Genomic DNA, 72,089 nt, shown 5'->3' on the forward strand with positions numbered 1-72,089 from the left:
TTCCACTGTCACAACACCGCAACCATTACAAGAACTGCAATTTTGGCATGACCTCCAGTGTTCCAGCCCCTCCAGTGTCATAGGACCTCCACTATCACAGGACGTCCACTGTCTCACCAAGGCCAATTTAAAGGACCTCTACTATAACAGGATATCCACTGTAGCTGGACTTACACTGTTGCAGTACCTCAACTGTTGCAGGACCAACAAGGTTGCAGGACATAGACCCTCTCAGCAGCTAGAATTTGCAGGACCTCTACTGGCACAAAAATTCCACAGTTGCTGGAGCTCCACTGTCACTGCAAATGCACTGTCTCATGATATTCACTGTTGCTGGACCAGTAGTGTGGCAGCACATCCATTTTTGCCAAGCCCCTCCACTGACGCAAGACTTCCACTTTTGTAGCACCTTCACTGTCCAAGCAAACCAACTCCTGCAGGATCTCCATTGTCTCAGGGCATTCACTAATGCCAGCTCTCCAATGCTGTAGGATATCCACTTTCACAACAGCTAGAATCTTGCAGGACCTCTACTGGCAAAGACAGTCCACTGCTGCTGGCTCTCTACGGTCAGTGCCAATGCACCGATTCATGACCTCCATTGTCACAGGACCTCCACTTTTGTAGGTCCTTCACTGTCCAGGCAAACTGCAGGATCTCCAGTGTCTCAGGACATTTACTGGTGCAGAGCCTCCCTTTATTCCAGACTTCAACTATTCCAAGGTCATCTACACTGTCTTAGGACTTCCAATATTGCAGGACCTCAAATGTCCCAGGACCTCAGGTGACATAGCACCTCCATTGTCCCAACACCCTTACTGTCCCAGAACCTCAATTTTCCCACGACCTATTCAGTTGCATGACCTCCAAAGTTGGAAGAACTGCACGGTATGAGAGCCTCAACTGTTGTAGGACCTCCAATGTTGTAGGAACACAATATTCCTACACTGGACCTACACTGTCCTTCACCTACACTTTCCTAGCACCTCCACTCTCACAGGACCTACACTGTTGCAGGAACTCCATTGTCTGAGCACCTGCATGTCTCAGGACCTCGAATGATCCAGAACCTCTAATGGTGCAGGACCTCCACTGTCACCAGACTTCCACTGTCTCAGGACATCCACTCTATCACCAACTAGACTTTTGCAGAACTTCTACTGGAACAGGGTCTTCATTGTGGCTGGTCTTACATTGTCTAAGGCCTCCACTATCACAGACTTTCAGATGAATTTGTAAAGCTGTAGAACTTCAAAGAGCTCCATGAGAAGGTATAGACGTGTCTCAGACTCAATTCCTTGGTGAAGCAATATGAATTTGGGGTGGATTAATATCTTCATTATATTTGCCATGGTCTGGTCTGGGTGGCATCCTTGCTGCTTCTTTCCATGCATTTTGATAACCATTGTAGCAGTACTTCCACTGTCCCAGAACCTGCACTACCCTAAGAACTCCCTTGTCACAGGACATCCACTGTGGTAGTACCTTGGCTGTCAGAAAACTCCACAGACTCAGTACCTCCAAACTGCAAGATCTCTACTGGCACAGGAATTCTACTGTCCCTGAACATCCACTGTCACAGCACTTCAACTGTTTCAAGGACCTCTATTGTCGCAAGACCTCCTACATCACGGTTATAAGGACCTGCATTGTCAAAAGACCTCCATTGTCTCAGCCCTTCCACTTTCTCAGGACCTCCAAGCTGCAGGAACTCTACTGGCACAGGTTATCCATTGACACTGCTTTTCCACTGTTGCAGGACCTCAACTGTTATAAGGACCTCCACTGTGGCAGGACCTTCAGTGTCTCATCAACTTCACGGTGAGCAACACCAATGTGCAAGACCTCTACTAGCACAGTATATGTACAGTATCTATACTTAGACTGTTGCAGTACCTTAACTGTTGCAGGACCTCCAATTTAGAACATGCACTCTTTTAGCAGCCAGACTTTTGCAGGACCTCTACTGGCACAATAATTCCTCTGTTGTTGGACCTCCACCGTCAGTTCAATGGCACTGACTCATGACATCCACTGTTGCAGGACCTCCAATGTTGAAGGATGTTCACTGTTGCAGGGCATTCCTGTCAAAGGACCTCTGTTGATGCAGGATCTCCACTTTCACTGTTCTAGCAAACCAACTATTGCAGAACCTACAGTGTTGGAACAACTGCATTGTATCAGGACATTTACTGTTGCATGACCTGTAGTGTGGAAACACCCCCATTTTTACCAGATCTCAGCTGTCCCAGGCCCATCTCCACTGACTGAGGACCTCCAATAATGCAGGACATCCAATATTTCAGGACCTCAAATGTGCCAGGACCTCAACTGATGAAGGATCTCCAATATCGCAGCACCAAAACAGTCACAGGACCTCCATTGTCCCATCACCTTTACTGTCCCAGCACCTCCACTCTCACATGACCTACAATGGTGCATAAACTCCAATGTCCCAGCAACTGCACTGTCTCAGGACCTCGATTGTTCCAGAACCTCCAATAGTGCAGGACCTCCACTGTCACCAGATCTCCACTGTCTTAGAACATCCACTCTATCACCAACTCGACTTGTGTAGAACCTCTCCTGGCACAGCATCTCCATTGTGCCTGGTCTGACATTGTATCAAAACTTCAGCTATCACAGGAATTCCACTGTAGCAGGACCTCCTCTGTCTAAAGACAACCCCTATTGCAGGACCTTTACTGTGCAAGGAAGTCCACTGTTGCAGGACATCCATTCTTGCAACACCTGCATTGTCTCAGGACCTCCACTGTACCAATCCCATCTCCAATGTCTCAGGACGCCCACTCTTTCAGGACCTCCACTGTTGCATGATCTTGAATGTAAAAGGACCTTCGCTATCTCAGTGCCTCCACTGTTGCACGAACTACAATGTCTCTCAGTGCCTCCACTGTTGAAGGACCTACAATGTCACGGGTGCTGCACTGTTTTATCAACACCACTATCACTTATTACAAGGCTTTGCTGGTTATTTATTTTGAAGCTTAATGGAGAATGATGTTACTTTTGACAAAATAAGAATTTGTTTCAAACCGCTTGTGATTAATTGCCATATGTGCAAGGATCAGTTGCCCCTAGAAGATTGCATGAATCCATAGGCCTCTAGACCTCACCTTGTGGGAACCGTTTCCTTTTGGTGGTGATACCGTCCTGGTAAAGGCATGGGGTAACAGGACAACTCTGAAGTCTGGGGTACACATCAGTCATATTGAGTCCTTGTTCGGAAGAGGAGAAATCTAGAAGAGGGAGAAGAATTGGCGGAAGAATCATACAGTACTTAAAAAGTTAAGACAGAAACGATTTTGCAGAAATGGATACCAGAGACAGAGCTAAGCAACACAGAGCAAACTGGGTAGAACAAAGCACAAAGGTACCTGTCCTTGCCTGCCTGCCGCTTATTTTTTGGATGCTGTCTCCAGCCCTCATTTCTCAGGAGAGATACTGTCCTGTCCCAGGAGAGTTTTCTTGCTTGATTGAGCACAGGAACACTGCTTCATTTGGATATTCCTAATTTCTTGGACCATCCCTTGAATCCTCTTAGCCAGCCACTGATGGGGACAGACTCGCCCTCTCCTCATGCACAGAGAGATAATAGGTTGTCTTCTGTGTTCTCATTGATGCTTCTGTTCGGCCTGAGGCTGCTTGTTGAATGAAAGAAGAAGACACTCTGGCATGTATGTTTTGTCCAGGTCATCTGTAGTGGCCTGAGAAGAAAGCCTGTCCCAGTGGTTCTTCAGAAAGCTCTATGACTAGAATATGGACAAAGGCATAAATGAGGCCATGGGGTTGACAAGTCCAATGTGTCAATGGTGGGTTGGTTTCCACTCCTCTGCAGTCCAGTCCTAGAGGGACAGCAGCATAATCATTAAGGGTAGGGAATGGAGCCATTACTAGACTCACTGTCTGAGCCTGGGTATGAAGCCCGGCATCAGAATTGCCTGTCTTTCCAGTAAGCAGTTGGATGCCATGATCTGCTTAGACTTTCTTTGATATAAAGAATCTTTGTCTTGTGTTTTGAATGGAACATGTTGCACTACATCCAAAATTCCAGGGTGTGGCCTGAGAGGTATCATTTCTTCATAGGGATTTGGGAAACGCTCACAATCTTCTTTGAAACAGGGGTGCATTATCATGTCTGTGACTGATATTTCTGTGTTTGACTGTTATTAAATGCTAAGCAGGTCATCTAGCTCTCTTGAAACCCCACAGTGGTCAAGATGCACACCTGCCACAACCTGTCTTTTCAGCTCTTATATTAAAACAGAGGTAACTTTTTCAGCTACCATAAAATGTAAGACTAACATTCATATGTGGTTCTTTGGACCATCATAAGTATAACCCAGGAAGAGTTCAGGGGCATCAAAAGTGTTAGCACTGTAGTACAGGTTCAGCATTTGCTCTGGTTTGTCTTGGGTACTAAGCCAATGTCGATGATTTTGACTTTATTGTTCTTATCCACCATTTTATTTGTTTTGAAGTCCTGTATTTATTCTGTGCCCCTGACAGTAGATCCAGGCTGCTAATATCTGCATAAGTATTTCCCATGCCTTGTCTTTCACTATGTAGCCATACTTTCAGATACATTTATGAAGACATTGAGCCTCACACAGCTCCATGACAAGGTATCTACTTGTTTTCATCTCAATTATTGAAGATGATGTTGGAGTGGTTAACCACAATTGTCATCATTGCCATGGTCATTATTGGATGGCATAAGTGCTTCTTCCTCACAAGGACTTGGAGGCCACTCTAGTAGGACATCCACTGTCTTAGCACCTGCTTTTCCCCACACCTCCACTGTGCTGACTGTCCAAGCCTATTTTGTGCTGTCTTGCCTGGGAACTTCCTGCCTTTGCAGAAGGAAGTAGGATGCCATGGTCTGGTTATAATTTTGTTCAGTTGAAGTGTCCTTAGTTTCCAGCACTTGGAATCCTATATATTCCATTGCTCTTATACTTACAGGGTCTGGCCTGAGGGGGATCAGTTGCTCATAGGGATTTGGGAACTGCGTCTAGCCTTAGTTGAACTAGGGTTGCATCATGACCACAGTGACTTTTGGCCTATATCTAGGGTTGACTGTCATTACAAGGCTAAGTAGGTCCTTCTGACACCACACCAGAGGCACCACACACTCCTGCTACAAACTGTCTTCTCAACTCTAGAATGAAGAGAGAGTCAAATGGAAACTGACTGCCATGAAATATAAAACTCCACCTAAGCGTCAAATTTAGTTCTTTGGAACGTCATAAAATTTGCCAAAGAAGAGTTCAGGAACACAAAAAGTATAAGTACTGCAGTGCTGGTTCATCATTTACCCTGATTGGAATGGGATACTAAGGCCAAAGTTGGTAATTTTGACTTTCCCATTGATGTACAACACAATATTCTTTGGCTTTAGGTGCCTGTGAAATATTGTGTGCCCAAAGCAGTAGCTCATCACAGCTATTATTTACACAATATTTTGCTGGCCTTGCCTTGCAAGGTAGCCATACTTTTGGGTGTATTTGTAAAGCTGTTGCCCTTCAACCAGCTCCATGATTAGATGTATTGTTTTGGTCTAAATTACTTGAAGAATCGAGATGATGTTGGGGTGATCAACCATCATCATCACTTCCATGGTCATTGCTGGCTGGCATTATTTCTTCTCTAATACAAGGACTTTATGGACACTGTCACAGGAACACCAGTGTGGTAGAAACTCTGTTGTCAAATCAACTCCACATTCTCAGGGCCTCCAAATTGCAGGGCCTCTCTTGGCACAGGACATACACTTTCCCTGTACTTCTACTCTCACAGAGTCTCAACTTTTCAGGACCTGAACTATTGTAGGACCTTCACTGTTGCAGAAAATTGATTCTCTCAGCAACTAGTATGTTGCAGGACCTCAGCTCGCAGAGAAATTCCACTGCTGCAGGACCTGCAATGTCAATGTAAATCTAGAGTCTCAAGACCTCCACTGTTGCAGGAGCTCCAGTGTTGTAGGATGTCCAATTTTGCAGGGCCATCACTGTCAAAGGACCTCCTCTGTCACAGCCTAGACCTTCAGACTTAACTGTAAAACTAGTGGCATTCAAGTAGCACCATGACAAGGTATTATCTTGTCTCAGACTCAATTACTTGCGTAGTGAAATGAAGTTAGAGTGGTCAAAAATCATCATCGTTACAAGCACTTTGATGTGCACTGTAGCAGGACATCCACTGTTCCAGTGTGGCTTCTGTCCCAGTACCTCCACTATCACTGGACCTCCAGTGTCATAGGACCTTCTCACTAACAGCGGCTGCATTTTCAGGACCCTCAATTTTCAGGACATCTACTGTCACAGTATGTGTACTGTTGCTGGACTTTCATTGTCATTAGACCTAAACTGTCACAAGGTCATCCAATGTCACAGAGCAGTGTCTCAGCACCTCTACTCTCCCAGGACCCCACAGTCACAGGACCTCCAATAACTCAGGAAATCCAAGTTCCATTACCTCAACTGGCACAGCGTGTCCACCCACTGATGTTGGACTTTCACTGTGGTAGCACCTCAACTATCACATGAAGCCCACTATTGAACGACCTCCACTTTTCAGGACATCTATTTCCTCTGAAACTAGAATTGGCAGGACCTCCTCTGTCACAGTACGTCTACTGTCGAAGCACTTCCACTATCACAGGACCTCTAGTGCTGCAAGGCTTTCACTATCATAGCATTTCTATTGTCGCCACATCTCTACTGGCTCTCCTACACCTGTACTGTCCCATCACCTCCTAGGTCAAAGATCCTGACTCGTGCATCAATTGAAGTTTTTCAAGACCTCCACTGTAGCAGCATATCCACTGTCCCAGCTGCTACTCCACTGTCAAAGGACCTGAAATGTCTTAGGAACTCCACTGTTACAGGACCTCAACTGATGAAGCACCTCAACTGTCACAGTACCTCCACTCTTGCAGTACCTCCAAAAACTCAGCCACTCCACTGTCACAAGTCTTCCAATTTGAAGGAACTCGACTGTTGCAGCACCTCCACAGTTGTCGAAGCACCATTGATATGGCACTGGGACCTACATAGCTTCTACTCTATATTCTGAGGACCACAACTGTTGAAGCACATCCACTGTCCCAGGACCTCCATTGACAATGGACCTCATTGTGTCAGGAACACCACTTTTGCTTGGTCTGTCCCTATAACCTCTGGGCTGGCACTAGCTGAGGACAGACTTTCTCCCTACTGAGGCATACCAGGAGAGTAGATTGGCGTCTGTGTTCTTATTGCCATTGTTCTTCTCAGTGAGGCTGATTATTTAGTGTATTCAGGCGACACTGGAGGCATGGATGCATGTTTCTCCAGTGTGGGTGTCATCTGGGGTGGCCTGAAGAGAGAAAGGCAGCACCAGGTGCTCTTATGCCTAATCATGGACCAGTTTATGGCCGCAGGGAAACAGAAAGCCATTGGAGGATGATGAGACCAGTGTGCTTAGGGTGGGGTAGCTTCCACTCCTCTTGAGCCCAAAGGGAATGAATCATTATCATCAAGGGTAGGGAATAACTGAACTCAATGTGTGAGCCTCTGTTGTTCAGCCTTGCACCTGGAGAACTTGCCAGGACAGTAAGCAACATGATCCCATGGGTTGATTATACATTGTAATATCTTAGGCTCTGGACTCAATATGTTCCATGTCGTCCACAATTACAGGGTCTTGTGTGATGGAGCTCAGTCCTCATAGGGATTTGAGAAAGCCTTCCGGTCTTCCTTTAACCAGCGGTACATCATCACATCAGTGACTGTCATCCTATATTTCATGTTGAGTATCATTAAGAGGCTAAGCAGGTTATCCATCTCTTCTAACACCCAACAGGTGGCAGAATACAATTGCCACAACAAGTCTTTTCAAATCTAGTATGAATACAGAGTAAAGATCTTAACTTTTTAAGTACCATGTAAAACTAAGGTCCAAATGTCATTTTGTGGACTATCATAAAGTTTGCTGGGCAAGAGTTCAGGAGTTCCAAAAGACAAAGCACCACAGTGCCAGTTCAGCATTGCCCTGGTTCAACTTGTGTTCTAAGGCGAAAGAAAGTCTATGATTTTAACTTATCCATTTATGTCCAACATAATCTTATATGGTTTGAGTTCCCTGTGTACTATACCGTGCTCATGGCATTAGCTCACAGTTGCTCTAATTTGCCTAAATATTTGCCTGACTTTATCCTCCTCTACCTTACCCCCATTTTCTGGTGTTTTCATAAAACTGTTGTCCTTCAATGAGCTCTTACTTGGGGAAATAAGATGCTGTTCAGGTGTTCGACCATCATCATTGTCTCTGCCTTGGTCATGAGTGGCTGGCACCATTGCTTCTTTAGAAGCAGTTTGATGGTCATGGGGCTGCCAGGGAGCTGATGGTGTGGTATTGGGACCTTGGTGTTGCTCCTGTGTCCCATGGTCCTTAAGTCTTTGTATTGACAGTGGAAGTATACCTCCTCAGAGATTCTGCTCAGGTCTAGGGTGTTGTAACTCCTCCTTACTATGTGTAAGCATTGTAGTTAAAAACTACAAATATTCCCTAGAAATAACTTAATAAGAATAGAATAAAAATGATGAAAAAGATGTAGTGAAATTACTATATGTGTTAACTCAAAATGAGCAAAATGTCTTGTGGATTGCTCTTTGTATTTTTGCTTTCCCAACAAGGTGGAACTGTAGTGCAATAGATCACACATACAGATGATGTCAGGTGAAATAGTAATTAGCCAAATAAAGGTTACTTCCTCTGATTGGACAATGGAAGGAAAAGGTAGAGCAGAATGCATTGGAAAAGGGAGAGAAAAAAATAGAGATGGAGGATGTGGGCAAGAAGGAGATGGAGGAGGAAGAGGTTGAAAATGGAGCAGACCCCTGTGGCCTGGAGGAGCCACAAATAGCTAGAGATTTCATAAATGGACAACAGAGTAGTGTAGAGGTGTATTTGTCCAATCTAATCGTACACTTTGTCGTTATATTATTGAGTTTTCTGTTCCTTCCATTGGCGTTTTTGGTTTGGAGATTTACCCATGTCAATCTGGTTAGTATAAACCTCTGGTATTTTCATTTCAAATGACGAAGGCAAGTCCTGTGAGAGGAACTTTACCCAGCCTTCTGCAGGCCAGCCAGAGGGTGTGGGTGGGATGAGAAATGCAACAGCACTCCAGGCACTGCAGTTAAAATTTGTTTGGTTAAAGTAGCAAACTAACAGCAGGAACCAAGACAAGATGGCTGCATAGAACTAGCCATGGAGGGTGAACCTAACCACTGATACCAGAGCATAGAATGAATTAGCATGGGTTTAATTTAAAACTACATGCAATAGATGACGTTGAGTGTGGTAGTCAACAATCCACTAGGGAGTTAGGATTCTTGTCCTAGGGATGAGAGAATTAGATTCCTGAATGAGCAGAGATGAGTCAAGGGACTCCAGCACATGGGAATCTTAAACACAGGGATAGACAGACCCAAATCAGGCTCTGAGTTCTCCTCCTGTAAAAAGAATCAGTATAATGAATGGCTCCAGGCAGAGAGGGAAAGTAAAGGGTGCCTGCTTTTAATAAAGTTTGGTTTAGTTGTTGCTAATTTGGTTTAATTGGATAGAAGAGGACACAATTTTGGCCTCAGTCACCTGGGGAATTCCTCCTGAGGTTCAGAGCTAACTCAGGGAAAATGGGCCCAGATTATCTGGGAGCTCCTGCTGTGCAGGGAGAAGCTGAGCTAACAGAAAAACTACAACCTGCAAAGCAGACAACAGAGATTGGATGAGGATAAAATCCTCTAGGAAAGTCTCAGTGTCTCACAGGATGCTCCTGTTCTCTCAAAAGTGGGTTCAATATCCTGGGCTGGCAGATTAGAAAAGGCCGGAAAGAAAGGTTTCTACTGTGCTTGTTTGGTTTAGTTACTTTGTTGAGAAGTTAATTTTCAAAATGTGTGTGATTTTGAATTTTCTGGTTATTTTACTATTTTTCTGGGAAAGATGTCAAGCTAAAAATCTTTCTGGTTACTGGCTAAAGGACATGCTAGTTTGGGAGAAAGACCTTATGTTTCTGCTTATAGGAAAAGTAATTAGGCCCTGGACTCCTTCCAGAGTTCTCTGGGTCAGAAAGGGCAGAGGGAGCCACCCTGAAGAACTAGAAAATTCTAGAGAACCAAACAAGAAAGGTAAAGATTCCTTATGCCATCCTTCACAAGGCATGAGCAAAGACTTATGATTGGTTATTATTAAATTTGGCTCATAAAAAGACTATCTTTTCACATGCTCAAACAAAGAGCAGTTTCATCTTGAGTAGTCAAGGTATTTTATGTTAAACTGGTTCACAATCGGCTTAGCAATCGAGCCTTAGGATGCAGAGTAACAAGTGCATAGAAGTAGCCTTGAAGGCTGCGTGAAACTCTGATGCCTGTGTTTAGCCAGATTTAGTGCTGGGTTATTTTAAAATTGCATGTAGCATAATGTGCTTGAAATGAACTAAAATCAAAGTTAGAAAAATAGACTATATATCATGGAAAGATATCAGGGAAAAGGCTAAAAACAAAAATCCCAAGTAAAATCCAAACAAATAACCAACTTTATATTCTGTTCAGCAGAGTCATGAAGCTCTCTAGAAGGAGACAAGAGAGGATGCAGCTGTTGGGCTATCTCAGGCAAACGCTGCACCAGAGCACCTGTTCAAAGAGATTAGGGCATCATTCCTGTATCATGGATGTTTACTGGGAGAATTGAATGAATTAACAGCTGAGTTGTGGAATTCTATAGATCTATAAAATAATCCGCAGTGGATAATACAAAGTTATGAAATATCTTCCAGCTTCTTAATCAGAACTATAAATTTTCAATGTAGCCCATGGATGCTGAGGGTAACTGTGATTTCAAGGTCATTTCCAATCATCTATGTTAAGTGTTTTGACTCAAGGAAAGTGGCATTGCCATAGATGAAATCAGTTAAAGGCATATTTATTTCTGCTTTGCCAAGTAACTGGACAAAAGTCAGTTCAAAAAGTTGCCATTATTGAGTGTACTTTTTTCCTCTCAGTTACTTCATGTATTTTCTCACTTATTTAAATTTCCATACATCTATACAGTAAAATATGGTCTTATCAACCCTAACTTCTCTCCTCCAAATTCTAAAAGATTCCTCTCAGAATCCCCCTTTTGACTCTATAGCCCTGGTTAGTCTGGGACTGGCTGTGTAAATCAGATTAGTCTAGAACTCACAGAGGTCCACCTGAATCAGATCCTGGGTTAAAAGTCAGCACCACAAATATCATCCTGAGTGAGCTAACCCAATCACAGAAAGACATACGTGGTAGGCACTCATTGATAAGTGGCTATTAGCCCAAATGCTTGAATTACCCTAGATCCCTAGAACAAACGAAACTCAAGACGGATGACCAAAATGTGAATGCTTCACTCCTTCTTTAAATGAGGAAAAAGAATACCCTTGGCAGGGAAGGGAAAGGCAAAGATTAAAACAGAGACTGAAGGAACACCCATTCAGAGCCTGCCCCACATGTGGCCCATACATATACAGCCACCCAATTAGACAAGATGGATGAAGCAAAGAAGTGCAGACCGACAGGAGCCGGATGTAGATCGCTCCTGAGAGACAGCCAGAATACAGCAAATACAGAGGCGAATGCCAGCAGCAAACCACTGAACTGAGAATAGGTCCCCTGTTGAAGGAATCAGAGAAAGAACTGGAAGAGCTTGAAGGGGCTCGAGACCCCAAAAGTACAACAATGCCAAGCAACCAGAGCTTCCAGGGACTAAGCCACTACCTAAAGACTATACATGGACTGACCCTGGACTCTGACCCCATAGGTAGCAATGAATATCCTAGTAAGAGCACCAGTGGAAGGGGAAGCCCTGGGTCCTGCTAAGACTGAACCCCCAGTTAACTAGTCTATGGGGGGAGGGTGGCAATGGGGGGAGGGTTGGGAGGGGAACACCCATAAGGAAGGGGAGGGGGGAGGGGGATGTTTGCCCGGAAACCGGGAAAGGGAATAACACTCAAAATGTATATAAGAAATAGTCAAGTTAATAAAAAAAAAAAGTCAGCACCACTAAACCACCCCTCTGTGTGTGTGTGTTTGTGTGTTTGTGTGTGTGTGTGTGTGTGTGTGTGTGTGTGTACAGAAATACACATAAACACATTTTTTGTATCTCATTAAGCCCTGTTAGACCTGGTCAGGCTTGCATACTGTGTGTACAGCTGTTCACTGGGAGTCGTACCAATGGCCTTCCCCCAAGGAAGAATGAATTTCTATCAGCTGCTGTTAACTGCAGCTCCTCATTTGATGCAAGGGCTTATAATTTCTTCTCCCACCCATGCATGATGTGCAGACAAATGCCACATCTGTCACTTTACTCGGTTAACATATACTAATAAAATGTTGTGGTGTTTTCAAATTTATATGTATATATATATATATATATATATATATATATATGTATGTATATATATTGTGCATGTATAATGACACATCGTATATACTCGTAGTGGCTATTCCTGGTTGTGAACTTGATTATAAGTGGAATGAACTACAACCCAGAATTGTAAAGCTCACCTTTGATCCTGATGTTGAGGCTGGGAGATACAAGTTTCTGAACTGCATCTTGGCATGGAGATCATGAGGCAAAGTGGCTAGGAATCTCAGGAGCTTAAGGCAAGGAGGTCTCTGAGTTCAAGGTCACCTGGGACAAAGCAAGTCCCAGATCCAGCTGTGGTTGTATGCACCTTTAACCTGGGACACACCTTCTGCTGGGGATTTACATGAGGACATTGGAAGAAGGAAGAGTCTCTCTTTTTCACCTGCCTGTCTGCCTGCCTTGTGGGACTGAGCCACTGCTAGATCCTTGGACTCCCATTCATACCTGCTGCTGATCATGGTTGGGGAGTTGGACTACAGACTGCAAGTCATCAACAAATTGTCTCTCTGTACAGAGATTACCCATAAGTTCTGTGACTCTAAAGAACCCTATATAAGACAATTCTCTTTTATAATATATAATTTCTATTTATATATTAATGTACAATGTAATTTATTATTTTATTCATAATTTTATTACATACATCCATATATTTATATGTAAATAAAACACAGGTTGTATGCCTATGAAACAGTAACACACTGCATACTTGATGACTGCTGCCTTGTCCCTACTCCCTACTGCAGGGGAGAAAATGGACCAGTCTCACCAATGAAAAAGGTAAACTAAAATGTTAACTACTGGGTGGAAATACAGATGATGTGCATATAAAATAACATCTTCTTGATTCCTTCTTTAGAAATTTTTCTTCATTTCTTGAAGTCACTTTTTATGATACATTATTATATGATATACTATCTCACAGTTATTATGGTAAGTTATTTTTATTGTTAGTACAAAAGTATACACATAATGTTGTGCTAATTCCAGTAATGTCCGGGTAAGGCTTCATGCACTTGACTGCATTGTATAATATTTCCCTATGTGATCCAAAACTCTTTTGTTGTTATATTATGATCTCTAAGCAGAATATTGATGATCCTGAAATTATATACCATACCTAAGATTTTTCTCAAACATTTCATTAGCTTTCCATAGAATGCTATTGTAAGTGCATTTGACTGTTCAGTTCCAGGGTATGAATTCCAGTAGAGTACTTTCTGGATAATAGTTCCTTACAAAATGCTGTTAACTGCTTCCTCCAAGAAGTTAATTTCTTGTTTTAAAATTTATAAATTATGTTTAAATGGAAGATAGAGAAGGCAGATGCTGGATTATTTAGTACCAAGCTGGTTTTCTGTCCTGATGTGGGTAAGGGCTGGTCACTTGTTATGTTTCTCATTCCTTTAGATTTGTAGCTGTTTTAGACTTTATAAATAATCATTTTGAGTATTCCAAGTCCATAGGCATTTTCTGACCCAATTGTCCATTTTACAGGAGTATTTTTCTTAGAAGTTTGGAACCATAAAATAGAAATTTTCCTAACTAGTCAAGATTCCAGGGTATATGTGGGTAGGATTTTGCTCATTTCCTGCTGTGTGATTTCATTGTGCTGTTCTGACCTTGTTTTTGCATAGGGTGCTGGCCGGTATAAACTGGAAATGTATGTTAAGTCGTTGTCCAAGGCAGTGTTGCAGATGTGGCCAGTATTTGTTTTAAAGGAATCAGTGAAGGGCATTCTGCACTCGAGCTTTGTGAAAAAGTGTGCAGATGCTCATGGCTGTGGATGCTGTGTGGTGTGAAGAACACTGCAGTTCATTGAATATGGTGTGAGGAATGCTGCTGTGCACTGACTGTGTGGTGTGAGGTATACTGCTGAGCACTGACTGTGTGGTGTGAGGAATGCGGCTGTGCACTGACTGTGTGGTGTGAGGAATGCTGCTGTGTACTGACTGTGTGGTGTGAGGGATGCTGCTGTGCACTGACTGTGTGGTGTGAGGAATGCTGCTGTGCATTGATGCTGCCTTTTTTCCCCACTGTTTTTTTTATTAACTTGATTATTTCTTATTTACATTTCGAGTGTTATTCCCTTTCCCGGTTTCTGGGCAAACATCCCCCTCACTCCTCCCCTTCTTTATTGGTGTTCCCCTCCCCATCCTCCCCACATTGCCACCCTCCCCCCAACAATCTTGTTCACTGGGGGTTCAGTCTTAGCAGGACCCAGGGCTTCCCCTTCCACTGGTGCTCTTACTAGGATATTCATTGCTACCTATGAGGTCAGAGTCCAGGGTCAGTCCATGTATAGTATTTAGGTAGTGGCTTAGTCCCTGGTAGCTCTAGTTGCTTGGCATTGTTGTTCATATGGGGTCTCGAGCCACTTCAAGCTCTTCCAATTCTTTCTCTGATTCCTTCAACGGGGGTCCTATACTCAGTTCAGTGGTTTGCTGCTGGCATTCGCCTCTGTGTTTGCTGTATTCTGGCTGTGTCTCTCAGGAGCGATCTACATCCGGCTGTCAGCCTGCACTTATTTGCTTCATCCATCTTGTCTAACTGGATGGCTGTATATGTATGGGCCACATGTGGGGCAGGCTCTGAATGGGTGTTCCTTCTCTGTCTGCTTTAATCTTTGTCTCTCTATTCCCGGTCAAGTGTATTCTTGTTCCCCTTTTAAAGAAGGAGTGAAGCATTCACATTTTGATCATCTGTCTTGAGTTTCATTTGTTCTAGGCATCTAGGGTAATTCAAGCATTTGGGCTAATAGCCACTTCTCAGTGAGTGCATACCATGTGTGTTTTTCTGTGATTGGGTTACCTCACTCAGGATGATATTTTCCGTTACACCCGTTTGCCTACGAATTTCATAAAGTCATTGTTTTTGATAGCTGAGTGATATTCCATTGTGTAGATGTACCACGTTTTCTGTATCCATTCCTCTGTTGAAGGGCATCTGGGTTCTTTCCAGCTTCTGGCTATTATAAATAAAGGCTGCGATGAACATAGTGGAGCACGTGTCTTTTTTATATGTTGGGGCATTTTTGGGGTATATGCCCAAGAGAGGTATAGCTGGATCCTCAGGCAGTTCAATGTCCAATTCTCTGAGGAACCTCCGGACTGATTTCCAGAATGATTGTACCAGTGTGCAATCCCACCAACAATGGAGGAGTGTTCCTCTTTCTCCACATCCTCGCCAGCATCTGCTGTCACATGAGATTTTGATCTTAGCCATTCTCACTGGTGTGAGGTGAAATCTCAGGGTTGTTTTGATTTGCATTTCCCTTATGACTAAAATGTTGAACATTTCTTTAGGTGTTTCTCAGCCATTCGGCATTCCTCAACTGTGAATTCTTTGTTTAGCTCTGAACCCCATTTTTAATAGGGTTATTTGTCTCCCTGCGGTCTAATTTCTTGAGTTCTTTGTATATTTTGGATATAAGGCCTCTATCTGTTGTAGGATTGGTAAAGATCTTTTCCCAATCTGTTGGTTGCCGTTTTGTCCTAACCACAGTGTCCTTTGCAGTTTTATGAGATCCCATTTGTCGATTCTTGATCTTAGAGCATAAGCCATTGGTGTTTTGTTCAGGAAATTTTTTCCAGTGCCCATGTGTTCCAGATGCTTCCCTAGTTTTTCTTCTATTAGTTTGAGTGTATCTGGTTTGATATGGAGGTCCTTGATCCACTTGGACTTAAGCTTTGTACATGGTGATAAGCATGGATCGATCTGCATTCTTCTACATGTTGACCTTCAGTTGAACCAGCACCATTTGCTGGAAATGCTATCTTTTTTCCATTTGATGGTTTTGGCTCCCTTGTCAAAATCAAGTGCCCATAGGTGTGCGGGTTTTTTTCTGGGTCTTCAAATCTGTTCCATTGGCATATCTGTCTGTCTCTGTACCAATACCATGCAGTTTTTAATCACTATTGCTCTGTAATACTGCTTGAGTTCAGGGATAGTGATTCCCCCTGAAGTCCTTTTATTGTTGAGGATAGTTTTAGCTATCCTGGGTTTTTTGTTATTCCAGATGAATTTGAAAATTGTTCTGTCTAACTCTTTGAAGAATTGGATTGGTATTTTGATGGGGATTGCATTGAATCTGTAGGTCGCTTTTGATAAAATGGCAATTTTTACTATATTAATCCTGCCAATCCGTGAGCATGGGAGATCTTTCCATCTTCTGTGGTCTTCTTCAATTTCTTTCTTCAGCGTCTTGAAGTTCTTATTGTACAAATCTTTTACTTGCTTGGTTAAAGTCACACAGAGGTACTTTGGTATTTGGGTCTATTAAGAAGGGTGGTGTTTCCCTAATTTCTTTCTCAGCTTGTTTCTCTTTTGTGTAGAGGAAGGCTACTGATTTGAGTTTATTTTATACCCAGCCACTTTGCTGAAGTTGTTTATCAGCTTTAGTAGTTCTCTGGTGGAACTTTTGGTATCACTTAAATATACTATCATATCATCTGCAAATAGTGATATTTTGACTTCTTCTTTTCCGACCTGTTTCCCCTTGACCTCCTTTTGTTGTCTGATTGCTCTGGCTAGAACTTCAAGAACTATATTGAATAAATAGGGAGAGAGTGGGCAGCCTTGTCTAGTCCCTGATTTTAGTGGGATTGCTTCAAGTTTCTCTCCATTTAGTTTAATGTTAGCAAGTGGTTTGCTGTATATGGCTTTTACTATGTTTAGGTATGGGCCTTGAATTCCTATTCTTTCCAGGACTTTTATCATGAAGGGGTGTTGAATTTTGTCAAATGCTTTCTCAGCATCTAATGAAATGATCATGTGGTTTTGTTCTTTCAGTTTGTTTATATAATGGATCACGTTGATGGTTTTCTGTATATTAAACCATCCCTGCATGCCTGGGATGAAGCCTACTTGATCATGGTGGATGATTGTTTTGATGTGCTCTTGGATTCGGTTTGCCAGAATTTTATTGAGTATTTTTGCGTCGATATTCATAAGGGAAATTGGTCTGAAGTTCTCTTTCTTTGTTGGGACTTTGTATGGTTTAGGTATAAGAGTAATTGTGGCTTCATAGAAGGATTTCTGTAGTGATCCATCTGTTTCAATTTTGTGGAATAGTTTGGATAATATTGGTATGAGGTCTTCTATGAAGGTCTGATAGAATTCTGCACTAAACCCGTCTGGACCTGGGCTCTTTTTGGTTGGGAGACCTTTAATGACTGCTTCTATTTTCTTAGGCATTATGGGGTAGTTTAACTGGTTTATCTGTTCCTGATTTAACTTCGGTACCTGGTATCTGTCTAGGAAATTGTCCATTTCCTGAAGATTTTCAAGTTTTGTTGAATATAGGCTTTTATAATAAGATCTGATGATTTTTAGAATTTCCTCTGAATCTGTAGTTATGTCTCCCTTTTCATTTCTGATTTTGTTAATTTGGACACACTCTCTGTGTCCTCTCGTTAGTCTGGCTAAGGGTTTATCTATCTTGTTGATTTTCTCAAAGAACCAACTTTTGGTTCTGTTGATTCTTTCTATGGTCCTTTTTGTTTCTACTTGGTTGATTTCATCTCTGAGTTTGATTATTTCCTGCCTTCTACTCCTCCTGGGTGTATTTGCTTCTTTTTGTTCTAGAGCTTTTAGGTGTGCTGTCAAGCTGCTGACATATGCTCTTTCCTGTTTCTTTCTGCAGGCACTCAGCGCTATGAGTTTTCCTCTTAGCACAGTTTTCATTGTGTCCCATAAGTTTGAGTATGTTGTATCTTCATTTTCATTAAATTCTAAAAAGTTTTTAATTTCTTTCTTTATTTCTTCCTTGACCAGGTTATCATTGAGTAGAGCATTGTTCAATTTCCATGTATATGTGGGCATTCTTCCCTTATTGTTATTGAAGACCAGTTTTAGGCCGTGGTGGTCCGATAGCACACATGGGATTATTTCTATCTTTCTGTACCTGTTGAGGCCCGTTTTTTGACCAATTATATGGTCAATTTTGGAGAAAGTACCATGAGGAGCTGAGAAGAAGGTATATCCTTTTGCTTTAGGATAGAATGTTCTATAAATATCCGTTAAGTCCATTTGGCTCATGACTTTTCTTAGTCTGTCTACATCACTGTTTAATTTCTGTTTCCATGATCTGTCCATTGATGAGAGTGGGGTGTTCAAATCCCCCACTTTTATTGTGTGAGGTGCAATGTGTGTTTTGAGCTTTAGTAAGGTTTCTTTTACGTATGTAGGTGCCCTTGTATTTGGGGCCCAGATATTTAGGATTGAGAGTTCATCTTGGTGGATTTTTCCTTTGATGAATATGAAGTGTCCTTCCTTATCTTTTTTGATGACTTTTAGTTGAAAATTGATTGTATGTGATATTAGAATGGCTACGCCAGCTTGCTTCTTCCGACCATTTGCTTGGAAAGTTGTTTTCCAGCCTTTCACTCTGAGGTAGTGTCTGTCTTTGTCTCTGAGGTGTGTTTCCTGTAGGCAGCAGAATGCAAGGTCCTCGTTGCGTATCCAGTTTGTTAATCTATGCCTTTTTATTGGGGAGTTGAGGCCATTGATATTGAGAGATATTAAGGAATAGTGGTTATTGTTTCCCTTTATATTCATATTTGGATGTGAGGTTATGTTTGTGTGCTTTTCTTCTCTTTGTTTTGTTGCCAAGACGATTAGTTTCTTGCTTCTTCTAGGGTATAGCTTGCCTCCTTATGTTGGGCTTTACCATTTCTTATCCTTTGTAGTGCTGGATTTGTAGAAAGATTTTGTGTAAATTTGTTTTTGTCCTGGAATATCTTGGTTTCTCCATCTATGTTAAGTGGGAGTTTTGCAGGATACAGTAACCTGGGCTGACATTTGTGTTCTCTTAGGGTCTGTATGACATCTGTCCAGGATCTTCTGGCTTTTGCAGGTTCTGGTGAAAAGTCTGGTGTGATTCTGATAGGTCTGCCTTTATATGTCACTTGACCTTTTTCCCTTACTGCTTTTAATATTCTTTCTTTATTTTGTGCGTTTGGTGTTTTGACTATTATGTGACAGGAGGTGTTTCTTTTCTGGTCCAATACATTTGGAGTTCTGTAGGCTTCTTGTATGCCTATGGATATCTCTTTTTTTAGGTTAGGGAAGTTTTCTTCTATGATTTTGTTGAAGATATTTATTGGTCCTTTGTGCTGGGAGTCTTCACTCTCTTCTATACCTATTGTCCTTAGGTTTGATCTTCTCATTGAGTCCTGGACCAATGTTTTGGACCAGTAGCTTTTTCCGCTTTACATTATCTTTGACAGTTGAGTCAATGATTTCTATGGAATCTTCTGCTCCTGAGATTCTCTCTTCCATCTCTTGTATTCTGTTGGTGAAGCTCGTATCTACAGCTCCTTGTCTCTTCTTTTGGTTTTCTATATCCAGGGTTGTTTCCATGTGTTCTTTCTTGATTGCTTCTATTTCCATTTTTAATTCCTTCAACTGTTTGATTGTGTTTTCCTGGAATTCTTTCAGGGATTTTTGCGATTCCTCTCTGTAGGCTTCTACTTGTTTATTAATGTTTTCCTGTGTTTCTCTAAGGGAGTTCTTCACGTCTTTCTTGAAGTCCTCCAGCATCATGATCAAATATGATTTTGAAACTAGATCTTGCTTTTCTGGTGTGTTTGGATATTCCATGTTTGTTTTGATGGGAGAATTGGGCTCCGATGGTGCCATGTAGTCTTGGTTTCTGTTGCTTGGGTTCCTGTGCTTGCCTCTCGCCATCAGTTTATCTCTAGTGTTACTTTGTTCTGCTATTTCTGACAGTGGCTAGACTGTCCTATAAGCCTGTGTGTCAGGAGTGCTGTAGACCTGTTTTCCTGTTTTCTTTCAGCCAGTTATGGGGACAGAGTGTTCTGCCTTCGGGCGTGTAGTTTTTCCTATCTATAGGTCTTCAGCTGTTCCTGTGGGCCTGTGTCTGGAGTTCACCAGGCAGGTCACTTCCAGCAGAAAAGTTGGTCTTACCTGTGGTCCCGAGGCTCAAGTTTGCTCGTGTGGTGCTGCCTATGAGCTCTCCACGGTGGCAGCAACCAGGAAGATCTGCACCGCCCTTTCCGGGAGCTTCCGTGCACCAGGGTTACAGATGGTGTTTGGTGTTTTCCTCTGGCGTCAGAGATGTGTGCAGAGTGCAGTCTCTTCTGGTTTCCCAGGCGTGTCTGCCTCTCTGAAGGTTTAGCTCTCCCTCCCACGGGATTTGGGTGCAGAGAACTGTTTATCTGGTCTGTCCCTTAAGGTTCTGGCGGTGTCTCAGACGCAGCGGTCCTGCTGCTCCTGGGCCCTCCTCTGCAGGAACCCAGAGGCCTTATACAGTTTCCTCTTGGGCCAGGGATGTGGGCTGGGGTGGGCAGTGTTGGTGGTCTCCTCTGCTCTGCAGCCTCAGGAGTGCCCACCTGACCAGGCGGTGAGGTCTCTCTCCCACAGGGTTCGGGAGCAGAGAGCTGCTGCGTTTCGGAATCCGCGGGTTTGGGACTCTAGGTAAACCCCGGAAGTGCCTGGTCCTAGAGGATTTTTGCCTCTGTGTGTCCTGAGTTCACCAGGCAGGTCTCTTGCAGCAGAAAAGTTGGTCTTACCTGTGGTCCCGAGGCTCAAGTTTGCTCGTGGGGTGCTGCCTATGAGCTCTCCGCAGCGGCAGCAACCAGTGACGCTGCCTTTTTTCTTTTCTCCCTACACCCTTCTGGTGGCTCAGGTTGGACAACTAGGTGCCCATGACCAACTCCTCATTGTGGATGAATTTAGTCTGGATGGACTTTCTCAGGAAAGGTATGACTAATTGGTCACTTAAACGCGTCAACTAATTGGTTAGTTTTAGTGTACTGAAGTGATAGTTTGCATTTAATTTTGAAATTTGAATTCAAAAAGAAGTGATGTAAAAGCTCTTTGTGAAGGTAAAAGCTTACCTTCACTATAACCCTATTTCTTTGAGCACATGAATCTCATTTTGGGTTCACTCATAAGAATGTATATTAGTATAGAACATTTTATTAAATAATTATATAAATATGTACACATATACTTAGAGCTTCTAAAATATCTTAATGTTAATGTTATAGAATAGAATATATTTACCTGTTTTATAATTAATTATCATAAGTGATGTGGACAGGACATAATCTTCTGAAAGTCTGGTTTATTTCCCCAAACAGCAACCAGGCTGAGGAACCTAAGCACAAGTATTCTGAACATAGACTCCTCTATGACAGTGAGCGCTGTTTCTTTATATTTTCTTCCTAGGGCAGCAGAACTCATGACTACAACCAGTTCCATGGTTACACTGGAAGTTGCAAATCAAGGCATCCTCTCTCACTGCCTGTCCACCTGTCTTACCCAGCCATTGTCCTCCATGGTGCAGAGAGGTAAGAGCTAGTGACTCAAGCCAGGTTAGCCAACATATAGTAATCCTGTATTGAGATATGGCTCCTCCTAAAAGTTATCAAAATCTGGGGCTGGAAAGATGGTTCAGTATTTTGCAACACCAGTGTTAGCTCACAACTGCCTAAACCTCTAATTTCAGGGGATTTGAAACCTTCTCCTAAGTTCTTTGGACACCAGTCAAGCATTCATGTCTACACATGCTGGGCAAACACTCATACACATAAATTATTTTTATAAAGTGAGACCCTAAAAGTCCCATGTAGTAGCTCCTACCACAGCTCTTGCTCAGCTTTTCAAGGAAGAAGTTAGTTGAGACTGAGTGCATGATGCTGAGAAATACTTCTGGATCATGATACAGATCAGATCTGATGGTACGGTTTACTAGATATATTCACAGTCTGTTAGGTGCAGTATTGTGAATCCTCTTCTGACCCTGACTCAGCTTTTATTTTTACTTTTTATTTTTTCAGTTTTATTTTTATTACGCTACTCAAGTAAATTAATACTAAATTAATGAATCTGGGAAAATGAGAATTAGTTTAAATGAGTAAATAAGAAAATGTGAAATGTTTTTTATTGAAAGCATAGTGTCAAAATTATAGTTTTTAGCAGGGCATTTAAAATACATGCTTTTTAGAAAACCATTTATTTATTTCCTTTACAATCCTGTCTTCCCAGTAACCCACCATACAATTCTTCCCTCCATCACACTTTTCCTGAAATGGCAAAGCTTGTTTCGGGGTGTCAACCCCCATGAATGCTTTTTAAAAGATTGTAAAACAGATACCTGAGGAAAAAGTACGCCTTTTATGCAGTTTTAAGCATCTGATTGTTTACTTCTTTACATTTCACAAGAACAGACCCCTCTACCTAGACCTGAAGTTAGGAGCTAAATTTCAGGAGTGGCAATGCCACAAACAGCATGCATCAGTGTATAGAAAAAATCTTTTTATTCCTTTGTAGACACAGGAACAGCTGGCTACTTGGCCAGTGAGCCATAAAGCAGTGTCAGGTCTGGTTATGTAACCATTCCCCAGTTTTTGTTACCTCCTCTGTGAGGAAGAAACATGCATGAAATTTTGCTAATATCTCTGGTGAGTCCCTGAAGTAGTATAGCTTCCTCTTTTCTTTTCTCAGCCTCTTACCCCATCCAAGGAAGAGCTTCAGGAAGTTTAACCTACTTGAGCTCCACTGAGTAGAGGCTGGCAAGGGTCTCTAATGTGACAGTGATATGTGGATCCAGAGGTCCTCAGTGGAATCTAGCACATGCAGCCAGGAACACCTGAACTCTTCCTCCAAGTCAGTTGCCCCTGCTTCCACTCTGACCAAGAGTGGTCCTGGCCATTGGGAAACCCCAGCAGAGGTGCTGCCCACCCCTGTGACTGTCTCCCAGCCCATATGAACAGACCTCCCTCCACCACCTCCTCTACCACAGGTCCACTACACCAGATATTGGTGGCATTTCAGTGGATTTGCCACTCCCCCCTCCTTCTGCAAACAAGGCAGCATCCCAGTCTGCACAGGTGGCTGGGAAAAAAGAGTGAGGAGCAGCAGTGGTGGTCTGAGATATAGAAGGCCTGTCTGGACAAGGAAGCAGAGAGGAAGCACAGGGAGCAGGAGAGGAAAGGGTGACAGATGCACTCTCATTCCCTGAACTTGCTTCCTTCTCTTCTTTGACCACACCGACCAAACCAGGAAAACCTTCCACACTGCAGAGGCCCCAAGAAACAGTCATTCTGGTGTTGTAGTCCCTGCAGCAGCCCCCCACTATTGAGCACAGGGATCTGCAGTTCATAACTATCAGAAAAGAGGTGCTGTCCTCTGGGGAGTCTGTCTCCAGACCCATAAAAATAAGATGTCAGGAAGAAGCTGGAGAAGCAACAGCAAATGCACCTTGTGCATATGCTAAGCAAGGAGATCCATGAGTTGCAAAACAAGGGGGACGGTAGTGCAGAGGAGACTGACTGCCTGTGGACGCTTATGCTGGAGTGGCAGTTCCAGAAGAGACTTCAGGCCATATTTCTTGCGTTTCTCCCAGGTTCATTTCATAAAACTGTTCAAGAAGCACAACATTTGATGTTTCCATAGTAGAAATTTATAACAACAATGTTTTTGCCCTTCTGGCCTTAGACAGTTCTACAGTGGTGTCTATGGTTAAGTGCCAGGCAGTGAGAACCCAGGAGTGACATTCAGAGGTACACAGGATGACCAGCAGGTGAGGTGCTCCTGGGGCCCAGTGTCCTGAGTGCAGGTCCTCAACCTTACAGCTGCACACTCCAGCTGTGCCTGGGATGGAGCCAGTGCTACCAACCTAGGAAGCAGCTCAGGGAGTGTGCTTACTATGTGCCCCATTGCTTCAGTGCATGACAAGGTTAATCTGCAGGAGTAGCAAGGATTTTAGCCAGCTCGCGTTCTGTATCTGCGGAAGAACATGTCTTTAAGAACATCAAGATGCTCACCTCTAGCACATATCAGCTTTATATATCAAAGATATCGTAATAAAGCTGTTTAAAACATAAAAAGTTATAAGGTAGCTCAAGGGTAGGATTACTGACCCTGAGTATTATATCTAATTACACACACACACACACACACACACAAACACACACACACACACACACACACACAGAAAGAGCTACAAAAGTTGGAAAAATAAACGAATCTTAAAAATATATAAATAAATGTATAATTATTAAAATCTATATGAGAGTCAATGTTTATCACCCAGCATTGAGGAAGGGGCTTAGAGAAATGAATTATCCCCCTCCAACCTCAAAAAACATACGCACACACACAATCAATGACATGTGTAATTATACCAGGAAATACCCGTATTTTATAGAATGCCATAATCGAAAGTAAGAACCATCTTTTTTGTTAAGGGTTGCCAATACATTCTTTTTCCAAGGTGTGTGCAGCTGTGCCAGTCTTGTTCACTATGGGATGGAAGAGGTCCCTGACCTGTGAGCCTAGAGGTGAGCAGGGGATCTTTGCTCCATTCTGAGACTGAGAAAGGCAGGATGCCCACTCAAGGGTCCATAGCAGGGAAGGTTTTCAAGCTATGACAGTGCTGGAAAAGCCTATACAAGGCACACAGTTAGCAGTGATGTGTTTGCAGGGAGTCCAAGGAACCAGCTTTGTACTGATGCAGGTGGGCAAGCATTTATCATCCACCTCCCACTATGACAGCAATGAGAGTATTGCTTAAGTTTTATTTCATAGATTTGATCCCTGACCAAAATACCAAAAACTGCACCCTTAATGATGTAGCAAATAGAATAGTGGATGCTAGGCCAGGAACCTATGATGCTTCTAATACCATTGTGTATTTCCGAGCAAGGAAGGAGAGGTATCAATGGACAGCAGTCTGTTTCCCCACGAGTACTCTACCACTGAGTTAGTAGCCTTAGCCCTCCTCACCTCTAGAAAAAGGGTGTCACTAAGTTGTCCAAGCTGATCTTAAACTCATGATGTAGACCAGGCTAGCCTTGAAGTTCTGATCCCCCTACCTACTGTGTGTCTTGAGTGTCTGGTATTACAGGCCCGTTTATCTATGGATTAGTAGCCCATGGAAGAGTCCATGATCCCATGACCCTCTAGTTCTCACCCTGTGGAGCTATTGGCCTAAGGGGAGATGGAGTCCATCTGAAGGGAGGGTCAACAAGACAACTCTGTAGAGTGGGGAACTCATCATTCATATTGGGTCCCTGCTGGGAAGAGGAGAAATCAAGAGGAGGGAGGAGATTGGTGTTGGGGAATCCTCCTCTTCCTCCTCCTCCTCCTTCTGCTGCTAATGCTGCTGGCGCTATTGCTGTTTCTCCTGTTGGACCTTCTTCCTCTTTTTGGATGAACCTTCTGGCCATAATGAGATACGTGACCTTGGGAGAATGACACCTGCAAGGTGCCAAGGACTGGCAGGCTTCCACTCCTCTTTCTTTGTAATCTAAAAGCAGCAGCAGGGTCAAGGCTAGGAAATGGGGCTGCAATGGGACTCACTTGCTGTGCCTGGGCTGTGCAGCCATACCCCGGGAGAGGCTGCTGTTGTAGGAAGTAATAAGTTGCCATTTCCTCATTATATTTTCTTTTTATTAGAGAGTATTTTATTACAGAGGCTTGAAATCCCATGCATTTCATCGCACCCAAAATTTCAGGGTCTGGCCTGAGGGGAAGCAGTTCTTCACAACGAACTGTGAACCCCTTCCCGTGTTCTTTGAACCAGGCGTGTTTCATCACCTCGCTGGCTGTTGGTCTATACATTGGATTTACTGTTAGTAATTGACTAAGGAGGTTCTCCAGTTCTTCTGAAACCCCACAGGGGGCAGGATACACCCCTGCAACAACTTGTTTTTGTAATTCTTGGATGATCACAGAATCAAATGGGAGCTTTCCCACTACCATATAATACAAGACCTCTCCTATTGTCCACATATCATTCTTCATCCCGTCATACAGAAGTCCAAGGAAGCGTTCCGGGGAAGCAAAAGAATACGCACCGCAGTGCTGGTTTAGCATTTGTCCAGGTTGTGTTTCGGTGCTAAGCCCAAAGTCGATGACTTTGACCTTTTTGATTTATCAATCATTATATTGTCCACTTTCAGGTCTCAGTGAACAATCCCCTTTCCATGGCAGTAGCTCACTGCTGATAATATCTGTTCAAATATTTGCCGGGCCTCATCCTCCTCTATGTGCCCTGACTCTCTGATGTATTGGTAGAGTTGTTGGCCTTCCACCAGCTCCATTATGAGGTATATTCTAGTTTTGTTTTCAATGACTTGTAAGAGAGAAACAATGTTGGGGTGGTTGATCTTTCTCATTATGTTTGCTTCTGTCATGGCTGGCCGGAACCACTGCTTGTTCTTTCGGAGAACTTTGACCGCCACTGGGGTTCCTGTGAGCCGGCGGTGGGCCAGGAGGACCTTGGCATGGCTTCCTTTTCCAATAGTCTTCAGTACTTTATATTGGGAATGAAAGGTTCCCTCCTGAGAGATACTGGGATCGGGACTAGAAGGTGGTAACTCCTCCTCAGTCTCTGTAGGCATTTTATCAGTACTAATGCTACCTAAAAATAACAAACAAATGGAATCAAATAATGAAAAAGATGGAGCAATTCAGGAACTAAAATTACACATGTGGAACCTAAAAGAAACAAATGAAACAAAAAGAAAAAAATAATAACAAAGAAAAGACTAGACTAGAAAAATAGAGTAAAATTATGAACAGGGGGAAATATGAAGAATCATAAGTAAAAGCCACCCAAATAACCAACCCCAAAAGAGAAAGCCAAGAGCACACAAATACTAAACGTAATGATGAAAATAAAAATCGTCATATTACAATAGGATTGGGCGGCCAAAGCTGATCAATACTGTGAATGGATTGTTTGAAGAAAATGGTCAGATGAAAGAAATGAGAGGAGAAAGACTAAGTATGAGACAAAACAAACAAATGTAAAAAGCCAACACTTAAGGGAAAACTCCATTGAATTTCAGGACCTAGTGATCCACAAAAATCCACAACTCTCCAGAGCAAAATACTGAAAATTAAAATTAACCAACCACAAGGAATGAGGCAGTTAAATATCAGTGAATAGTAAACCTTAAACAAAGGCCGAAGAGTCAAAGTGTCACAAAGGGCAAATTTGTATCAAGTCTAAGCCAATGATTGCTTGTACTCAATAAATAGAGAAACAGGAATAATGTAAAAGGATGAAACCGCAGGGCATTGAAAATGGAGATAGAGTTAATCATCCGACTGCAGAACCGTAAATAATCAAAGCAGTAATATAGCATGTGAGAACCTAAAAACCACCACCAAAATGAATCCAGCAATCCATAATAAATAAATAAATAAATAAATAAATAAATAAATAAATAAATAAAACAAAACCACAATAAGGAAATAGCCAGTGGTCTTGAGAATATATGGCCTAATTCTATCTCTTAAACACATAGAAAAAAATCAATCCATAAATAAGCAGCCAGCAGTCTACGTAGGCCTTTAATCTGATATTATGGGGTTGGCATATCAAATTCCTGGGAGCCACTGGAGACCCAAGACAGGTACTTGGGCAGCTGCAGGCCAGTGAGAGAGCCTGTCTTGAAAATGAGGTTGAGAACCTGCCTCAGGAACAGGAGCCAGGGTGACTTCTAGCCTGTACACTCTTTTGCACTGAGGTGCAGGTAATATAGATACAAGGGGCAAAAGGGGATGGGCACGTGCGTGCACACACAAACACACACACACCCACACACACACACACACACACACACACAGGCACACACACAGACAAACACCCAGATTCATACAAAACACACTCACGTAGGAACAGGCACACACATACTTACACACAAGTAAACCTGGAAAAATGCACATCACACACACACACACACACACACACACAGGGACACACACACACACAAAAGAAGTGGTACACACATACAAACATACACACAAACAAACCTGTAAACTCACACACTCCTACATATACTGACAAACACACAAGCAAAAGTGTACACACACTCACACACAGGCAAATCTGTCAGCACACAATCTCTTACACACACTGATACATACACATATACACAGTACAGTAAAATCCAATACAACCACACACAGCTCACAAGATACAAACAAGTCGCAGAGGGCTCCACTCCACACCTCCTCTCAAAGCACTCAAAGAAATCCAGGCCTGGCAACAGCTTAACATCTGTTGGCTGGGACGCCTCACAGTCGCTCCTCATTAGGTCACAATAGGACCTGTCATGACATGGTTGGGAAGGGCTTCCAGGCTCTGGCTTCTGTGGGCTATGGAGAGATTTAAGGCTTTTAGAAATCAAAGCCTGTAAGATGTTTACCTCTCCTCGGTTCTCTGTTTTGAATGTTTTCTATGCCTCCTGCTTCAAAGTCGTCATGTCTACACTCAGGGTGTCACTTTTTCATTGAATTCTGAATGATTAGCCTCAAACTGATGGTACACTGTTAAAAAAAATAAAAAAAAACAAAGCTGTGTTTCTAAACTGACCCATCAAGATGACACTGATTTCATAAATCCTCAGAAAGGCTCTAGGTTATCATCAAACACCTGAGACAAAGCTGCAGGGATAGGCAGAGCACTTGCCTCCCAAGGGTAAGGAATTGAGTTTCAATCCCCAAAACCCCCATCAATGTTGGATGCATCAGCAAAGCCCATAAGCTCAACATCTGTGGAGTGGGGAGGGGTTGGGGCTTGAAGACAGGTGGTCTGACATGCAGGCGTGAGGACCTGTCAGAGGATGGCCTCTGACAGGACATGGGGTAGTGGTATGCATGGACACCTAGGCACATAAGGGGGTATGCATACACAGGCAGACACTTCCTATACACAGAGGTTGGCATGATGTATAGAAAACCAAGTCCATCCTGAGTGTAGGGCTCACTTTAAATATTAAGGTCCAGTGATGGAAGAGGCATGTATGAGGACAAGGAGCCCTGTGCAACCTGGGGCCAGAAGGAACAGAGTGGCTATGCTGACACAGTTGAAATGAATTCTCAATCACAGTCTGTGACAGCCAGGTCACAGGACCCAGTCTGCTGTGTTATTTGTGAGCAGCCAGTGCAGCCAGAAGCTAACTATTGAGCACTGACTGGCCCAAGCCCAGAAAGGGTCTCTGTTTCTCAGATTGCTGGGGGCAGTGCAGTGTGTAGCGCTTTCCTTCTGAAGACTCTTCTGGGGTTTGGAGTCCCCTGTAGAGGACTCTCATGGCTGCAGACACTAAGCCTGGGAGGAAAGATCCTCATCTGTAGAGTTCACTGAAAGGCCTGAGAGCAGAAAAGGAAAGAAACAGCAAAGTGTGCCACCTCTGCTCACTGTGGTTCAGCTTCTGCCTTTGCAGCTGAGCTCAGGTGCCCTGGAGTCCTCCCTAGCCTGAGTCAGTGATCTCAAGTTTAAGTCCCTACTTCCTGGTTTGTAGTATCAAACAAAGTACAGTTTCAGGCAAGAAAAGCTGTGAACACCATCTAGACATTGTTGTCTACATTTGAGGGGGACTGTTGAGCCCCAAAGGGAGCAAGGGTTACAAGGTCAGGTATTATAGGAATGGCCAGGGTTGGAATCCAAGTTCCAATCTCCCTTTGCTCTGGGCAGAGGGTAGGCCTGGCAATTGGTTCCTGCTGTGTACATGGGGAGAATCAAAGGGTCTTATGGGATCGCTGGCACAGACCTGCCCAAGCATGGCTTAGGGAGCCTCACACCAACTCAATATTTGATGTGTTCCCAGTTTTGTCTACCACCCTCAGCTGTGTGCCATTTTCCCTGCCTCCTGCAAGGGACCCTAAATATCTTCCTATAAAAGGCGATCAAGGAGGAGTTGCACAAGGACAGGTGGGGCTCTGTGGGGAGGTTCACATGGGCTAACACATTAGAGGGCCACAGTCCCTGGATTGATGCTGGATGGACACCCTCCTCTGACATCCAACAGAGAGATCTTCACAGAGATCAAGAGAAGGCTTCTCTGAATAGCTGTGCAGAGCACCTCCGATTCATGGACTTAGGACTGACACCCATAGGATGCTTTTGAGGAGCCGATTGTGATCAAGGGCTCATCTGCCTGGGTCCATGTGCCTCTAGAGATGAGCCCAGGACTTGGCTGTGGCTGGTTATGGGGTCAGATCAGAGGATGGGAGGGGGCTTGTCCTTGGCTCCTGGGAGTAGAGCAATTTTTCTTTCCCTGCCCCTACTTTTTTTGCTTTTCTTTCCTTGGCATAAGGAGGGACTGGAAGAAGTTTGTCTATGGGGAGTGAGGCTGGCTGGGAAACTGCTCGCTGTTCTACATTGTCATGCAGCTGGGGGCTTGGGGTTGTTGGCAGGATAACCTCTGCACCATTCCAGTCTGCTTCTCTCCACTTTATCCATGCATCCCTGTCCCAGGGCTGGGAGACCTGGATACAAAAGTCCCACCTGTGGCTTCCAGTCCAGGGATGGAGTCCCTCAGTGAATGGATTCCAGATGGTTCTGTGTAAAGCTGCATCGAACAGGGTAGTTACTGAACATGTGGGTACATGGAGGAGGATACTGCACTGCACCCACCCACATTTCATATAAAACCAATCCTCATGCTCTGGTACTAATTGGTTCTTTTTATACCTTTCACCATTTTTGCTATTCACTGTACTGTTAAGGGTGAATTTTCATTGTTTCACTTCTGCAAAAAGACAGAGTTTAGCATTGGAGACTCCCTACAGCCTGGCTGGAAGGGAGGCCTTCACCCATGTGTCCTTCTAGGAAAAAGCTCTTTCATAGGATGCCTCCCTGAGTCCCAGGATGTGTGGAGGGCTCTGTGCCCTACCCAGGGTTGACCTCAGTATATTAACGGGAGCAGAGGCTTCTCTCTGATAGAACAGTACCACCCTCCTGCAAGATGTCTATGATGGTTTGTATATGCTTAGCTCAGGGAGTGGCAATATTAGGAGGCGTGGTCTTGTTAAAGTAGGTGTGTCACTGTCAGCATGGGCTTTAAAACCCTTTTCCTATCCACATGCAAGCCAATCTTCCCCAAGCAGCCTTCAGATGAATATGTAAACCTCTCACTTACTCTGGCACCATGACTGCCTGGATGCTGCCATGCTCCCAGCTTGATGATACTGGACTGAGTCTCTGAACCTGCAATCCTGTGTCCATTAATGTTGTCCTCATAAGAGCTGCATTGGTCATGGTGTGTCTGTTCTCAGCAGTAAACCCCTAATGCGACAATGTCCTTGTTCCCTACTCCAGCTTCCTGGCTATAGAAGCTTCACACATGAGCGGCATTCTCTTGGGATATGGGCCTAATAGGCTCTAGGCTGTCTGCTTGATCTGAGAGTGCTAGGACATCCTGCTCCTAAGGGCATTGTTACTGTTCCCATGCAATACTGTGAAAACATCAGCAGGCTCCTGCTTTCTTACCCCCCTGAACACAATGTTGCCTTTTCCAGGAGTGGATCCAACATATCTCAGAACCTCCTCAGGAACTATGTGTTTCCCAAGGATTACCTGCACTTGCTTACACACCCCTATTCTGTGTCCTGAAAACTTTTCAAAGCCCATTCATCTGAGACTGGTGAGTTCAGGACAGTAGTCCCAAGTGTCTTGTCCTACGCTGACAGTTCATTCTCATGAGGCATCACTTACCCTTGACAGAGGATTTTTCCAAGGGGCATTGGATGTGCAGGAGAATTGTGTGTGCTGACTCCTGTCAGATCAGCACAGGATACCATCAAGGCCCCATTTGCTCTTGATTTTGGAACTCATGGTCTTGGCACTGTCTTGTTGTTATTTAGGTCCATGTCAGTCCCTAATTGAATTTTAGCATGGGAACCCAGGGCAGTTGTCTTCAAAGATATTCCTAGTATGGGCCACATCTTCACCTTGCCAGACATAAAGCACAACAAAACACCAGGCAGGCAGAGAACCCTCAGGGGCTGGAACTGGCATGTTCAAACACTCTGGCTTGACCTTGGCCAGCACAGATTCAGAGAACATCTTCTATGTAGGAAGATCTCCTTCCTCCTCTCAGAGTTTAGGACATCTAGAGGTAGGCTAAGGTGCTGGCACAATGTGAGCAGAGGCAGCACTCTGGGCTTGTTCAGTGTCAAAGCTTCCCTGCCACCCCTGTATCACAGTCACATCAGCCCATCTCATGAGAATTCTAGGGCTGCTGATATCCTGGTTGAATAATCCATGTTCTGCTGCTAGTTTCTTTGCTTCCACATGGACAACTGAGAGAAGGGATTGATTAAGTGTAGGTGAGGAAGCCCTGCAAATATCTACTTGGTGTTACCAAAGACAATGGGTTCTGACTGGCAAGATCTTTGAATTAGATTTTGAAAAATGCCACCTAGGAACAGTTAGTAGGTACTCTCAGGAAGGTGCAGCATGTTGGGCACAATGGGACAGGATCCCTGAGGCTGGTGCAGTGGGCCAGGGTCGTTGGGGCAGGTAAAACTGAGTAGGAAACGTGAGCCAGGAACAACCGGGCAGGGACCCTGGTCCAGTTACAACAGAGCAGGAATCCTGGGGGAGATGCAAGGGGGCATGAATCCTGGGGAAGGGATCTTGTAGTTGTGGCCCTGAGGCATATGCAACTGGCAGGGACCCTGGGGCAGGTGCACTGTGACGTGCACCCAAGCTGGAATGTTCAGACAGGTGTGTGTTTGCTTCATGCAGCTGCTGTCTGAAGTAGAGAACACTGGCAACTGCCCCAGAGGGGATTTTGGGAACTCCTTCCAAGAATCCCTTAGCTCCTAACTGAGAAGCTATACATTCCACAGATGGACCTTTATTTAGAGGAGCAGATTCTAAGGGAGCTGCCTTGAATGAACAGCCAAAGAAAGCAGAAATGAAGAACAAGCACATGCAGCAGACATGTTCAGTGTGTTTTCGACCAGAAAAGTAGGACTGGAAGAAACTGATTAAGTCAAATCACTTCTCTGTCTATCCATCCATCCATCCATCCATCCATCCATCCATCCACCCACCCACCCACCCACCCACCCATCCATCCATCCATCCATCCATCCATCCATCCATCCATCCATCCATCCATCCATCCATTTCCCTGAGGGAAGTCAGCTTTTATTTCTGAGAAGGTCAAAGCAGCGCTCCCTTGTGGTGACAATGAGGATTGCAGGCAGTGAGATAAGTGGGTATTTATTTATTTATTTATTTATTTATTTATTTATTTATTTATTTCATGATCTGCGATAGACTGCCACTTGTGGCCAGTCCCCATCTGCATCAGCTGTACCATAAACCCAGACTCAGTGTGACACAGAAAAGGCCTAATTGGAAAGTATGTCCTCTCTCTAAGCGACACTGTATAATAACATACTCTGGACTGCAGGTCAGTCAAGGCCTGTGTTTAGGAGACTTGTGGACAGATGAATGTCTGTGAGTCTGGACTTAGACTCTGTGGAGGGCTCAGGTCACCTGACTGTCCTGAAGCTTCCCACTGTGATTTATTTCCCTCCTACAGAGCCAGACAACTGAGCAAATGCATTTCCTGGTTATCCACTAATCCTCTTACACTGTGTAGTGTGTTCAATCTCAGGGAGGGCCTGGGAATCTGAGAGACACCACTGAGCCCCCTGGGCCTGGCTGACTCAACCTGAGGCTACTCTGTGTGTCTTCATTTTGCTCCACCTCCAGAGACCTCAAAAGTCAGCAGTGAGCTTGCTGAGAGGTCAGGAACCTCCATATTGGGCCAAGAGCAACTGTCCTCTTTTACAGGGTCATCCACAGAGCTTGTAATTCTGATTGGTGCAACAGTCAGGAAGAGTGAAAGATGTCATCTCCCAAGGACAAGTGCTGTGCTAGTGGACACTGAGGAACTTCAGGGATCAAAGCCTTCCCCATTCTTCTCCAGCCTCTCTTGTTCTTCGTTGAGATGTTTCCTGAAGATCTAAAAGATCCAGGCAATCCATGACATGGGTTTGAACATAATCTCGACATTTTATTCATTGCCTGATAACTAAGACTAGGTAAAATTTATTTATTTATTCATTCATTCATTCATTCATTCAATCAATCGTTCGTTATGCATATGTACAGGGTAGCTGTATTTAGAAAGACCAGAGAGGGCATCAGATGTCATTAGAGACATTTGTGAGCCTCCATGTGTTTGCTGGGATATGAACTCAGGACCTCTGAAAGAGCATTCAGTGCTCTTAGCCACTTATCAATCTTTCCATTTTCCAGGCTAACTTTTTTACTTCCAATAATGTCTTCTTTATTCATGTTACATCCTGATCCCAGTCACTCTCCCTCTTTTCTTCCCAGTCCCACCTTACAAATCCTTTCTACCATAATGCTCTCCCTTCTCTTTGGACAAGGGGAGAGTCCCTGGGTACCACACCACCCCGGGACATCTAGTCCCAGGTGGCCCGAGCACATTCTGCCCCACAGATTTACAATCAGGCAGTCCGGGTATGGGGAACAGATCCAATGGCAGGCAACACAGACTGTGACAGTCCTGGATCTACTTGTCAGATGACCCACATGGAGACCAACTGCAGATAGCTAACCCGGCTCTGGGGTTGGTTGCACAGGCTCTAGCATACTCCATGGTCCAAGGTATCTGACGGTAGGGGACTTCTTGTAGTGTTTTAACCCAACCAGTTTCCTTGTCACTCTCCCCCCACTCTTCCACAAGACTTCCCGAGCTCCATCTGAGGATTGGCTGTGGCTTTCAGCTGCTGAGTGAAGCCTCTGGAGACAGGTGTGCTACTTTTCTGTCTGCAAGTAAATCAGAAAGAATATCATAAATAGCGTCAGAGGTTGTGTCTGTCACATGAGACAGATCTCACTTTGTGTCAGTCATTGACTGGTTGGTCCCTCAATATCTGCTTTACCTTTATCCCTGCACACTTATTGGCAAGACAGATTTCGAGTTGAAGGTTTTGTGAATGTATTGATGTCTCCTTCCTCTTCTAGAAGTGTTTCTTGTTACAGGAGGTGGCCATTTCGTTTTCATGCTCTGGTAAGCCTGCAAGGGAGGCTTTGTGTTGGGTCCAGTAGTTAAAAGCAAGACCTGGGAAGAGGAACGGCAGAGTTGTGATCTAGGACTTCCTGCAGCAGCCAGCTCTGGGTCCTGGGAGCCTAGGCAGGCTTTGCAGTCATAGAGCTCCATCCACTGCCCAAGTCCCATCCTGACACCTTCTCCATCTCTATTACAGACCATTGTAATTCTGGCATAGTCGCTCTGTCCTGGGCCCGATAGGCCATCCTACCCTGGAAGAACAGAGAGTTCAAGGACGGCCAAATTTCACTTAAGCAAACTTGTTCTCAGACTGTGTGGTTGCTCTGTCTTAGCTCTCATAACACACTTTCCTCTACGATGCCTTAGGCTGTATCCTCCAAGCATCCCACCATGCATCAGCTCCATATTCTGACGAACCTACCTTAGGGTCCCTGATAATTCCAGATACTTTAATGTTCTCCCAGGATGGACTGTGGCCTCCGGTGTGGCTCACATTGATCCTAGAAGTTCTTGGGAGCCTCCATGCCATGGCATAGGATGTCTCTGAATCCACACTGGCCTGAGGGATTCCATCTGGCACAGGATTCTCTCCCTATTGTTGAATTTTGGCTCTTACGTTTTTCAGGAATGGCTCTGCATGTGGTCAACACACACTACCCTGGAAGACCAGAGTTCAAGGAGGGCCAACTTTCACTTAAGCAAACTTTTTCACAGAGTGTGTGGGTCCAATCAGCAGAGAGTAGCCTCCACATTGCAATGATGTGCAAACTTCTGCCTTTCAGCCATGATGGACTTTAGGATCTACCCTGAGGACCCTCCACAAGCCACAGGTGGGTGATGTGTAAATTGGGCATGTTATTGGGTCAGGTCTTCAGTGCAGTGCCTTAAGCTGACAGCCTTTTGGGAGGGCATATGCTTCTCTATTAAATGAACTGGTTCCACTGTTGGCCTGGACTCTGCTGTGTCTGCCGCTCATGCTCTCCTCCAAGTCTCTAACTGTCCCTAACTCTCCTTGACTGGCTGGTCAATCAGTCTTCATACCAGTCTAGAGCCATTCTATAAACACAGAGCCCAGACTGTCCTCTGCCGACGTTTAACAGGGCTGCTGGTTTAGTGTCCTGGGTTCCCTATGGGGGTGCAAACTCAAGTTTCTTAGGTCCCTATGTGTCTGACAAAAAGCCTTTAGAACAAGGTAGATGTGAAGAAATCAGGAAATAAACTCCTGCAGTACTTCATGTCTACCACTGGAGGGCTCTACACTTTTCTGGTCCTGGTGTGCTACTCAGCAAACCCTCTCACTGGAAGGCTCTGTGCCTGAAGCAGAGAACCTCTGCTAAACACAATGTTACCAAGAAACTGGCTGTATCTTCATGGCAGCCTGTAGAAGATTCTCCACCACCCTGAGGACCCAATTGGGAAAACTTAGGTAGGCAGGGTGTGGGAGCCACCAGGGCTGTATGGAGACCTTACCCAGAATTTAATCTCCAGCTGTGCATTCCGATTAACATGACCCACACTCCTATGAAGGTCTCTGGGTGGCTCCTGATGAGTTGGGGGATGGGGGAGGACAAGGAAGCTGGGTCAAGACAGAAGCACTGTCCTTACTCACTGCGTCTGGGCTTGTTCCTGCCCTAACTGGGAAGCAGGAACGAAACACCCACTCCTCATGGGACTGTCCCTAATGAGGCCAGCTCAGGATCTGAACTGTCAGCAAGAAAGACAGGAGCTGTATGTGCCACAAACCAGAGCACAGTGTCCCGCATAAGCCCATCTCTCAAATGATGCCATCTCCTCCCCAGAGTGGCTCCAGTCTGGGTTAGGAGTGGGTCATGTATTCCGAGCTCTCTGCTACTCCTGCAAACACAGCAAAGGTGCCTTCTCATGCTCATCTATACTGAGCCTAGGGAGCAGCCAGAGGTCATACTCATGGGAATTCAGACTCAGTTCAATCTGCTATCCTGTAGCCCATGAGTCTGGACTCAACTTTGGTGGTCAAGGCCAGTGGTTTTTTCCTGGACAAGACTTTGAGAATGTTAATGACACATTGTATGCCCTTGGCTGGCCTTCACTCTAATAGCCCTGAGTGACCATTCCAGCCTGCCCTCAGGGATTCAGATCAGCTACCTGTTCCTATAGCTCACCTCCACTGTAGTTCATGTGTCCTGGCTGCTGCAGCTGCTCCAGAAGCTACCAGATGTCTTCCCACAGAATCCTGTAGTCCCTGTGGGCTCATCCACAGACATCTCACACTCTCCCTGCTGGGAGTTAGGCTGGATGCCTGCTGTGTGGGAGCTGCCTTGCCTTGTGGAGCAGAGTCAGAAGCAGTGGAGGAGATGTTGTCTGTTGCTCTTAATGTCCTCAGTGCCCAGGGCTTGCCTGTGGTGTGGTTGTGGTCCAGCTCCAGTTAATCACTGATATAAATTCAGCCCGTAGAAGCTGCGTACCCCATGTGGCACAGGGAGGACCATGACTGAGGGGGAACCATGCAATCCAGGACCCTGTTGGGATCAGGGAATATTCCAGGTCCCCTCTCACGCAGGATGCAAGGCTAGGAGCTCTGTGTGCCCTGACACAGGGGCATGGGACCATGACTCCCATGAAATGCTCCTTCATACCTATTACATCATCAGCTTTGAGAAGGTCTTCCTCAGTAAGAACATACCACACTGCTTGCCTCTGCCATCTGGCTCTCTTTTCCAAGGCTGCATGCCCTCAGGAACATTGACATGTCTTCTATGAAAATTAATATTCTGTTAAATCATTTTGATAAACAGTTCTCAGCATGATATCTGTGTCCAGAAGTAGTCATCAGCAATTGTCACGGGGACAGGGAATCAAAATCTTCCCCCTGCTCTTCATCCTCCTCTTTCTCCTCCTCTTCCTTCTCTTCCTCCTCCTCCTCTTCTTTCTCCTCCTCTCTTCATCTTCCTCCTCCTCCTCCTCCTCCTCCTCCTCCTCCTCCTCCTCCTCCTATGCTCCTCGTTCTCCTCCTCCTGCTGCTGCTGTGCCTAATGCTGCTTCTGCTATTGTTGCTACTCCTGTTGCTGCTGTAGTTTCTGCTGGTGTCTTTTCCATTGCCATGTGTCTGAAATCACCTACTGTTTATACTGAGGACATGCAAGAATTTCCAGATGACACTGTGAAATAGACAAGACAATTTATTCCAAGCAAAAAAGACAGTGAGGTAGAATTCTTAGCTTACCATTTTGGGATTTGATTTGCCTTACTATATTATAACTTCTTTTTTCTACTTCTCAGTTGAGGTCATTGAAAGAAACCATTTAGAAATATTACCTATAAAATTCAATAGATCACTAGGTCTTAGGAACAAAAAAAAAACCAGTATGCAAAACAAAATGCATGCATGCAGGATTCTGACCATCAACTATAACCCACAAACTAGGTTGTTGATACTTATTCAATGACAAACCTTGTTAATTAGTTTTGAGGCTTAATGGAATTGGATGTTACATTTGAAAACATAAGACTCTGTTCTGCAGCACTTGTGATTGATGACCACATGTGAAAAGATCAGTAGCCCCTGGAGGAGTCCATGAGCCCATGACCCTCTTGTCCTCACCCTGTGGGAGCTATTGGCCTAAGGGGGAGCTGGAGTCCATCTGAAGGGATGGGCCAACTAGAAAACTCTCTAGAGTGTGGAACTCATCAATCCTATTGGGTCCCTGCTGGGAAGAGGAGAAATCAAGAAGAGGGAGAAGGCTTGGTGTTGGGGAAACCTCATAAAGAACTTAGAGCAGATACAAGGTAAGAATTGTGGGGAAAATGGAAACCAGAGACAGAGGTAGGACCAGCATAGAGCAAACTGAAAAGGACAAAGCACAAAGGTACCTGGGCTATGCCTGCTGCTTGTTCTCTGGACTCTCCCTGTGGCTCATTTCTGGGGGGAGATTCTGTTCTGCCCCAGGCGAGGTTTCTTTCTCCTTGGCATGCAGCAACACAGCTTTATCAGGGCATTTGCTATATTCCTGGTCCACCCCTTAAAACCTCTGTGCCGGACCCTGCTGGGGATGGGCCTATCCTCAAATGGGGTTCTGTGGGAGAGTGGGTTGTCTTCTTTGATTTCCTTATTGCTACTCTTCTCAGTGAAGATGCTTGTTGTTTGAATGCATGGGACACTCACGGCACATTTGTGATAGTGGTCCTGTGTAGGTGTCATCGGTAGAGGCCTGAGACGACCAGCCACAGTGGATCTTTTGCCTCCTTTTGGATGAGCATTCTGGCCATAGTGAGATACGTGACCATGGGAGGATGACACCCGCAAGGTGCCAAGGACTGGCAGGCTTCCACTCCTCTTTGGTTCTAATCTAAAAGCAGCAGCAGGATCAAGGCCAGGAAATGGGGCTACAACGGGACTCACTTGCTGTGCCTGGGCTGTGCAGCCATCCCCCTGGAGAGCCTGCTTTTGTAGAAAGAAATAAGTTGCCATTTCCTCATTATATTTTCTTTGTTTTAAAGAGTGTTTTACTACAGAGGCTTGGAATCCAATGCTTTTCATGGCATCCAAAATGGCCGGGTCTGGTGTGAGGGGAAGCATTTCTTCATAGGGACCTATCAATCCATTCCAGTGTTCTTTGAACCAAGGGTGTTTCATCGCCTTTCTTGCTGTTGGTCTAAAGTTGGGATTTACCCTCATTAATTTACTAAGGAGGTCCTCCAGTTCTTTTGAAACCCCACAGGGAGCAGGATATACCCCTGCCACTACTTGTCTTTGCAGTTCTTGGATGATCACTGAATCAAATGGGAGCTTTCCCACTACCATACAGTACAAGACCACTCCTATAATCCACATATCATTCTTCGGCCCGTCATACCGATGGCCAAGGAGGAGTTCAGGGGAACCAAAGGAGTACGTGCCGCAGTGGTGGTTTAGCATTTTTCCAGGTTGAAATTGGGTGCTAAGCCCAAAGTCGATGACTTTGACCTTTTTGTTTTTATCAATCATTATATTGTCCAGTTTGAGGTCTCGGTGAACAATCCCCTTTCCATGGCAGTAGCTCACTGCTGACAATATCTGTTCAAATATTTGCCGGGCCTCATCCTCCTCTATGTGCCCTGACTCTCTGATGTACTTGTAGAGTTCTTGGCCTTCCACCAGCTCCATTATGAGGTATATTCTCGTTTCCTTTTCAATAACTTGTATGAGAGACACTATGTTGGGGTGGTTGATCTTTCTCATTATGTTTGCTTCCATCATGGCTGGCTGGAACCACTGCTTGTCCTTTCGCAGAACTTTGACAGCCACCGGGGTTCCTGTGAGCCGGTGGTGGGCCAGGAGGACTTTGGCGTTGCCCCCTTGCCCAATTGTCCCCAGTACTTGTTATTGGGAATGGAAGTTGCCCTCTTCAGAGATACTGGGCTCGGGTGTAGGGGTTGGTAACTCCTCCTCAGTCTCTGTAGGCATTTTATCAGTACTAAGGCTACCTAAAAATAACAAAAATGGAATCAAATAATGAAAAAGATGGAGCAATATAGGAGCTAAAATTATACTTGTGGTACCTAAAAGAAACAAACAAAAGAAAAAGAAAAAAACAAACAAAGACAAAGTAAAAACTAGACTAGAAAAATAGAGCAAAATTATGAAAAAGTTAAGGGGAAAATATGAAGAGTCATAAGTAAAAGCCACCCAAATAACGAACCCCAAAAGAGAAAGCCAAGAGCACACACATACTAAATGCAATGATGAAAATAAAAATCGTCATAGTACAATAGGATTGGGCGGCCAAAGATGGTCAATACTATGAATAGATGTTCATTGAAGAAAAAAAAAACAGATGAAAGAAACGAGAGGAGAAAGAATTAGTATAAGACAAAACAAACAAATATAAAAAGCCAACACTTAAGGGAAAAATCCATTGAATTTCAGGACCTAGTGATCCACAAAAATCCACAACTCTCCAGAGCAAAATACTGAAAATTAAAATTAACCAACCACAAGGAATAAGGCAGTTAAATATCAGTGAATAGTAAACCTTAAACAAAGGCCGAAGAGTCAAAGTGTCACAAAGGGCAAATTTGTATCAAGTCTAAGCCAATGATTGCTTGTACTCAATAAATAGAGAAACAGGAATAATGTAAAAGGATGAAACCGCAGGACATTGAAAATGGAGATAGAGTGAATCATCCGACTGCAGAACCGTAAATAATCAAAGCAGTAATATAGCATGTGATAACATAAAAACCACTAAAAAATGAAACCAGCAATCCATAATAAATAAATAAATAAATAAATAAAACAAAAAACAAAACCCCAATAAGGAAATAGCCAGTGGCGTGGCATTATGTGACCTAATTCTTTCTCTTGAAGTCATCCAAAAAATCAATCAATCAATCAAGAAATAGGCAGCCAGCCATCTCCATAGGCCTTTAAACTGATATTATGGGGTTGGCATACCAAATGCCTGGGAGCGACTGGTCAGCCAGCCCAGATACTTGGGCAGCTGCAGGCCAGTGAGAGAGCCTGTCTTGAAAATAAGGTTGAGAACCTACCTCAGGAACAGCAGCCGGGGTGACTTCTGGCCTCTATACTCTCTTGCACTGAGGTGCAGGTAATATAGATACAAGGGGCAAAAGGGGATGGGCACGTGCACACACAGACACACACACACACACACACACGCACACACACACACACACACACGGGCACTCACACAGGCACAGGCACACACACAGGCACACACACAGAAATACACAGAAGTGAAATTATACTCACACAAACTCTTACAAACACCCAGATTAACACAAAACACGCATACTTACACACAAGCAAAGCTGGAAAAACACACGTCAGACACATACACACATACACACAGGGATACACATACGCACAAGAAGACATACACACATACAAACACATACACACATACAAACCTGTAAACTCACACACTCCTACATATACTGACAAACACACAGGCAAAAGTGTACACGCACTCACACACAGGCCAATCTGTCAACTCACACTCTCTTACACACACTGATACATACACATATACACAGTACAGTAAAATTCGATACAACCACACACAGCTCACTAGATACAACCAAGTCGCAGAGGGCTCCACTCCACACCTCCTCTCAAAGCACTCAAAGAATTCCAGGCCTGGCAACAGCTTAATATGTGTTTGCTGGGCCGCCTCACAATCGCTCCTCATGAGGTCACAATAGGACCTGTCAACATGGTTGGGAAGGACTCTGAGACCGTGGCTTCTATGGGCTATGGAAAGACTTTAGGCTGTTAGAAATAAAACCCTGTAAGATGTTTAGCTGTCCATAGTTCTCTGTTTTGAATGTTTACTCTGCATCCTGCTTTAAAGTCCTCATGTCTACACTCAGGGTTTCACATTATCTTTGAATTCTGAAGAATTAGCCTCAAACTGATGGTATAGTTTTCTTTTTTTAAAGACAAAGCTGTTTCTAAACTGGCCCATCAAGAGGACACTGTTCTCATAAGTCCTCAGAAAGGCTCTAGGTTATCATCAAACACCTGAGACAAAGCTGCAGGACTAGGCAGAGAATTGAGTTTGAATCCCCCAAACGCCTAATGGATGCATCAGCAAAGCTCATAAGCTTTCTCTGTGGAGAAGTTAACATGGACCAACAGATTAGAGGGCCAGAGCCCCAACCCATGCTGGGTGGACACTCTCCTCTGACATCCAACACAGAGATCTTTGTACAGTGATCAGGAGAAGGCTTCTCTGAATAGCTGTGCAGAGCACCTCAGGCTCAGGGACTCAGGACTGACACCCATAGAATGCTGTAGAGGAACCCTTTGTGATTCAAGGGCTCATCTGCCTGGGTCCCTGAGCCTCTAGAGATGATCCCAGGACTTGGCTGTCTCTGCTTATGGGCTCAGACAGGGAGGTGCCAGGGGGTTTGCCCTTGGCTCCTGGGAGTAGAGCAGTTTTTCTTTCCCTGTCCCTGCTTTTTGAACTTTTCTTTCCTTGGGAAAATGGAAGGACTGGAAGAAGTCTGGCTATGGTGAGTGAGGCTGGCTGGGAAACTGCTCGCTGTTCTCCATTGTCATCCTGCTGGGGGTTTGGAGTTGTTGGCAGGTTAGCCTCTCCACCATTCCAATCTGCTTCTCTCCATTTAATCCATGCATCTCTGTCTCTTCGCTTCGTGACATGGTTGCACAAGTCCTACCAGTAGCTGCCACTCCAGGGCATAAGTCCCTCAGTGAGTGAATTCCAGATGGTTCTGTCTAGAGAGAAATTGTACAGGGTCATTGCTCAGTTGTAGGAACATGGAAGAGGATACTGCACTGCACCCAAACACATTTCATATAACATCAATCCACATACTCTGGTACTCATCGGTTCTATTTACACCTTTCGCGATTACTGCTATTCACTGTACTGTGAAGTGTGAATTTTTATTATGTTTCACTTCTGAAAAGGAAGAGACAGTGTTTAGCACTGGAGATTCCAAAGGCTAAGCTGGAAGGGAGGCCTTGACACACAGGTGTGCTCCTGGGAAATAGCTCTTTCATAAAACTCCCCGTTGAATCCCATGATGTGTGGATTGCTCTATGCCCTATCTAGGGTTGACCTCAGTGTGTGTGTGTGTGTGTGTGTGTGTGTGTGTGTGTGTGTGTGTGTGTGTGTGTGTGTGTATATATATATTAACTTGAGTATTTTTATATACATTTCCAGTATTCCCTTTCCCAGTTTCCGTGCAAACGTCCCCTTCCCTCCTCCCCATCCTCCCCCCCTTGTCGCCCTCCTCCCAACAATCTAGTTCACTGGGGGTTCAGTCTTAGCAGGACCCAGGGCTTCCCCTTCCAATGGTGCTCTTACTAGGATATTCATTTTCCATGTTCCCTTCCCCAGCTTCCAGACTTTAGATGAGTGGATGCCCTGACTGATTTTTACACAGGATAAAAGTCGGCTACATTTGTGTTTGATTATTAACAGTGCCTCTGGAACTAAACTCATATCATCAGCTATTCCTTTCACCTCTGAACCATCTCAAAAGCACACACTATATATTCTGTTCTGTCCTCAGTGTACCATGTATTGCTATAATCACCAGCATTGTTAAAGCAAGCCAAAGGAGATTTATGAAATCTTCAGATTTTGAAATTTACATTCACACATAGCTTGTGCTACACATCATTAATCCCCCTTTCATGAGAGAGAAGGTCTCTTTACTGTCCAAACCACCCTGGTGCACAGGGTGAGTTTTAGGACAGCTTCAGTTTGTGGTAACACTCTGTCTCAAATTAAGCACACAACAGCAACAACCCAACCACACTCACACAGAAACACATGCATGGAACACACACACACACACACACACACACACACACACAGCACTTTCCAGTTGTGACCCTTCCCATTCCTCAAGTGAGCATTCAGTGTAACTGTACTTTAATCTCACCTACCTCAGTCCTTCCAGTCTGTAGGCTTCTCTTAAACCCTCAGGAATTGGCAACTGACATCAGGCCGGTTTCTGCTTGCTGGTGGGGAAATTGGGTTGTGTTGCTTTGTTAATCTGTACTCCCTCAGCCAACTTCCCCAGGCCCTGAGAAGTTTCCATTAACCTCCTTCAGAGTACTTCAGTGTTTTTAAGTCATACTCAACAAAGTAAGAAACCATTTGGTTTGATTGCAGCATTTAGGATTGTGTTGAGTAGGTACCAGCAGAATGTACACTGTTTATGAAGTAGGTCTGTGAGTAAGGGCTAGGTGTAATTTTATCTGCTGAGTGAGTGAGCGTTTGCTCCATATCGTTACCCATTTTGGCTTCTGTGGTATTTTTATTCCTATAGACTAAACGGTTTGAGTTTGTGTTGGCTTCTTCTCTGATTTCAGTATCCAGCACCTCTGGACTTATCCTATAAGTATGACCAGATTAACAGGGCTGTTGATTTTCCATGCAGATGCTTGTTTACATTTGTACTTAATCCACATCTTATGTTCAAGAGGAGGGAGAGCAGCTTGCTGGCTTTGCAGCAACACACATTGACCCAGAGTGAAGGTTCTCTCTGTTACTGATTCGAATTCCTGAATCATCATGACATTTTGCATGAGCTATCCTCCACTGTCTCGGGCATTTGAGTACTCCTTTCCCAGTTCGTGACTCTGTTTGGGAAGACTCAGGAGGTGTGCCCTTGCTGGAGAAAGAATGCCAGTGGGCCTGGGCTTTGAGGTTTTAGTGCTCTGCACCACTCCCTGTGCACTCTCTGCTTTGTACTTGTGATTCCAGATGTGAGTCCTCTGCTTCCTGCTCCTTCCACTGTGCCCTGTCGTCATAGAACTTAACCTATGGTAACAGGTGGTCTGTGAAATAGGATCACTAATCGCCTACATGTTTTATAGTTTGCTGTGCTCATGGCATTTCTTTCACAGAAATACAAAGGTAACTAATGCAGAAGGGGATGTAATAGAGCTGTGTGATACCTGACCATGCCAGTTTGTGCTTGTTACTTGTTTTGGAAAATATGCAAGAATTCAGAACTTTGAACTAGAAGTGGCCCAGTGCTCTAAGAAGAGTTTAATGGGGTATACTGGCAGGAGCTTGGGAGTCAGGAGTGCCAAGACCTATCCAGAATGTGGAAGCCCAGGACAAGGGGATTCAGAAGGCAATAATATTTGTAACTGGCCTGGGATAATTTGTATGATGCTTTTACAAAAATGTGGCTTCCTTCAGCCCACATCCTAAAAACCTACCTGAGGCTAAATTAAAAAGTAATAAACAAATTTCTTCGATGAAAATTTGAAGAGAGCCCAGTATGGCCTCTGTTATACTGAGGTTATAGGACTTCAATGAAAATGAGCAAATGGGGCAAATAGAAATGCAAAATGTATAGTTTACAGAGAAGAAGACACTGGGAAGATTAATATTATAGCCAATGCCTAGGCCAGAAGAGAGCCTGCAATTACTTAGGACATTAGAACCTTAATAAGAGGCCATGTCCCCTCAGGTGATGACACCCCTCAATTAACCTCGTAATCTGTGGTAGAAAGTGACTTACTTAGGGTTTTCCTGCTATTAACAGACACCATGACCAATGCAAATCTTATAAGAAGAACACTGCTTTGGGTTTGGCTTACAAGTTCAGCAGTTTGGTTCATTATCATCAAGGTGGGAGCATGGCAGCATCTAGGCAGACATGGTACAGGAGGAGCTGGGTGTTCTACATCATCATCTGAACGCCGCTACTAGAAAACTGATTTTCATGCAGCTAGGACAAGGAACATCTACAGTGACACACTTCGTCAATCAAGGCTACACCTATCCAATGAGGGCTCATCTGCAAATAGTCCCACTCCCTGGGCTGAGCATATTCAAATCAACACAGGAACATTAGGCATTTTCAGTTCCTGAAATCACCTGTGATCAGAAGCTGCTGCTACTGTGGGTCATGGGGCCCAGGGCTTTCCAGAAATCAGGCATCTTCTCATGTACTCTTATCAGTCATTGGGAGTAAGGAAGCTCAGCAAAGGACTGCTGTGTGGGCTGAGACAGCTGAGAAAGTGTGCTTGGGAAGGTGTGTCAATCTTCATCTCCACATGGAGATAGCATGGGGGTTACCTGACCTTACCTGACCAGTTTCCATGTTTGGTACCCCTGGACCATATTCATTGTCAGGTAGGAAAGTGTTATTTGGCACCCAATGTCATGTTGTGCTTATCATGTACCCAAAGTTGATAGATGACTTAAGAATGTAGGCTTGAAAGGTATCCAGTTTCTATTCTGGGAAGGAGACCAGCAGGCCTGAGAGGAACAGGCCTCATGTGCAGAGGGATGTACCATCTGTACATGGTTGGGAGAAGCTCAGAGAAGGTTAGTCAAACCTGTCTATCCAGTAGAGGTTAGTTAACTGTGAAACTATCACTAACAGTAAAGGTAACTTTGAACTCTGAGGAAGAGAAGGTTTGTTGCCATTGTTTGTGGACCATGCTTCAGAGGTGATGAGACACAGAGAAGCTGTGTCTTGGGTTCATGCCACGAAGCATGCTAGCTGAGCACTTCACATCTTAAGTTGTGTAGGTCGTCAGGGCCCTTACACAAAGGTGATCTAGTGACAGTTTCTTGCTTTGTTTGTAGCAATCACATGAATTTAAATTTCCTACTTGTTCTTGTTCTTAAATCTCACTGATTACTTTTAGCTGAGACTCCTGGGAGACTTTTCTCTCACATGTTCTTACAAGTTTTAAAGATTTGGTGATTAACATAAGTAACTATTCATAGGTCAACACAGGGCCCACACTGACCTCACCTTGCTATCTGGAACAGTTACTCCTGAGCCAAGGGTCTCAAGGGTCTCTGCCTCAGAAAGAAATGTGGAAAAGTGATCTCATAATCTATTCACATTTCTTGTGTCATCCAGAATATCTGCTAGAATGAGAGGATCCTTCCCTGCTCAGGACAATGTAGATACTGCTTCCCCAGGAGGAAAGAAAGGGCCATGTCCTCCCTCCGTGGGACAGTCCCTGATGTTCAATGTAATGTCACCCAACAGTCCCACCTTGAATCTGCTGTTCTACTTGAGCACGGAGACTCCCTTTTATTCTGGGAGATAAATAGGAATCTCCAGCTAGGAACAGTGGTCTAAACATGAGGTTAAGTGAAGGCAGTGAGAATGGGGTATATACATTAAGGGTCTCTGATTGAATGATTCTGAACTTAATGTACTTCCTACTAGAGTCATCTGTAAGTGACATGTAAGCTTTGTATTAAAATGTACCTTTAGGTCCAAGATTTCATGGTAGGACAATGGCCTACACTCTCTTAAAGATAATTTAAGAACTGCATGAAGAAGAGATATATAAAGATATCCTAAAAACTGGATAGAAAAGAGAATATACAGAACAGAAAATGTTCCTAGGTGTACAAGACTGGTTTACATGTGCAAGTCTCTGTGCTCAACGTGAAGAGCACACAATATGCATTAGAAAGTTGATGATAAGAACTCTCTTCCCCCCCCCCTCTCTCTCTCTCTACCTCACTTTCGATCTATCACTCTCTCATGGGTGTGTGTTTCTCTGTGTGTGTGTGCATGTGTTTGTGAATCTTTGTCTGTGTGTCTGTCTGTCTGTCTGTCTCTCTCTCTCTCCTGTGTGTGTGTGTGTGTGTGTTTGTGTTTGTGTGTGTGTGTGTGTGTGTGAGAAGGTGAGCTGAGGGTCTGCATGCCGAGTTGGAAAAATGATCCCATGTTGATTGACTCCCACCTTGACAAGTATCATGTTGTTGGGATGACCAGCATGTGACTATTGGGACAAGATAGAAGTGTTTACAAAGCCAACAGTTTTGACCGATTTATGCAAATTAGGGCAGATTTGAGAGTACACTTAAGAGTTTTAAACTTTGTTTGAAAAAACAAAAAACAGTGTTCTTGGAAGAGTTTTTTTGGAGTAGACCGCCAAAGGCCAAATTTTATCTGATTGCTGGTGAGCACCTGTGGGTTTTTGTGTTCCTTATGTAGTATCCCTTAGGTTTGGGTCAGACAATGTAAACCTTATCATTTCCACTGTTTTTAACATCTCAAATGATGTCCAACGTTCTAGGTGCCAATCCACAAATGCCCACTCCTACATCTTCTCCCTCCTCCCTCCATTTTGCCACTATGATGCTGCTCCTCAACTCACCCAACTTTTCGAAACCCACCACTCCAGCCTCCTCCTATGTTCGAGCATCACATCTCCACAGGACCAAGGGCCTTCCATCCCATTGGTTTCAAATAATGCCATCCTCTGATATATATTGGTTGGTGGTCTATTTTCTGGAAGCTCTGGGTCATCAGCCAGCATATATTGTTCTTCCTCTATTGCAGGACCTACTCTGTCACAGGACATCCACTGTTTAAGCACCACCACTACCACAGGAAGTCCACTGTCTGTGTGTCAACTCCACTGTTACAGGACCACAAATGTCTCAGCACTTCAACTATCACAGCACTTCTACTGTTCAGGAGCTCAAGAGTCTCAGCATCTCAAGTGTCACAGGACCTCCTTTTTCCAAGAACTGGACTGTCCAAGCAACACTACTATTGCAGGACTTCCACTGTAGGAGCACTACAACTGTCTCAGGACACCCACTGTCCTATAACCTCCACTATCCCAGGAATTCCACTGTCGTAGCACCACCCGTAGCAACTAAAGTGTTTCAGGACATCAACTGAAGCAAGATCTCCCATGATTCTGCAACTTCACTGCCACAGGATCTCTACAGTGACAGGAATACCCCTGTATCAGCAATTCCAATTTTGCAGGACCTCCACTGTAGCAGAACCTTCAATTGTGCAGCAGCTCCCCTGTAAGTAGATTGACCGCCACGATCTCAGTGCCTCCACTTTCAAAGGACCTTCACTGTCACAGAACCGGCGCTATTTCAGTGCCTCCACTGTAACAGGACCTACCTCTTCACAGGATCTGCACTGTTGCAGCAACTGTAATTTCAATTTTTCAAAGTCATTGCTGGTTATTAGATTTGAGGCTGAATGAAATGTGATGCTACTTTTGACAGCATAAGAATTTGTTCTATAGCTCTTGTGATAAATGCCGTGTGTGCTAGGACCAGTAACCTATGGAAGACTTCATGAGCTCATACCACTCTCCACCTCACTTTGTGGAAGCTGGTGTTTTTAGAGTGTGATAAACTTCAGGTGAATGGATTCATTCAGCTTCACCACGCTCTATAGTGTGCTACACAGCAGTCATATTGAGTCCTTGCTGGGAAGAGAAGAAATCCAGAAGAGGGAGAAGGCTTGGGTTGGGGGAAGAATCATAAAATACTTAGAGGATATAAGAAGGTAAGAATTATGGGGAACTGGAAAACAGAGCCAGAGGAAGAATGAGCACAGAGCAAACTGGGAAGGACAAAGTACAAAGGCACGTGGGTTTTGCCATCTGCGTGTTCTCTGGACAATCTCCCTTGGCCTCATTTCTGGGAGAAAACTCTTCCTCCACCCCCTTGTAATGTTTCATTCTTGAAGGAAAGCAGCAACACAACTTCATCAGTGAATTTCCCCATTGTAATTGGTTCATCCTTTAATGCCTCTGGGAAATCCCCAGCTGGGGAATGTCCTGCTCTCTGCTGAGAGACAGCCGGAAAGTAGATTGTCCTCTGTTTTCTCGTTGCTACAGCTCTTCTAAGTGTGGATGATTGTTGAGTGAAGACACAGGACACTTCTGGTGTGTATGTATGCTTTGTTCACTGTGGGTGTTGTCGGGAGTGTCCTGAAAAGAAGAATGGCATGCCCAATGGCTCTTTGCTTCCCCTTTGACTAGCCTTATGATCATAGAGATACACTAGGCGATTGGAAGATGAGGAGAACAATGTGTCTATGTTGTGTTCACTTCTATTCCTATTTAGTCCTAGAGGGAAATCAGCAAGGGTAGAGAATGGGACCGTAACTGGACAAAGCTGCTGAGCCTGTGTTGTGAAGCAATTCCTGTGTATAACTTGCTGTTACATTAAGCAATAGGATGCCATGTTCTGGTTATACCTTTTTGATGCAATGAATCTATAATATTTTACCTAAAACCTCAATATATTACGTTTCTTCCTCTTTTGGAGTATCTGGTATGGGAGGGATCACTTCTTCATAAGGATTTGTGAACCTCTTCCAGTTTTCATTTTCATTGATGAGGGGTACATCATCACATCTGAGACTGTCAGCCCATAGTTTGGATTGACTTTTATTAAGAGGCTAAGCTGCCTCTTCTGACACCCCACAGTGAGCAGGGTACACACCTGCTACAACCTGTCTTCTGAACTGTTGTATGACAACAGAGTCAAATACAACAGTGAAATATAAGCCTACTCCCAAGATCCATACGTTGTTGTTGTTTATTTTTTTACACCATCATAAAGTTGTCCTAGGAAGAGATCAGGTGCACCAATAGGGTAAGCACCATGCTGCCAGTTCAGCATTTGCCCAGGTTTGTCTTGAGTTGAAGGCCAAAGTCGATGCTTTTGACTTTTCCGTTCTTCTCTAACAGAATATAATCTGGTTTCAGGTCACTGTGAACTTATACAGTGCCCATAGCCATAGATAAAGCCTGCTAACATTTGCCTAAATATTTCCTTGGCTCCTTCCTCCTCTCGGTGGAAAGATTTTCAGATGTATTTGTAAAGCTCTTAAATTTCAACCAGTTTCACGATAAGTTATTAGAATTGTCTCAGACTCAATTGGAGAAGCAAGATGATGTTGGGGTGGATGAAAAACTTCATTATATTTGCCATGGTCATGTTTGGCTGGCACCATTGCTTCTTCTTTGCATGCACTTTGATAACCCCTGTAGCAGAACTTCCACTGTCCCAGCACCTGAACTATCCCAAGACCTCCACAGTCAAAGGACCAATATTGTGGTAGGGCGTCTGTGGTCAGGCAACTCCTCTGTCTCAGACCCTCCAAATTGCAAGACCTTTATGGGCACTTGAAGTCACTGTCCATAAACTTCCACTGTTGGAGTACCTCAACTATAACAAGGACCTCTACTATTGTACAACCCCCTTGTCATAGCACGTCTATTGTTACAAAGTAGTCCACTGTCAAAGGACCTCCAGGGTCTCAGCCTCTCCACTGTTACAGGATCTCTACTGTCTTAGGACCACTGCTGTTGGAGGACCTCCTGTCTCTCAGCAACTTCAGTTTGTTGGAGCTCTCCTATCAGAGGACATTTACACTTTCTGTACTTCCAGTGTCACAGCTGTTATAAGAACCTCCATTCTCACAGGACCTCCAGTGCGTCAGTACCTCCACTGTCCAAGGACTTTTATATAGTAGGACCTCTACTGTTTTACAGAATGTCCACTGTCGCTAGATTTCCACTGTCACAACACCGCAACCATTACAAGAACTGCAATTTTGGCATGACCTCCAGTGTTCCAGCCCCTCCAGTGTCATAGGACCTCCACTATCACAGGACGTCCACTGTCTCACCAAGGCCAATTTAAAGGACCTCTACTATAGCAGGATATCCACTGTAGCTGGACTTACACTGTTGCAGTACCTCAACTGTTGCAGGACCAACAAGGTTGCAGGACATAGACCCTCTCAGCAGCTAGAATTTGCAGGACCTCTACTGGCACAAAAATTCCACAGTTGCTGGAGCTCCACTGTCACTGCAAATGCACTGTCTCATGATATTCACTGTTGCTGGACCAGTAGTGTGGCAGCACATCCATTTTTGCCAAGCCCCTCCACTGACGCAAGACTTCCACTTTTGTAGCACCTTCACTGTCCAAGCAAACCAACTCCTGCAGGATCTCCATTGTCTCAGGGCATTCACTAATGCCAGCTCTCCAATGCTGTAGGATATCCACTTTCACAACAGCTAGAATCTTGCAGGACCTCTACTGGCAAAGACAGTCCACTGCTGCTGGCTCTCTACGGTCAGTGCCAATGCACCGATTCATGACCTCCATTGTCACAGGACCTCCACTTTTGTAGGTCCTTCACTGTCCAGGCAAACTGCAGGATCTCCAGTGTCTCAGGACATTTACTGGTGCAGAGCCTCCCTTTATTCCAGACTTCAACTATTCCAAGGTCATCTACACTGTCTTAGGACCTCCAATATTGCAGGACCTCAAATGTCCCAGGACCTCAGGTGACATAGCACCTCCATTGTCCCAACACCCTTACTGTCCCAGAACCTCAATTTTCCCACGACCTATTCAGTTGCATGACCTCCAAAGTTGGAAGAACTGCACGGTATGAGAGCCTCAACTGTTGTAGGACCTCCAATGTTGTAGGAACACAATATTCCTACACTGGACCTACACTGTCCTTCACCTACACTTTCCTAGCACCTCCACTCTCACAGGACCTACACTGTTGCAGGAACTCCATTGTCTGAGCACCTGCATGTCTCAGGACCTCGAATGATCCAGAACCTCTAATGGTGCAGGACCTCCACTGTCACCAGACTTCCACTGTCTCAGGACATCCACTCTATCACCAACTAGACTTTTGCAGAACTTCTACTGGAACAGGGTCTTCATTGTGGCTGGTCTTACATTGTCTAAGGCCTCCACTATCACAGACTTTCAGATGAATTTGTAAAGCTGTAGAACTTCAAAGAGCTCCATGAGAAGGTATAGACGTGTCTCAGACTCAATTCCTTGGTGAAGCAATATGAATTTGGGGTGGATTAATATCTTCATTATATTTGCCATGGTCTGGTCTGGGTGGCATCCTTGCTGCTTCTTTCCATGCATTTTGATAACCATTGTAGCAGTACTTCCACTGTCCCAGAACCTGCACTACCCTAAGAACTCCCTTGTCACAGGACATCCACTGTGGTAGTACCTTGGCTGTCAGAAAACTCCACAGACTCAGTACCTCCAAACTGCAAGATCTCTACTGGCACAGGAATTCTACTGTCCCTGAACATCCACTGTCACAGCACTTCAACTGTTTCAAGGACCTCTATTGTCGCAAGACCTCCTACATCACGGTTATAAGGACCTGCATTGTCAAAAGACCTCCATTGTCTCAGCCCTTCCACTTTCTCAGGACCTCCAAGCTGCAGGAACTCTACTGGCACAGGTTATCCATTGACACTGCTTTTCCACTGTTGCAGGACCTCAACTGTTATAAGGACCTCCACTGTGGCAGGACCTTCAGTGTCTCATCAACTTCACGGTGAGCAACACCAATGTGCAAGACCTCTACTAGCACAGTATATGTACAGTATCTATACTTAGACTGTTGCAGTACCTTAACTGTTGCAGGACCTCCAATTTAGAACATGCACTCTTTTAGCAGCCAGACTTTTGCAGGACCTCTACTGGCACAATAATTCCTCTGTTGTTGGACCTCCACCGTCAGTTCAATGGCACTGACTCATGACATCCACTGTTGCAGGACCTCCAATGTTGAAGGATGTTCACTGTTGCAGGGCATTCCCTGTCAAAGGACCCCTGTTGATGCAGGATCTCCACTTTCACTGTTCTAGCAAACCAACTATTGCAGAACCTACAGTGTTGGAACAACTGCATTGTATCAGACATTTACTGTTGCATGACCTGTAGTGTGGAAACACCCCCATTTTTACCAGATCTCAGCTGTCCCAGGCCCATCTCCACTGACTGAGGACCTCCAATAATGCAGGACATCCAATATTTCAGGACCTCAAATGTGCCAGGACCTCAACTGATGAAGGATCTCCAATATCGCAGCACCAAAATAGTCACAGGACCTCCATTGTCCCATCACCTTTACTGTCCCAGCACCTCCACTCTCACATGACCTACAATGGTGCATAAACTCCAATGTCCGAGCAACTGCACTGTCTCAGGACCTCGATTGTTCCAGAACCTCCAATAGTGCAGGACCTCCACTGTCACCAGATCTCCACTGTCTTAGAACATCCACTCTATCACCAACTCGACTTGTGTAGAACCTCTCCTGGCACAGCATCTCCATTGTGCCTGGTCTGACATTGTATCAAAACTTCAGCTATCACAGGAATTCCACTGTAGCAGGACCTCCTCTGTCTAAAGACAACCCCTATTGCAGGACCTTTACTGTGCAAGGAACTCCACTGTTGCAGGACATCCATTCTTGCAACACCTGCATTGTCTCAGGACCTCCACTGTACCAATCCCATCTCCAATGTCTCAGGACGCCCACTCTTTCAGGACCTCCACTGTTGCATGATCTTGAATGTAAAAGGACCTTCGCTATCTCAGTGCCTCCACTGTTGCACGAACTACAATGTCTCTCAGTGCCTCCACTTTTGAAGGACCTACAATGTCACGGGTGCTGCACTGTTTTATCAACACCACTATCACTTATTACAAGGCTTTGCTGGTTATTTATTTTGAAGCTTAATGGAGAATGATGTTACTTTTGACAAAATAAGAATTTGTTTCAAACCGCTTGTGATTAATTGCCATATGTGCAAGGATCAGTTGCCCCTAGAAGATTGCATGAATCCATAGGCCTCTAGACCTCACCTTGTGGGAACCGTTTCCTTTTGGTGGTGATACCGTCCTGGTAAAGGCATGGGGTAACAGGACAACTCTGAAGTCTGGGGTACACATCAGTCATATTGAGTCCTTGTTCGGAAGAGGAGAAATCTAGAAGAGGGAGAATTGGCGGAAGAATCATACAGTACTTAAAAAGTTAAGACAGAAACGATTTTGCAGAAATGGATACCAGAGACAGAGCTAAGCAACACAGAGCAAACTGGGTAGAACAAAGCACAAAGATACCTGTCCTTGCCTGCCTGCCGCTTATTTTTTGGATGCTGTCTCCAGCCCTCATTTCTCAGGAGAGATACTGTCCTGTCCCAGGAGAGTTTTCTTGCTTGATTGAGCACAGGAACACTGCTTCATTTGGATATTCCTAATTTCTTGGACCATCCCTTGAATCCTCTTAGCCAGCCACTGATGGGGACAGACTCGCCCTCTCCTCATGCACAGAGAGATAATAGGTTGTCTTCTGTGTTCTCATTGATGCTTCTGTTCGGCCTGAGGCTGCTTGTTGAATGAAAGAAGAAGACACTCTGGCATGTATGTTTTGTCCAGGTCATCTGTAGTGGCCTGAGAAGAAAGCCTGTCCCAGTGGTTCTTCAGAAAGCTCTATGACTAGAATATGGACAAAGGCATAAATGAGGCCATGGGGTTGACAAGTCCAATGTGTCAATGGTGGGTTGGTTTCCACTCCTCTGCAGTCCAGTCCTAGAGGGACAGCAGCATAATCATTAAGGGTAGGGAATGGAGCCATTACTAGACTCACTGTCTGAGCCTGGGTATGAAGCCCGGCATCAGAATTGCCTGTCTTTCCAGTAAGCAGTTGGATGCCATGATCTGCTTAGACTTTCTTTGATATAAAGAATCTTTGTCTTGTGTTTTGAATGGAACATGTTGCACTACATCCAAAATTCCAGGGTGTGGCCTGAGAGGTATCATTTCTTCATAGGGATTTGGGAAACGCTCACAATCTTCTTTGAAACAGGGGTGCATTATCATGTCTGTGACTGATATTTCTGGGTTTGACTGTTATTAAATGCTAAGCAGGTCATCTAGCTCTCTTGAAACCCCACAGTGGTCAAGATGCACACCTGCCACAACCTGTCTTTTCAGCTCTTATATTAAAACAGAGGTAACTTTTTCAGCTACCATAAAATGTAAGACTAACATTCATATGTGGTTCTTTGGACCATCATAAGTATAACCCAGGAAGAGTTCAGGGGCATCAAAAGTGTTAGCACTGTAGTACAGGTTCAGCATTTGCTCTGGTTTGTCTTGGGTACTAAGCCAATGTCGATGATTTTGACTTTATTGTTCTTATCCACCATTTTATTTGTTTTGAAGTCCTGTATTTATTCTGTGCCCCTGACAGTAGATCCAGGCTGCTAATATCTGCATAAGTATTTCCCATGCCTTGTCTTTCACTATGTAGCCATACTTTCAGATACATTTATGAAGACATTGAGCCTCACACAGCTCCATGACAAGGTATCTACTTGTTTTCATCTCAATTATTGAAGATGATGTTGGAGTGGTTAACCACAATTGTCATCATTGCCATGGTCATTATTGGATGGCATAAGTGCTTCTTCCTCACAAGGACTTGGAGGCCACTCTAGTAGGACATCCACTGTCTTAGCACCTGCTTTTCCCCACACCTCCACTGTGCTGACTGTCCAAGCCTATTTTGTGCTGTCTTGCCTGGGAACTTCCTGCCTTTGCAGAAGGAAGTAGGATGCCATGGTCTGGTTATAATTTTGTTCAGTTGAAGTGTCCTTAGTTTCCAGCACTTGGAATCCTATATATTCCATTGCTCTTATACTTACAGGGTCTGGCCTGAGGGGGATCAGTTGCTCATAGGGATTTGGGAACTGCGTCTAGCCTTAGTTGAACTAGGGTTGCATCATGACCACAGTGACTTTTGGCCTATATCTAGGGTTGACTGTCATTACAAGGCTAAGTAGGTCCTTCTGACACCACACCAGAGGCACCACACACTCCTGCTACAAACTGTCTTCTCAACTCTAGAATGAAGAGAGAGTCAAATGGAAACTGACTGCCATGAAATATAAAACTCCACCTAAGCGTCAAATTTAGTTCTTTGGAACGTCATAAAATTTGCCAAAGAAGAGTTCAGGAACACAAAAAGTATAAGTACTGCAGTGCTGGTTCATCATTTACCCTGATTGGAATGGGATACTAAGGCCAAAGTTGGTAATTTTGACTTTCCCATTGATGTACAACACAATATTCTTTGGCTTTAGGTGCCTGTGAAATATTGTGTGCCCAAAGCAGTAGCTCATCACAGCTATTATTTACACAATATTTTGCTGGCCTTGCCTTGCAAGGTAGCCATACTTTTGGGTGTATTTGTAAAGCTGTTGCCCTTCAACCAGCTCCATGATTAGATGTATTGTTTTGGTCTAAATTACTTGAAGAATCGAGATGATGTTGGGGTGATCAACCATCATCATCACTTCCATGGTCATTGCTGGCTGGCATTATTTCTTCTCTAATACAAGGACTTTATGGACACTGTCACAGGAACACCAGTGTGGTAGAAACTCTGTTGTCAAATCAACTCCACATTCTCAGGGCCTCCAAATTGCAGGGCCTCTCTTGGCACAGGACATACACTTTCCCTGTACTTCTACTCTCACAGAGTCTCAACTTTTCAGGACCTGAACTATTGTAGGACCTTCACTGTTGCAGAAAATTGATTCTCTCAGCAACTAGTATGTTGCAGGACCTCAGCTCGCAGAGAAATTCCACTGCTGCAGGACCTGCAATGTCAATGTAAATCTAGAGTCTCAAGACCTCCACTGTTGCAGGAGCTCCAGTGTTGTAGGATGTCCAATTTTGCAGGGCCATCACTGTCAAAGGACCTCCTCTGTCACAGCCTAGACCTTCAGACTTAACTGTAAAACTAGTGGCATTCAAGTAGCACCATGACAAGGTATTATCTTGTCTCAGACTCAATTACTTGCGTAGTGAAATGAAGTTAGAGTGGTCAAAAATCATCATCGTTACAAGCACTTTGATGTGCACTGTAGCAGGACATCCACTGTTCCAGTGTGGCTTCTGTCCCAGTACCTCCACTATCACTGGACCTCCAGTGTCATAGGACCTTCTCACTAACAGCGGCTGCATTTTCAGGACCCTCAATTTTCAGGACATCTACTGTCACAATATGTGTACTGTTGCTGGACTTTCATTGTCATTAGACCTAAACTGTCACAAGGTCATCCAATGTCACAGAGCAGTGTCTCAGCACCTCTACTCTCCCAGGACCCCACAGTCACAGGACCTCCAATAACTCAGGAAATCCAAGTTCCATTACCTCAACTGGCACAGCGTGTCCACCCACTGATGTTGGACTTTCACTGTGGTAGCAACTCAACTATCACATGAAGCCCACTATTGAACGACCTCCACTTTTCAGGACATCTATTTCCTCTGAAACTAGAATTGGCAGGACCTCCTCTGTCACAGTACGTCTACTGTCGAAGCACTTCCACTATCACAGGACCTCTAGTGCTGCAAGGCTTTCACTATTATAGCATTTCTATTGTCGCCACATCTCTACTGGCTCTCCTACACCTGTACTGTCCCATCACCTCCTAGGTCAAAGATCCTGACTCGTGCATCAATTGAAGTTTTTCAAGACCTCCACTGTAGCAGCATATCCACTGTCCCAGCTGCTACTCCACTGTCAAAGGACCTGAAATGTCTTAGGAACTCCACTGTTACAGGACCTCAACTGATGAAGCACCTCAACTGTCACAGTACCTCCACTCTTGCAGTACCTCCAAAAACTCAGCCACTCCACTGTCACAAGTCTTCCAATTTGAAGGAACTCGACTGTTGCAGCACCTCCACAGTTGTCGAAGCACCATTGATATGGCACTGGGACCTACATAGCTTCTACTCTATATTCTGAGGACCACAACTGTTGAAGCACATCCACTGTCCCAGGACCTCCATTGACAATGGACCTCATTGTGTCAGGAACACCACTTTTGCTTGGTCTGTCCCTATAACCTCTGGGCTGGCACTAGCTGAGGACAGAATTTCTCCCTACTGAGGCATACCAGGAGAGTAGATTGGCGTCTGTGTTCTTATTGCCATTGTTCTTCTCAGTGAGGCTGATTATTTAGTGTATTCAGGCGACACTGGAGGCATGGATGCATGTTTCTCCAGTGTGGGTGTCATCTGGGGTGGCCTGAAGAGAGAAGGGCAGCACCAGGTGCTCTTATGCCTAATCATGGACCAGTTTATGGCCGCAGGGAAACAGAAAGCCATTGGAGGTTGATGAGACCAGTGTGCTTAGGGTGGGGTAGCTTCCACTCCTCTTGAGCCCAAAGGGAATGAATCATTATCATCAAGGGTAGGGAATAACTGAACTCAATGTGTGAGCCTCTGTTGTTCAGCCTTGCACCTGGAGAACTTGCCAGGACAGTAAGCAACATGATCCCATGGGTTGATTATACATTGTAATATCTTAGGCTCTGGACTCAATATGTTCCATGTCGTCCACAATTACAGGGTCTTGTGTGATGGAGCTCAGTCCTCATAGGGATTTGAGAAAGCCTTCCGGTCTTCCTTTAACCAGCGGTACATCATCACATCAGTGACTGTCATCCTATATTTCATGTTGAGTATCATTAAGAGGCTAAGCAGGTTATCCATCTCTTCTAACACCCAACAGGTGGCAGAATACAATTGCCACAACAAGTCTTTTCAAATCTAGTATGAATACAGAGTAAAGATCTTAACTTTTTAAGTACCATGTAAAACTAAGGTCCAAATGTCATTTTGTGGACTATCATAAAGTTTGCTGGGCAAGAGTTCAGGAGTTCCAAAAGACAAAGCACCACAGTGCCAGTTCAGCATTGCCCTGGTTCAACTTGTGTTCTAAGGCAAAACAAAGTCTATGATTTTAACTTATCCATTTATGTCCAACATAATCTTATATGGTTTGAGTTCCCTGTGTACTATACCGTGCTCATGGCATTAGCTCACAGTTGCTCTAATTTGCCTAAATATTTGCCTGACTTTATCCTCCTCTACCTTACCCCCATTTTCTGGTGTTTTCATAAAACTGTTGTCCTTCAATGAGCTCTTACTTGGGGAAATAAGATGCTGTTCAGGTGTTCGACCATCATCATTGTCTCTGCCTTGGTCATGAGTGGCTGGCACCATTGCTTCTTTAGAAGCAGTTTGATGGTCATGGGGCTGCCAGGGAGCTGATGGTGTGGTATTGGGACCTTGGTGTTGCTCCTGTGTCCCATGGTCCTTAAGTCTTTGTATTGACAGTGGAAGTATACCTCCTCAGAGATTCTGCTCAGGTCTAGGGTGTTGTAACTCCTCCTTACTATGTGTAAGCATTGTAGTTAAAAACTACAAATATTCCCTAGAAATAACTTAATAAGAATAGAATAAAAATGATGAAAAAGATGTAGTGAAATTACTATATGTGTTAACTCAAAATGAGCAAAATGTCTTGTGGATTGCTCTTTGTATTTTTGCTTTCCCAACAAGGTGGAACTGTAGTGCAATAGATCACACATACAGATGATGTCAGGTGAAATAGTAATTAGCCAAATAAAGGTTACTTCCTCTGATTGGACAATGGAAGGAAAAGGTAGAGCAGAATGCATTGGAAAAGGGAGAGAAAAAAATAGAGATGGAGGATGTGGGCAAGAAGGAGATGGAGGAGGAAGAGGTTGAAAATGGAGCAGACCCCTGTGGCCTGGAGGAGCCACAAATAGCTAGAGATTTCATAAATGGGCAACAGAGTAGTGTAGAGGTGTATTTGTCCAATCTAATCGTACACTTTGTCGTTATATTATTGAGTTTTCTGTTCCTTCCATTGGCGTTTTTGGTTTGGAGATTTACCCATGTCAATCTGGTTAGTATAAACCTCTGGTATTTTCATTTCAAATGACGAAGGCAAGTCCTGTGAGAGGAACTTTACCCAGCCTTCTGCAGGCCAGCCAGAGGGTGTGGGTGGGATGAGAAATGCAACAGCACTCCAGGCACTGCAGTTAAAATTTGTTTGGTTAAAGTAGCAAACTAACAGCAGGAACCAAGACAAGATGGCTGCATAGAACTAGCCATGGAGGGTGAACCTAACCACTGATACCAGAGCATAGAATGAATTAGCATGGGTTTAATTTAAAACTACATGCAATAGATGACGTTGAGTGTGGTAGTCAACAATCCACTAGGGAGTTAGGATTCTTGTCCTAGGGATGAGAGAATTAGATTCCTGAATGAGCAGAGATGAGTCAAGGGACTCCAGCACATGGGAATCTTAAACACAGGGATAGACAGACCCAAATCAGGCTCTGAGTTCTCCTCCTGTAAAAAGAATCAGTATAATGAATGGCTCCAGGCAGAGAGGGAAAGTAAAGGGTGCCTGCTTTTAATAAAGTTTGGTTTAGTTGTTGCTAATTTGGTTTAATTGGATAGAAGAGGACACAATTTTGGCCTCAGTCACCTGGGGAATTCCTCCTGAGGTTCAGAGCTAACTCAGGGAAAATGGGCCCAGATTATCTGGGAGCTCCTGCTGTGCAGGGAGAAGCTGAACTAACAGAAAAACTACAACCTGCAAAGCAGACAACAGAGACTGGATGAGGATAAAATCCTCTAAGAAAGTCTCAGTGTCTCACAGGATGCTCCTGTTCTCTCAAAAGTGGGTTCAATATCCTGGCCTGGCAGATTAGAAAAGGCCGGAAAGAAAGGTTTCTACTGTGCTTGTTTGGTTTAGTTACTTTGTTGAGAAGTTAATTTTCAAAATGTGTGTGATTTTGAATTTTCTGGTTATTTTACTATTTTTCTGGGAAAGATGTCAAGCTAAAAATCTTTCTGGTTACTGGCTAAAGGACATGCTAGTTTGGGAGAAAGACCTTATGTTTCTGCTTATAGGAAAAGTAATTAGGCCCTGGACTCCTTCCAGAGTTCTCTGGATCAGAAAGGGCAGAGGGAGCCACCCTGAAGAACTAGAAAATTCTAGAGAACCAAACAAGAAAGGTAAAGATTCCTTATGCCATCCTTCACAAGGCATGAGCAAAGACTTATGATTGGTTATTATTAAATTTGGCTCATAAAAAGACTATCTTTTCACATGCTCAAACAAAGAGCAGTTTCATCTTGAGTAGTCAAGGTATTTTATGTTAAACTGGTTCACAATCGGCTTAGCAATCGAGCCTTAGGATGCAGAGTAACAAGTGCATAGAAGTAGCCATGGAGGCTGCATGAAACTCTGATGCCTGTGTTTAGCCAGACTTAGTGCTGGGTTATTTTAAAATTGCATGTAGCATAATGTGCTTGAAATGAACTAAAATTAAAGTTAGAAAAATAGAATATATATCATGGAAAGATATCAGGGAAAAGGCTAAAAACAAAAATCCCAAGTAAAATCCAAACAAATAACCAACTTTATAATCTGTTCAGCAGAGTCATGAAGCTCTCTAGAAGGAGACAAGAGAGGATGCAGCTGTTGGGCTATCTCAGGCAAACTCTGCACCAGAGCACCTGTTCAAAGAGATTAGGGCATCATTCCTGTATCATGGATGTTTACTGGGAGAATTGAATGAATTAACAGCTGAGTTGTGGAATTCTATAGATCTATAAAATAATCCGCAGTGGATAATACAAAGTTATGAAATATCTTCCAGCTTCTTAATCAGAACTATAAATTTTCAATGTAGCCCATGGATGCTGAGGGTAACTGTGATTTCAAGGTCATTTCCAATCATCTATGTTAAGTGTTTTGACTCAAGGAAAGTGGCATTGCCATAGATGAAATCAGTTAAAGGCATATTTATTTCTGCTTTGCCAAGTAACTGGACAAAAGTCAGTTCAAAAAGTTGCCATTATTGAGTGTACTTTTTTCCTCTCAGTTACTTCATGTATTTTCTCACTTATTTAAATTTCCATACATCTATACAGTAAAATATGGTCTTATCAACCCTAACTTCTCTCCTCCAAATTCTAAAAGATTCCTCTCAGAATCCCCCTTTTGACTCTATAGCCCTGGTTAGTCTGGGACTGGCTGTGTAAATCAGATTAGTCTAGAACTCACAGAGGTCCACCTGAATCAGATCCTGGGTTAAAAGTCAGCACCACTAAACCACCCCTCTGTGTGTGTGTGTGTGTGTGTGTGTGTGTGTGTGTGTGTGTGTGTGTACAGAAATACATATAAACACATTTTTTTGTATCTCATTAAGCCCTGTTAGACCTGGTCGGGCTTGCATACTGTGTATACAGCTGTTCACTGGGAGTCGTACCAATGGCCTTCCCCCAAGGAAGAATGAATTTCTATCAGCTGCTGTTAACTGCAGCTCCTCATTTGATGCAAGGGCTTATAATTTCTTCTCCCACCCATGCATGATGTGCAGACAAATGCCACATCTGTCACTTTACTCGGTTAACATATACTAATAAAATGTTGTGGTGTTTTCAAATTTATATGTATACATATGTATGTGTGTATTTATATATATATACATATATATATATATATATTGTGCATGTATAATGACACATCGTATATACTCGTAGTGGCTATTCCTGGTTGTGAACTTAACTATAAGTGGAATGAACTATAACCCAGAATTGTAAAGCTCACCTTTGATCCTGATGTTGAGGCTGGGAGATACAAGTTTCTGAACTGCATCTTGGCATGGAGATCATGAGGCAAAGTGGCTAGGAATCTCAGGAGCTTAAGGCAAGTAGGTCTCTGAGTTCAAGGTCACCTGGGACAAAGCAAGTCCCAGATCCAGCTGTGGTTGTATGCACCTTTAACCTGGGACACAACTTCTGCTGGGGATTTACATGAGGACATTGGAAGAAGGAAGAGTCTCTCTTTTTCACCTGCCTGTCTGCCTGCCTTGTGGGACTGAGCCACTGCTAGATCCTTGGACTCCCATTCATACCTGCTGCTGATCATGGTTGGGGAGTTGGACTACAGACTGCAAGTCATCAACAAATTGTCTCTCTGTACAGAGATTACCCATAAGTTCTGTGACTCTAAAGAACCCTATATAAGACAATTCTCTTTTATAATATATAATTTCTATTTATATATTAATGTACAATGTAATTTATTATTTTATTCATAATTTTATTACACACATCCATATATTTATATGTAAATAAAACACAGGTTGTATGCCTATGAAACAGTAACACACTGCATACTTGATGACTGCTGCCTTGTCCCTACTCGCTACTGCAGGGGAGAAAATGGACCAGTCTCACCAATGAAAAAGGTAAACTAAAATGTTAACTACTGGGTGGAAATACAGATGGTGTGCATATAAAATAACATCTTCTTGATTCCTTCTTTAGAAATTTTCTTCATTTCTTGAAGTCACTTTTTATGATACATTATTATATGATATACTATCTCACAGTTATTAAGGTAAGTTATTTTTATTGTTAGTACAAAAGTATACACATAATGTTTGCTAATTCCAGTAATGTCCGGGTAAGGCTTCATGCACATGACTGCATTGTATAATATTTCCCTATGTGATCCAAAAACTCTTTTGTTGTTATATTATGATCTCTAAGCAGAATATTGATGATCCTGAAATTATATACAATACTTAAGATTTTTCTCAAACATTTCATTAGCTTTCCATAGAATGCTATTGTAAGTGCATTTGACTGTTCACTTCCAGGGTATGAATTCCAGTAGAGTACTTTCTTGATAATATTTCCTTACAAAATGCTGTTAACTGCTTCCTCCAAGAAGTTAATTTCTTGTTTTAAAATTTATAAATTATGTTTAAATGGAAGATAGAGAAGGCAGATGCTGGATTATATAGTTCCAAGCTGGTTTTCTGTCCTGATGTGGGTAAGGGCTGGTCACTTGTTATGTTTCTCATTCCTTTAGATTTGTAGCTGTTTTAGACTTTATAAATAATCATTTTGAGTATTCCAAGTCCATAGGCATTTTCTGACCCAATTGTCCATTTTACAGGAGTATTTTTCTTAGAAGTTTGGAACCATAAAATAGAAATTTTCCTAACTAGTCAAGATTCCAGGGTATATGTGGGTAGGATTTTGCTCATTTCCTGCTGTGTGATTTCATTGTGCTGTTCTGACCTTGTTTTTGCATAGGGTGCTGGCCGGTATAAACTGGAAATGTATGTTAAGTCGTTGTCCAAGGCAGTGTTGCAGATGTGGCCAGTATTTGTTTTAAAGGAATCAGTGAAGGGCATTCTGCACTCGAGCTTTGTGAAAAAGTGTGCAGATGCTCATGGCTGTGGATGCTGTGTGGTGTGAAGAACACTGCAGTTCATTGAATATGGTGTGAGGAATGCTGCAGTGCACTGACTGTGTGGTGTGAGGAATGCTGCTGTGCACTGACTGTGTGGTGTGAGGAATGCTGCTGTGCACTGACTGTGTGGTGTGAGGAATGCTGCTGTGCACTGACTGTGTGGTGTGAGGAATGCGGCTGTGCACTGACTGTGTGGTGTGAGGAATGCTGCTGTGTACTGACTGTGTGGTGTGAGGAATGCGGCTGTGCACTGACTGTGTGGTGTGAGGAATGCTGCTGTGTACTGACTGTGTGGTGTGAGGGATGCTGCTGCACTGACTGTGTGGTGTGAGGAATGCTGCTGTGCATTGATGCTGCCTTTTTTCCCCACTGTTTTTTTTTTTTATTAACTTGAGTATGCCTTATTTACATTTCGAGTGTTATTCCCTTTCCCGGTTTCCGGGCAAACATCCCCCTCCCTCCTCCCCTTCTTTATTGGTGTTCCCCTCCCCATCCTCCCCACATTGCCACCCTCCCCCAACAATCTAGTTCACTGGGGGTTCAGTCTTAGCAGGACCCAGGGCTTCCTCTTCCACTGGTGCTCTTACTAGGATATTCATTGCTACCTATGAGGTCAGAGTCCAGGGTCAGTCCATGTATAGTATTTAGGTAGTGGCTTAGTCCCTGGAAGCTCTAGTTGCTTGGCATTGTTGTTCATATGGGGTCTCGAGCCACTTCAAGCTCTTCCAATTCTTTCTCTGATTCCTTCAACGGGGGTCCTATACTCAGTTCAGTGGTTTGCTGCTGGCATTCGCCACTGTGTTTGCTGTATTCTGGCTGTGTCTCTCAGGAGCGATCTACATCCGGCTCCTGTCAGTCTGCACTTCTTTGCTTCATCCATCTTGTCTAATTGGATGGCTGTATATGTATGGGCCACATGTGGGGCAGGCTCTGAATGGGTGTTCCTTCTGTGTCTGTTTTAATCTTTGTCTCTCTATTCCCTGTCAAGTGTATTCTTGTTCCCCTTTTAAAGAAGGAGTGAAGCATTCACATTTTGATCATCTGTCTTGAGTTTCATTTGTTCTAGGCATCTAGGGTAATTCAAGCATTTGGGCTAATAGCCACTTATCAATGAGTGCATACCATGTGTGTTTTTCTGTGATTGGGTTACCTCACTCAGGATGATATTTTCCAGTTCCACCCATTTGCCTACGAATTTCATAAAGTCATTGTTTTTGATAGCTGAGTGATATTCCATTGTGTAGATGTACCACATTTTCTGTATCCGTTCCTCTGTTGAAGGGCATCTGGGTTCTTTCCAGCTTCTGGCTATTATAAATAAAGGCTGCGATGAACATAGTGGAGCACGTGTCTTTTTTATATGTTGGGGCATTTTTGGGGTATATGCCCAAGAGAGGTATAGCTGGATCCTCAGGCAGTTCAATGTCCAATTTTCTGAGGAACCTCCAGACTGATTTCCAGAATGGTTTTACCAGTCTGCAATCCCACCAACAATGGAGGAGTGTTCCTCTTTCTCCACATCCTCGCCAGCATCTGCTGTCACCTGAGATTTTGATCTTAGCCATTCTCACTGGTGTGAGGTGAAATCTCAGGGTTGTTTTGATTTGCATTTCCCTTATGACTAAAATGTTGAACATTTCTTTAGGTGTTTCTCAGCCATTCGGCATTCCTCAACTGTGAATTCTTTGTTTAGCTCTGAACCCCATTTTTAATAGGGTTATTTGTCTCCCTGCGGTCTAATTTCTTGAGTTCTTTGTATATTTTGGATATAAGGCCTCTATCTGTTGTAGGATTGGTAAAGATCTTTTCCCAATCTGTTGGTTGCCGTTTTGTCCTAACCACAGTGTCCTTTGCCTTACAGAAGCTTTGCAGTTTTATGAGATCCCATTTGTCGATTCTTGATCTTAGAGCATAAGCCATTGGTGTTTTGTTCAGGAAATTTTTTCCAGTGCCCATGTGTTCCAGATGCTTCCCTAGTTTTTCTTCTATTAGTTTGAGTGTATCTGGTTTGATATGGAGGTCCTTGATCCACTTGGACTTAAGCTTTGTACAGGGTGATAAGCATGGATCGATCTGCATTCTTCTACATGTTGACCTCCAGTTGAACCAGCACCATTGGCTGGAAATGCTATCTTTTTTCCATTTGATGGTTTTGGCTCCCTTGTCAAAAATCAAGTGCCCATAGGTGTGTGGGTTTTTTTCTGGGTCTTCAAATCTGTTCCATTGGTGTATCTGTCTGTCTCTGTACCAATACCATGCAGTTTTTATCACTATTGCTCTGTAATACTGCTTGAGTTCAGGGATAGTGATTCCCCCTGAAGTCCTTTTATTGTTGAGGATAGTTTTAGGTATCCTGCGTTTTTTGTTATTCCAGATGAATTTGAAAATTGTTCTGTCTAACTCTTTGAAGAATTGTATTGGTATTTTGATGGGGATTGCATTGAATCTGTAGATCGCTTTTGGTAAAATGGCAATTTTTACTATATTAATCCTGCCAATCCGTGAGCATGGGAGATCTTTCCATCTTCTGTGGTCTTCTTCAATTTCTTTCTTCAGAGTCTTGAAGTTCTTATTGTACAAATCTTTTACTTGCTTGGTTAAAGTCACACCGAGTTACTTTGGTATTTGGGTCTATTAAGAAGGGTGGTGTTTCCCTAATTTCTTTCTCAGCTTGTTTCTCTTTTGTGTAGAGGAAGGCTACTGATTTATTTGAGTTAATTTTATACCCAGCCACTTTGCTGAAATTGTTTATCAGCTTTAGTAGTTCTCTGGTGGAACTTTTGGGATCACTTAAATATACTATCATATCATCTGCAAATAGTGATATTTTGACTTCTTCTTTTCCGACCTGTTTCCCCTTGACCTCCTTTTGTTGTCTGATTGCTCTGGCTAGAACTTCAAGAACTATATTGAATAAATAGGGAGAGAGTGGGCAGCCTTGTCTAGTCCCTGATTTTAGTGGGATTGCTTCAAGTTTCTCTCCATTTAGTTTAATGTTAGCAACTAGTTTGCTGTATATGGCTTTTACTATGTTTAGGTAGGGGCCTTGAATTCCTATTCTTTCCAGGACTTTTATCATGAAGGGGTGTTGAATTTTGTGAAATGCTTTCTCAGCATCTAATGAAATGATCATGTGGTTTTGTTCTTTCAGTTTGTTTATATAATGGATCACGTTGATGGTTTTCCGTATATTAAACCATCCCTGCATGCCTGGGATGAAGCCTACTTGATCATGGTGGATGATTGTTTTAATGTGCTCTTGGATTCGGTTTGCCAGAAGTTTACTGAGTATTTTTGCGTCGATATTCATAAGGGAAATTGGTCTGAAGTTCTCTTTCTTTGTTGGGACTTTGTGTGGTTTAGGTATAAGAGTAATTGTGGATTCATGGAAGGAATTCGGTAGTGATCCATCTGTTTCAATTTTGTGGAATAGTTTGGATAATATTGGTATGAGGTCTTCTATGAAGGTTTGATAGAATTCTGCACTAAACCCGTCTGGACCTGGGCTCTTTTTGGTTGGGAGACCTTTAATGACTGCTTCTATTTCCTTAGGTGTTATGGGGTAGTTTAACTGGTTTATCTGTTCCTGATTTAACTTGGGTACCTTGTATCTGTCTAGGAAATTGTCCATTTCCTGCAGATTTTCAAGTTTTGTTGAATATAGGCTTTTATAATAAGATCTGATGATTTTTAGAATTTCCTCTGAATCTGTAGTTATGTCTCCCTTTTCATTTCTGATTTTGTTAATTTGGACACACTCTCTGTGTCCTCTCGTTAGTCTGGCTAAGGGTTTATCTATCTTGCTGATTTTCTCAAAGAACCAACTTTTGGTTCTGTTGATTCTTTCTATGGTCCTTTTTGTTTCTATTTGGTTGATTTCAGCTCTGAGCTTGATTATTTCCTGCCTTCTACTCCTCCTGGGTGTTTTGCTTCTTTTTGTTCTAGAGCTTTTAGGTGTGCTGTCAAGCTGCTGACATATGCTCTTTCCTGTTTCTTTCTGCAGGCACTCAGCGCTACGAGTTTCCTCTATACCACAGCTTTCATTGTGTCCCATAAGTTTGGGTATGTTGTACCTTCATTTTCATTAAATTCTAAAAAGTCTTTAATTTCTTTCTTTATTTCTTCCTTGACCAGGTTATCATTGAGTAGAGCATTGTTCAATTTCCACGTATATGTGGGCATTCTTCCCTTATTGTTATTGAAGACCAGTTTTAGGCCGTGGTGGTCCGATAGCACGCATGGTATTATTTCTATCTTTCTGTACCTGTTGAGGCCCGTTTTTTGACCAATTATATGGTCAGTTTTGGAGGAAGTGCCATGAGGAGCTGAGAAGAAGGTATATCCTTTTGCTTTAGGATAGAATGTTCTATAAATATCTGTTAAGTCCATTTGGCTCATGACTTCTCTTAGTCTGTCTACGTCTCTGTTTAATTTCTGTTTCCATGATCTGTCCATTGATGAGAGTGGGGGTGTTGAAATCTCCTATTATTGTGTGAGGTGCAATGTGTGTTTTGAGCTTTAGTAAGGTTTCTTTTACGTATGTAGGTGCCCTTGTATTTGGGGCCCAGATATTTAGGATTGAGAGTTCATCTTGGTGGATTTTTCCTTTGATGAATATGAAGTGTACTTCCTTATCTTTTTTGATGACTTTTAGTTGAAAATTGATTGTATGTGATATTAGAATGGCTATGCCAGCTTGCTTCTTCCGACCATTTGCTTTGAAAGTTGTTTTCCAGCCTTTCACTCTGAGGTAGTGTCTGTCTTTGTCTCTGAGGTGTGTTTCCTGTAGGCAGCAGAATGCAAGGTCCTTGTTGCGTATCCAGTTTGTTAATCTATGCCTTTTTATTGGGGAGTTGAGGCCACTGATGTTGAGAGATATTAATGAATAGTGATTATCGCTTCCTGTTATATTTATATTTGGATATGAGGTTATGTTTTTGTGCTATTCTTCTCTTTGTTTTGTTGCCAAGACGATTAGTTTCTTGCTTCTTCTAGGGTATAGCTTGCCTCCTTACGTTGGGCTTTACCATTTCTTATCCTTTGTAGTGCTGGATTTGTAGAAAGATATTGTGTAAATTTGTTTTTGTCCTGGAATATCTTGGTTTCTCCATCTATGTTAAGTGGGAGTTTTGCAGGATACAGTAACCTGGGCTGACATTTGTGTTCTCTTAGGGTCTGTATGACATCTGTCCAGGATCTTCTGGCTTTCATAGTTTCTGGTGAAAAGTCTGGTGTGATTCTGATAGGTCTGCCTTTATATGTTACTTGACCTTTTTCCCTTACTGCTTTTAATATTCTTTCTTTATTTTGTGCGTTTGGTGTTTTGACTATTATGTGACGGGAGGTGTTTCTTTTCTGGTCCAATCCATTTGGAGTTCTGTAGGCTTCTTGTATGCCTATGGGTATCTCTTTGTTTAGGTTAGAGAAGTTTTCTTCTATGATTTTGTTGAAGATATTTACTTATTTACTGGTCCTTTGTGCTGGGAGTCTTCACTCTCTTCTATACCTATTGTCCTTAGGTTTGATCTTCTCATTGAGTCCTGGACCAATGTTTTGGACCAGTAGCTTTTTCCGCTTTACATTATCTTTGACAGTTGAGTCAATGATTTCTATGGAATCTTCTGCTCCTGAGATTCTCTCTTCCATCTCTTGTATTCTGTTGGTGAAGCTCGTATCTACAGCTCCTTGTCTCTTCTTTTGGTTTTCTATATCAAGGGTTGTTTCCATGTGTTGTTTCTTGATTGCGTCTATTTCCATTTTTAATTCCTTCAACTGATTGATTGTGTTTTCCTGGAATTCTTTCAGGGATTTTTGTGACTCCTCTCTATGGGTTTCTACTTGTTTATTTATGTTTTCCTGGAATTCTTTCAGGGATTTTTGCGATTCCTCTCTGTAGGCTTCTACTTGTTTATTAATGTTTTCCTGTGTTTCTCTAAGGGAGTTCTTCACGTCTTTCTTGAAGTCCTCCAGCATCATGATCAAATATGATTTTGAAACTAGATCTTGCTTTTCTGGTGTGTTTGGATATTCCATGTTTGTTTTGATGGGAGAATTGGGCTCAGATGGTGCCATGTAGTCTTGGTTTCTGTTGCTTGGGTTCCTGCACTTGCCTCTCGCCATCAGATTATCTCTAGTGTTACTTTGTTCTGCTATTTCTGACAGTGGCTAGACTGTCCTATAAGCCTGTGTGTCAGGAGTGCTGTAGACCTGTTTTCCTGTTTTCTTTCAGCCAGTTATGGGGACAGAGTGTTCTGCCTTCGGGCGTGTAGTTTTTCCTATCTATAGGTCTTCAGCTGTTCCTGTGGGCCTGTGTCTGGAGTTCACCAGGCAGGTCACTTGCAGCAGAAAAGTTGGTCTTACCTGTGGTCCTGGGGCTCAAGTTTGCTCGTGGGGTGTTGCTTATGAGCTCTCTGCGGCGGCAGCAACCAGGAAGATCTGCGCTGCCCTTTCCGGGAGCTTCCGTGCACCAGGGTTCCAGATGGAGTTTGGTGTTTTCCTCTGGCGTCAGAGATATGTGCAGAGTGCAGTCTCTTCTGGTTTCCCAGGAATGTCTGCCTCTCT

The 72,089-nt window shown here is 43.6% G+C and overlaps 1 pseudogene; it reads right to left on the bottom strand.

The window, feature by feature from the left end:
- Positions 1-39,180: 39,180 nt before the first annotated feature.
- LOC148007152 (sperm motility kinase Y pseudogene) lies at positions 39,181-60,436 on the bottom strand (annotated as a pseudogene).
- Positions 60,437-72,089: the final 11,653 nt, after the last annotated feature.

This window comes from Rattus norvegicus, chromosome 1, assembly GCF_021556685.1.
Source record: "Rattus norvegicus strain SHRSP/BbbUtx chromosome 1, alternate assembly SHRSP_T2T, whole genome shotgun sequence".
NCBI lineage: Eukaryota > Metazoa > Chordata > Mammalia > Rodentia > Muridae > Rattus > Rattus norvegicus.